Source organism: Etheostoma spectabile, unplaced genomic scaffold (assembly GCF_008692095.1).
Source record: "Etheostoma spectabile isolate EspeVRDwgs_2016 unplaced genomic scaffold, UIUC_Espe_1.0 scaffold00018854, whole genome shotgun sequence".
In the NCBI taxonomy this organism is placed as follows: domain Eukaryota; kingdom Metazoa; phylum Chordata; class Actinopteri; order Perciformes; family Percidae; genus Etheostoma; species Etheostoma spectabile.
In genome coordinates, this window is record NW_022604519.1 from 2,077 (window position 1) to 73,073 (window position 70,997).

The window sequence follows — 70,997 nt, forward strand, 5'->3', positions numbered from 1 at the left end:
CACATACATTACAAACACATTAATTGCTTTACATATGTGTAGTTTATCAAGTATACACAGAGTATACTTACCAGTGATCTTTGTTAGTTAATGTGTGATCTTAGAGTAATAGATGTTACGTAAAAAAGGGTGCTAACGCATCACGAGTTGCCGGTTTCATACATTTCTAGGCCATGACCCTATCTCTGTGATACTGGAATGATAGTGTTTGATGCAAGCTGAAGACATTGGCAATACACTCTATTATGTTATGCATCTTGTGAGTTGTCCATGTAATACAGTGTAACCATGTTGTATTCTGTCTCTGTCTCAGGCTGTCCACCACCCAGAATGTAAACAGCTCATATTGTGTTGGCTCTCCTAAGCAGTACCAGCTCGTCCAGACCAGGTATGAGCTACAATATATTGATACTATACGGATTAATTCTCTATTAAGTCCTTAAGAAGACAGAGGGTAATGCAGTGGTTCCCAAAATAAATATATTTATTTATATTGCATCATTTAAATAAATGATGCATGTTGTGCTTGTGAAAGTTTGTGAAAGGACTGCTGGTAAACGTGAGGCAGACGACGAAGCTGCACCAACACCACAACTACCAAACCAAGGCAAGAAAATATGTAGCGCTGACCACAATTTAATCTAAGGCTAGATTTGACTGCCAGTCTCCCAGTCAAATCCCATTGTGTCTCATTGACTATCCCTTCGCGGAGAGAAACAACTGATTGGTGCACACTCCTCTCTCTTTCTCTCTCTGTCTGTCGCTCCCCTTCACAGAGAAACAGCTGATCTCAATTCAAAGGGGTTTATTGGCATGGAAAACAGATGTTTACATCGCCAAGCATGTGTGAAATAAAAAGACAATGTGCATAAAAGGACTTTAGGAACAATCTACTGGCCTAAACATTGTAATCAAATATATATCAATATAAATAGTTAAGTTTAACTAATATCAACATAAAGGCCTATATTTCAAAATGTATCTACAAAAGGGGCCTGCTGAAAAAGTTTGGGAACCACTGGGCCATGGAAGAAACTAGTTAAAAACCAACAAACTCCGCCCGTTAAGCTGCAAGTGTCCTTTTCTACATGTGTTTGTGTAAATTTTGTTTTGTGTTTCAAAGCCCTGTCCCAGCCCAAGTGTGAGCTTCAAACAGCACCAGTGTTCCCAATTCAATCTAAAGCCTTTGGAAGAAGATACTATCAGTGGATACCTTTTATCCAGGTATAATATCAATCTACTAGTCTTTGTTTGTCTGGTCTGTCTGTCTGTATGTCAGGTATCACTCTTTAACATAGTCCATGGAAACCACAATGCCTTGGTGTGGCCTCTCCATACTCTTTCAGCTGTCTATACTGGCCATTAACATTCACAACACGGCAGCTGTCCTTTCTTGAATAAGTAAACTGTTGTGTGAAAGATTGAGTTTGCTCATGTACCACTTTGTTACTTGAGTTAATCCATCATACTTTTGGAAAATATGCCAGACTTTGACCAGAAAGGATAATTTCATCTCTAGTCCGGCAATAGTTAAAAGCAAAACATACGAAAACAAATAGCCTGCACTACAGAGAGACAAGAGAGAAATTTCTTATGTCACACAGATCAATGACAGACTGCATTACAACACAATGTAAAGTGGAGCAGCTCTTACTCTAAGCATAATAATGACAAAGCAGTCAACAAACAACACACGTTTCTCTTAAGGATGTAGAGGACTGATAGTTGGCACTGTTTCTTAGGGAAGTCGTTCCGACCCTGGGAGGCTCTAACAGAAAATGCAGATTGGCCAAAACTACTTTGTCTCCTCGGAATAAGACAATCTCCTCTAGTTCCACAAAGTAAAGAAACGGCAGCACATCTCCTCATCTCAAGTCCCAAGTTAAGGAAGACAAAACACTGTCGAAGTGAAGAAGGCTTTGTGCCAAAACGTGCCAGCGTTGATTTATTGACAATTAAACAAGCAAAATGATTTGAAATGAAAGGATTTTGTCCTCCTTAACTTGAGATGCTACCTTTTCTTTACTTTTTGGAACCTGCCTATTAGATTTTGGGGTTAGCACTCCACTGAGAATCTCCATTGTTGAAGCGCAAACTCCTTTTTCATCTCAGTCTCCTCTAGTGTTTGCTCTTGAAGTAGTTAAAGTTGTACTAGGCAACTGATATGACGATGAAATGATAACCACAGGTAACTAATTGAATTTTGTAGACGTCATTGCACAGAATATTATATATTCTAATGTCATTAAAGTAAACGTCTTTTTAAATATGTAATTTCCTGTGTAGCTGATTACATCAGCATCTCCAATAAGCCCTGTGACCTGCAGTGTACAACCATCAGCGGTGAGCGACAGCTGCTGGTTCCCGCCCACGATGGTACATTCTGCAGCGATGCCAAATACCATGGAGTCTGTATAGAGGGAATATGTCAGGTAACCTAGCAAGAAACAGATGGGATTTTACTTTTATGGAAGAATTACTTATGTGAATTTGATTCAGCTTTTTTTTAACATTTAGCTAATGTTTCTTTGTCTTCAGGTGAGAGAAATCCACTGCCTGGATGAGTAAATAACTTAAATAACACCCTGAGTGTTTTCAATTTAAATTTCTCTTCTCCTCCAGCCTGTAGGTTGTGATGGAGAGCTGTACAGCACTAAGACAGTAGACCGATGCGGAGTATGCGGAGGCAACGGGACATCTTGCCAGCGCATCTCTGGTTCATACAGGAAGGCACTCGCACAGTTAGGTAACACACACACAAAAACACATGTAGACAGATGTGCATACGAGTATGAATTTCATTATTCATGAGTTATGTTAGTTACCCAGTTGTTTGAATTTGTTACAATTGCACAGCAACACTACATACTGTATGCTGGATCAACATTTCTTTTCTTTTTTTAAGTTATTTTTTGGCCATTTTTAGGCCTTTATTGACAGGATAGCTGAAGAAATAAAAGGGGAGAGGGGGAATGATATGCAGCAAAGGCCGCAGGTTGCAGTCCAACATGGGCCCGCTGCGTTGAGAAGTAAACCTCTATATATGGATCAACATTTCTATACCACTCTTCAGTCAGCCATTGCCTTTTGAAGGTTTTCTGGCCTTCAGCGTCCCTTCTCATCCAAATTTTACAGTAATTAATTCTTTCAGAATGTCTTGACATAGACGCCTGGAACATAGACTAACATAGACATGGAAGTCTGTCTCTATAGAAGTCAATGGGAAAATGACCCTACTTCTAACTTGATTTATTACCTCACTTACATTTTTCTATTGAATTTATGGTCTCAATCGCTAGTTTCAAGTCTTCTTCAATACAGCAGGATGTTCATTTAGTAAATTATGGTCACATTTATTTTAAAATAGACAATAAAGCAGGGATGCTTTAGGGGCGACACACTGACCTGTCAATCATGACAAAGGCTTAGCAATGCTAAGCATTGCTAAACTGCATTTAGCAATGCTAAAAATAGACCTGATCTTGTTTTCGGGGTTGTCCGTTTTTAGTCTTAAACTTTGGGCCTCTCACTCTGTGTTGTTTGGAACATTTTGGTCACCTAAAAATGTATTGTTCAGTGTTCTGCCAAACAAGCTAGTGTTAGCTGGTAGGGCTGGGTAATATGGAGAAAATCAAATATCACAATATTTTGTACCAAATACTTTGATATTGAAGTTGCAAAGATATTGTACTGTTGACAATTACTGCTTTCCCCAAAATATTTACACAGTGAGATTTGTGATGGACAGTCATCAGTAATGTGGATATAATGATTAAATGGGTAATGGCAAATAACAGAACATGACATCACATTAATGTAATGCAGCTCGTAAAAACGAAAAAGACTTACACTTATGTCATATTACGATATTACAATATCAAAATCTAAGATGATATCTAGACACATATCACAATATCGATATAAAATTGATACATTGCCCCGACCTATTAGCTGGTAATTTAAGGGATAGTTTGCCAATTTTGTGTTCTGTTTTACGTGCAGATAAATGGCGGCAGTACTTGGAGGTTTGTGTTTACCCGTCAGTAAATCTCTACTGGATGACTCGCTTTAAAAAGGGTAGAAAATCAGCAATTTTTCCTCCTTTAACGTGTAGCTTAGCGCAGAGCCTTTGCAAGCATACACTGGTTGGCAGCGTCATCCTCCGAGCTCCACCCACTCGGCAAAAATCCTCACCTCCGGTTGCAAAAAACAAGATGGCTTTGTTTTTGTTTTCATGTAAATGCTCGCACACGTACCACACACACCACAACACACACACATACACACACACACACACAGTACACTAATGTTAGCAGTACTAACAGTAAGCTACTTAGTTAGCAAGCATTAGAGATTGCAGTTAGCTAACGTTAAACGCTAATTTACACAGCAAGGCTTTACTTTTATTTAAAAACAAAACATCGAATACAGCCCCGACAGGAAATATGGTCAATGCTTACACCTAAAGGTGCACTATGAGTTCCTGCATGGTCACTTCTGTTGATGTTCAAAACAAAACAGAGCAAGCTTGCCTTATCCCCCATGTTTCCTTAACTGTCATGACTGTCACAAACCCCCACCCCTCCCCCCACCATCTTGTCGGTGATTGGCTGGAGCGGTTTGTCGTATTGTGGTGCACAGCCTGTGCCCCTAGTGTTTGTCTCCCGAGACGGACAGTGTACACAGGAGGCAGGCAGCTCAAGGAGAGATGCTACAATTTGAGACAAAAATGAAAATCGCACTGTGCACCGTTAATACTAAACCTTGTAGTAATCTAGTAGTTTCGCTGTTAGGGTGTTTGTCCTCAAATCCGAAACTTACGCGTCTCTTTATCTGATGGGGACCCACGCCTGCAAACAGCAGTCAGGCACTGCCAAGACAGCTCTATAGAAACCTACGGTTGATGTCATGAAGACTACGTCCATGTTATATGCAGTCTATATGGCTCAACAGAAACACGCATTTGTGACATTTTGGCATGTTTTTTTTTCATGTAGTACACAATTTTTGTACACTTTTTCCTGATGATTAGTTCACACCTGACAATCGTCCTGTGTGTGAAGTAGGTGTTTTTTTTTTTGTCATCAGGCTACGTGTTCATCACCAACATCCCAGCTGGAGCTTCAGACATTCAGATCATAGAGAGACATAAGACGGAGAACATCCTGGTGAGAACCTACCACTTTTTTCAGGTCAATAAACTGGGTGTATCAAATTAATTAAAAGCAACATTTAAAGAACAAAAGTACCAATGTAACAGTTTGTACGACTTTTTTATTATTTCTACTATGATTAATGAAATACGTTAGGCTAATATGACCTGGACTTTATTTCTTGTTTGGATCTTCTTGTCTAATTCTAATAGGTCTTAATTGTTCTGTGGTTTTTTTTTGGGATCATGGTCTGATTTGAATATCACTGTCTAAGTCCCTTACCCTGATGTTTCCCTCTTATCTAGCCCTTCAGATGAAGCTGGTCATTTCTTTGTCAACGGAAACTCTGTTTGACAATCCTCAAAACTTCCATGTGGCAGGAACAGTGTTTAAATACCGACGTCCAAGCATATCTTCTCTGCTGGCTGGAGTATATTATTGCCCAGGGACCAACACTTCAAGGCCTGAATGTTATGGTAGTACACCCGCACATAACATACACACACACAAACAAAAGTATATGTGTACAATACATTTTCAGATTAATTGACAGACATCTGGTGCGTGGCTTGCTCCCAAGGTGTCCCTCACCTTCTGCTCTCTGTGTGTTGCCGTTCTCAAAATCCCTTTGCTTGGGTATCAAACTTCAAGCTAGCAAGCTGTGTTTTGACACAATTTGGATCATGCATCAAGGCAGACCTGCTTGGTTCTTTTGGGGAATGATTCTAAAGAATTACAAAGAAGAAGTTTACGGCGTCTACTATTTAACTGGGACATTTTGTGGATGAAGTACACACGGCAATACACTGGTATGAGCAAATTACTTTCAACCATGTATCTAGCTAATATAAATAAATGTGTCAACAGTTAATATCATTGGACATAATATTGTATGTGGCATTTTCTTTTGCGGCGGGCAAATGTTCAAGTTACTTCCTGAGACAATTTTGCAGGGCCACTGTTGTCTGGAGCTTAGCGCCGCCCAAGACAATTGATTTGATTTGGTTTAAAGAAATGCAAACAACCAAGACAGTGTTTCATGCCCCCAACGTTGCCTGGCATGCACTAGGATTAGGCAATGGTTAGGTTTAGGGTTAGGGATAATGTTAATGTTGGGGTTAGGTGCCTTGGAGTTGACATTGGGGCTTAAAACACCATTAATTGCTTTTCCCCCATCCCAGAATGTATCTGATGAGCAATGCAAGACCACATTTTCTATAATAAAGAATTACTTAATTCCAGTATGAGTCATTAACCTGTGATTTTCTAATTGAACATGCAGTACTACAACCTGAATGGGAAGCTCCCCCACATCACCTACGACTACACCATCCCCTGCACATCTCATGATATTACTGCGGCCGAAAGCATCACCAGAGGCCCTCCCACGCACATCTTAACCTCACCTATAACGAGGAAATGAGGATGTCAGAGGGTTTCAACTCACAACGAAGAATCACAGCAGAGGGAGGTGCAACATCTGTCCATCACTTCACCACCCAGCTGGGAGCTGGTGGCCACACGTGTCCAGCTGCAGGAAGAAGAAGAGGAGGAGAAGGAAGTAGTGGAGATCAGGACGCCCAGCCCTCCACCACCGCGGCCATGTTGGTCTACAGACCGGCTGATGTCACCAGTCACGTGTTCAGCCACAATGATGTCGAGGAGCAAGGTCTCCCAGTACCGTCTGGCTACCGTGAGTCAGAGATGGATCTGTCTATTAATAACAAAATCAATTATGACATTGTCTCTGTGACATTCAGTATATTTGATTGATATATATTTGTTTACTGAAAGGATCACCATTAGCTGGCGCCAAGGCTTCCTGGGCCCAAAACAACATTAAATCAGTCATATTCAAACGGAAAATATTAAAACATTTTATGATACCTACAAGAAAAAAACATAACACACTCTAACAAGTATAACACAAAAATATAAAGGGAAATGAACCAAAAAACAAAACAAAGTATCTAAAAAACTGATATGAAATGATAATGATATTAATGATACTGAAATTATATTACACAACATGACCATGGGTTTAGCGTTAACATCTAGCTAGCTCACAAAGACAGAGAAGGCAAACAGATATAAAAAATAAAATATAAAATCTCAGGATACAACATGTAAATGTAAAAGACCATTTTTTTTCCTTTTGTTGGCAGCAGAACCTAAGGATGGCACTGTCACTTCATGATGACTGGTTTTGAAAAATTAATTTTTGTGCATCTAATTTTACATTAATGTACTCCATAGCTGATTCCAGATTTTTTTGGATATCATTACCCATTTGAGGGTTTGATAAATGATAGGGCTGTCAATCAATTAAGCACTTCCCATTTGTAGTAGATACTGGCTGTTACATTACCAAAATCCAAATGTCAATACCCTTGTATTGGTGTTGTGGGCCTGCCTGCCTGCCTGCCTGCCTGCCTGCCTGTCTGCTGTCTGCCTGTCTGTCTGTCTGTCTGTCTGCCTGCCTGCCTGCCTGCCTGTCTGCCTGTCTGCCTGCCTGCCTGCCTGCCTGCCTCCCTGTCTGTCTGCTGTTGTTGTGGAAGTTTCTGTTCAGCGAGGGGGAATTTGTAAAGAGAAGAGACCTTGTTGAAACAAAATAAAGACAGGCTAGAGACTAGATTAAAAGTTTGGATATTCGGTGAAAGAGTTTAATTATTTTCCGAGAGAACAATCAAACAAATGACGAGAATGGCAGTTCACAATGAAACAGTACAAGTGACATTACCATTCTGGTAATACAATCAGTAATACACTTCTTTATATGCAGTGCCCCCAGAGGAAAACCAGCCCTTGTTTGGAAACCAGTTTAATCTCAAACATAACAATCAGTGGACCTCAGGCAGACAGTTGGAGCTCTTACGTATTTCTGAATCTGTCCCTCGTGTGTCCAAGTGTCTTGACCGGTCATTCTATCTTAGTTAAAAAGGACATCTTGTCTCTTGGATAGGCTCTGGTCTCGACCTGGGACCTGCTATGATAAAACACCGTTCTAGGCAACTGTTTCTGTCAGGCTCCACGTCATCTATCCTCATTGGGAAAATGCAAAGTCATAACATATCCAGTTGTCTCCTACAAAGAGATCACACTGAGGACAGATACAGGAACAAATACTCTGAGAGGCATTGAAGATATTATTATGAATAATTAATACGAAAATCATTGGTTACATGTAATTTTCCCATTACATTCCCCCCTTTTGATTACATACTAATCACAACACAATTGAAAATTACTGAAAAGACAAAAAAAATGTTTTTTTGTGATGACTTTAAACCTCTTAGTTCAAGCTACCACTACATCTTAGTCTAAAAGAAAGATGAGAAGTAAAATGGAATTTATGAATCAGGAACTACTGAAATTTGGAAGCTGAGTCTGAGTTAAAATTCGTCGTCTTTGTAGGTGGGCAGATCAAACAGACCAAGATCATCATCATTTACTTGCACTGCCTGATACTGAACCCTTTCAAAAGTAAACAAAGAAAATAATCATTCATATTAATGGATAATACAACAAATGCTTCAAAACAGAAACAGATCACAGAGATTACTGGAACCACAATATCCCCATCCAAGCCTTCCACCCCTCCCCAAATATCCAAGCGCCCCAGACACCTAAAAACATGTGAGGGACATTTTGAGCCCTAAGACTATTGGCGAGTGGTTTAGCTGATGGACGGTGTCAGTGAGGTTACCTTCAATGTCTGGGATTAATGCGCAGCATTGATCACCTAATACATGGCAGTGGCCCCCCCCTGAGCTGCTAACAGTAAATCTAGACCCATCGGTGCTAAAGTAACATGTTACGCATAGCTCACAAGGTTTTAGGAAAATCGCTGAACCCTGCAAACATGACGGCGGTCAGATTTTCCAAACTTTCATGTATCTTATCAATATCATGTGCGTTATTAACTAAACCCTACACGGAAGAATTCCCGAAACAATTTGCTACTGTAACTCATCATTTTACATTAAGCTCTTAAGTAGAGTGCAGTCAGTGCACAATAGTTAATTAGGTTTAGCACGAGTGTTTTATGGGTGAAGCCGTTTCTGTGAGTGGGGAACAATTAATCATTAATCACATTAATCATTGATCCCTACATCGTGTGTAAATTTGCTGATTGAACCCAGTCATACGTTGGAATATGAGTGCGTTGTCTTTGTCAGAAGAAAGAACTCATTTATTTTGCACAATGTTAATCATTTGAGTTGATTTTGTCATTTTTGGACTGAAAGTAATCGCATGGGTTGCAACAGAAATAGTTGATGCATTAGCTACTACCATGAAGTCTGTTGTCTTAAGGTTGTTGTTTGTTTATATTTCTCGTACCCCGGTTTCCATTACGGTCTAGAGAAAGGTGAAGAGCGCTCTACTCTTTTACCCCCTTTATTTGATGACTGAAAACTGAGTGTGCGTGTGTACCGTGCATCTGTAGTAACATTTAATGGGAGAAGAAGTGGTGTTAGAATAAATGATGTCAGTTTTCTCTATCATATCTGTCTAACAACAAAAATGCTACCCCACAGACACAGACAGGACACAGAGAACAAGAATACATTTTGAACCCCCCCATGTGAGGCGGATCCCACGTCTGTCTTTTCTTGCCCTTCCATCGTTGCAGCAAGTCTGCTGCTTCAGGGGTGTTGTGCGTGTGGGTGACTGGATAAGTGATGCAGGATCAGGCTGTCGACCCGCTGTCTTGCTTCTGGTGCCGTGGATTTCTTCTGGTGTCAGAGGTTCGTCCACTAGCACATGACACACCGTCGGAGTCAGTCTTTACCACTGCCTCATTTCTGGTTTGTTGTGTTGCAACGTTGGTGACACAGAATGCCATCTGTCAGGCCACGGATTTCCGGGCGTCTGGCGGACTGGCTTTTCCCCTGGTCCTGGAACCCTCTTGCAGTGTGGTGCGTGGATCCACGAGCCCTCTCAGCAACCTTCACTGCTGTGGGTGACCAGAAGAACCTGGAAGACCTTGCCAGCGTTTGGATTGCCAGTTTTCCCTCCTGAAGTTTCTTATGACCAAAATCTCCTGGCTTCAGCGTGTGGGAGCGGGTCCCTTCAGCTGGGTGGGGCAGGGCAGCAGAACCTGGATTTCTTATGGCAGAGAGCAGAAAGAGTTGTACACACTACCCTAACATATCATGCTCGCACAGAGCTGATGAGGGAAGGGGTGCTCTAGAAGCTTCTAACCCCCACACTGGGTGGTCTGCCAAAGAGAATTTCAAAAGGACTGAGGTTACTGCGCGTTCTTACCCTCATTCACATGTACATAGTTTTGTTCTTAAATGCCGTTATCACTTGACAACCGACTTATATAATTTAAATTATATAATTATATAATTAATAATAATTTCTGTCATTTAGAGCTTTTGCTAACACTGAAGCAGTTTGTTTTGAAGCGGGAAACACCTCCACCCATTTTGACCAACCATCATCAAACAAAACTTTTCACCTGTGACGGTGTGAGATCTACAAATTTCATCATGATTGTTCAAATGCCCCTTTACAAAATTTTCCTTTTCTGCAAATGATGTGAAGCCTTTGTGTACCATGTTGTTGTTTAACAATAATGGCACTCGCCCCTTTGACACATGGTCCCATGGGCCCATGTGTCAACTTTGCAAAATGTTGAACAAATGGTGTGGAAGGCAAGGTGTTGAATCCGGCCCCGGCCAGACATCCTCTTTAAAGGTGCACTCTGCCCTTTTCCACTGTATTCGCAGCTACTGATTCTGCAAGTGAAAGATCAGTCAGCTGCACTGTGTGTGTGCAGAGCATTTTTATTAGCCTAGCTAAGATGGAAATAAAATCACTGATCAATTGGTGATGCAAATGGGCTTATCATAAGACTTTAGGAAGTTTCGGTGTTTCCACAATGCCCCAAAATCATGTACAACTCAAAAGGCGTACCTGGAGTCTGTGTAGGTTTAAACAGAACCTACCTTCAGCCAGTTTTACATGCTTCAGTGAGAGCAATGCGTCCAGCCGCCTGCATAGAGAAGTGTTTGGGAAGAGGTTTAGCAATTAAGGTTTCTGAATCTGATACTACAGCAAACCCTACCTGTCCCTGTCCGGTGTCAGGGCAGCGTGAGGCTGACCATCCACATACAAAACCAGATCTGAGTTTGGCACCGGTGTGTCAGTCAGATCTGGCGCGGAGCACAGGTGTGTTGCAACTCAGCCAACAGTCATGCGGCTTTCCCTTTCCTGGCATAGGCATAAGAGAAGCAGGGTTAAGCACTGTAAAATGTTTAACAGTGACATTAGGCATATCAACAGAACACGTGTGTAACCATAGATAACGTGCTGCAAATAAGTGTGAAGGTCGTTGCTCCAATAGGATCAGAGAAACTACATGTGGGCACTAACAATGTTAATGAAGCAAAAATAGGCCACAGCCTGGGCCTGTCACCGTGAGGCTGTAAGAGAACAAACGTCATGCAGCCCAAATGTCCACCCACTGTCTGAGTGAATGGAAGTTTAGGGTTTGGCAAACCTAAGGTTGGAGGGCTTTGAAAAGCTTTTTTAAGACTTACAACGCCTGGTTCGCTTCGTCGTCCACGTGACGCGGTCATGTGCAGATAGATTTTTGCCATGTATTATGTCAGCTAAAGGTTAACTAACTGAGCAGAATTTGGGATTAAAACACAACAATAGGAACACATCCCTAGAAATAACATAATTAGTTTCTTTGTTTCAAGTTTTGGGAGAAAAACTATTCTCAATTCGAGATGAGGACAATGTTTTCCCTGACGCTGAAATGTCATGACCCAAAAAAAAAAAAAATGCACTTCTTTTTCACAAATTGCAGTTTGGCTAAACTAGCTCTGTGCCCTTCTGCTGCCAGGTGCACAACAGTGCAATAGTGAATAGTTGTAATCTTTCAAGGCTCTCTCTCAGTGCTTTGTTGTAGACAGTTGGGCTGTCAATAAAAATCCTTATCCTAAACGTGTGAATGTGTAGGCCTTATCATCACATAAGAGGCAACCCAGAAAGGCTGTCTTTGTTCACTGGACAACTGAAAAAAAACGTTAGACAATAAACAACAGAAAAATATTGTGCCCCCCTGGAATTCCTTGAATTTGTGTACGGTTTGCACATTGGGAGCACGTGCGTGGACCGCTGCATTACTGCTTTAAGGTCCTGAACAAAACGCCAGTCGACCGTTTTTCCTTATCACGAATTTTCTTGACAGGGAAATAGGCGTGCGAAACAGGTGAATCAGGACATGGAACAATAACTCCTGCTTTTAAAAGAGAGTTAAAACCGGCCTGATTCCATTGATTGCTTCTTGTTTCAGTGGGTACTGAGTTTTTTGGGCCTGAAGTCTGAGCGAGGAGTGATGACGACAGGCTGACAATTTTTTATGAGCCCCACGTCATACTTATGCGCTGCCCACAGGTGATTCAGCACTTGGGACAGCAGCGGAGAGATATCTGAGGGTGAAACAATCACAGAATTATTCAAAACGTGCGTGTGTGTGTTTCAGCTTCTTTCCGCTGGAACACACTGCGTGTGGCTGTCACCCGATGCGACAGGAGCTTCCGATAAGCTCCCGTGGAGGGGGAGGTGTACACATTCCCTTCCGCGGTTCCAGTAAAGTCAGTCAGTCAGCTGGTCACAGTCCCGGACAAACTGTCCCAAGTTTCTCCACTGATCTGTAGGAGATTTGGACAAAGAAATATGAGCACGTGAATGTTTAACTCTGAAAAACACTCTCTGTTTTTTCAGTCAAGTTTACAGCTACTGCACATTTGTTTTCATGCCAGTATAAGTAAGTACACTCAAGCTCATCTGCTTCTTCATTGGAAAAAAAAAATCTTCAACAAACATGTCATCTTTTCCTGATAGACAAATAAGTGCCATGTGGTTTAGTTCTGACATGAAGTCAGCAAGGTTAAATCACGTCTCTGGCCTCATGCAGCAGGCCTGCAGCATGACCCAGAGAGAGATACCACTGAAAAATCAGCTGAGATGTGTGTGTGTGAAACAATGAGTCAGGCTGGCTGTGACTTCTAATCTCACAACCCTTGAGACCTGTAGGAGTTGAGATAACTCCTCTGCCGAACATTAGATTCCCTACCTAACAAATTCACAGGACACAGGAGAGAGCAAAACCGAACATGTTGCCTTCTCTCCTGCTCCGAATCATTTAGATCCCTATGTACACACATCATGAGGTTGAAAATCTTTTGGGACAACTGCTCCACTTGCACTCTTGCACGAACAGAACAATTCCCCAGAAGCTTTTGATTCAAAAATAAAGATTTTTGAAGCACATAATTTGTTGCACCTAAAAACCCAACTACATACACTCTAAACACAAACCCAAACCACAGTCTATGCCTCTAAACCAACTCTACATCCCTTCCATGCACCCTTTAAAATTGTAGCAGCCAATTTATACCCCTCAGATAAAAAACATTACATAAGTAGGAATACCTTCTAAATGTTTTTTGTTCTAGGTGACAATATTGCGTCTAGAATTCTCCCTATCGTGTGAGGAAGAGTGTGATGTTTTGGGCTGTAGCGTGTGAAAGCATTTACTTCTTTGCAAGCAGATTAGTTAGTGTGTTTTGCATTTTTACTTCCCTTATCCGGTGCAGACTGGCTCAGACTCTCCACCACTCCCGTTCCCCTCCTCCCTTTCATCCACCCGTTGCTGGCTGTAGGTGCGGTCCCCAGCTGGGGGACCCCTCGGTTGTCGTCTCCCTTCTGTATTTCGGGAGGGGCATTGTCTGCCCAGTGACCTCTTCCTCCGCAGTTGAAACATGTGTCTCGGTCCACTGCTGGCCCTGCCCTCCACCTCGTCCTCCTTCTTTCCTCCCGCTTTGCCTTTGCTTCTGGCCTCCCCCTGTTCAGCCAACGTTGACACTGTCAAAGTTATTTTCTTCTGTTTTCTTCTTGTCAGCCTATTCAGCTGATGTAGCATTGGATGACGGTACCGATGCTGCTGTTATTGTCAGATGTAGGTGGGGGGAGGCCGTGGCTGCTGGTAGAGAGAGAGCTTGCAGCGAGGTGGGGGCTGTGTGGGATCTGGTCCGCTCCTGGTGCTTGCTTTGGGGGAGACACGGACGGTGTTTCTCCCTTCGGCCTGGGTGCTGGAGGAGGGTAGGGTGGTGGTTTGAGCAGCTGATCGCCATCTTTAAGACTCGGATAGAGGGAAAATGCATTAGTGACAGTGTTCATTTCTCCTCTCTGTGTTCAACAGCATTATCTGTTCCCTCCTTAGTTACTAGTTTTTCATCTGTTTCTTTCCCTACAAGTGGCTTCTTCCATCCACTGACTAAAACATTCTTTGTTTTTCTCTATTTGAATTAAATCCTGGTGCTTATTGTTAATGGGTGGAGGTGTTTTACCCCCTCTCAATAATTTTTCTTCTTCTTCTAAATCTTGCTTTAGCATCCTAAGCTTCCCTGTGCTCAAGAGCCATTCTCAGGGAAGCCATGCTTAGTGGTCCAATAAGCCAAACAATCTAAGGTTTGTGGACCATATCGTTTCACCATCTCATCAACCAACGGGCCTGAAGGAACGTGTGATTTGTGTGCCTTATTGCCCATGTCTAAATATGAAATGAGCAGGCTAATTGAAGTACTTCTTTTTCGTATAATCGTCACTATACGGCCCAGTTAGTCTCTCGGTAAACTTTGCGAAAAAACCTGAAAACAGCTGTAACTTAATTTAAGCTACAATGACTGTTTATCTGTGATAGATTTTAGCTCGATGAAAATCCAGATAGGCAGCTACGATGACTGTTATCTGTATGATTTCAAAATCTATCCTTCACCCCGTCCTACTCCTTGTTTGATGAGATGATGTCAATTAGTGGTTTATTCTGTTCAACAACTGGATGTTTAAACCCACGAATAAAAACCCTTTTTCTCTTGTTTTGTAAAAACCTAAAAATTTCCCAAAACAAAAGATAAAACTTTCACCAAATAATCCCAGTGAAAACCTTGGTCAGTCTTTGTCTCACACGGTGTCTCGGTATCCAATTCAAATTGTTTAAAATTGAAATTCTAACTTACCCCGCTGTTTGAAATTGCTTCCTTTTCGTTTGGATTTCAGAGTGGAATCAGCGAGCCCTCCGCGGTTCTGACCCTCTGTCTCTCAAAGATGTTTTGGCGAGGTTTAGAGGCAGGTGATCCTCAGATCCTGGATGCCTGTCATCAGGTCACCAGCGGAGTCCGATCTGATCCCTCCTTGAAATCCTGCCGACAACGCCAAGTTTGTTGTGGAAGTTTCTGTTCAGCGAGGGAGGAATTGTAAAATGAAGAAGAGACCTTGTTGAAACAAAAATAAAGACAGGCTGTAGACTGGATTAAAAGTTTGGATATTCGGTGAAAGAGTTTAATTATTTTCTCGATGAGAACAATCAAACAAATGACGAGAATGGCAGTTCACAATGAAACAGAGTAACAAGTGACACCACACATTCTGGTAAATACAATCAGTAATACACTTCTTTATATGCAGTGCCCCAGAGGAAAACCAGCCTTGTTTGGAAACCAGTTAATCTCAAACATAACAATCAGTGGACCTCAGGCAGACAGTTGGAGCTCTTACGTATTTCTGAATCTGTCCCTCGTGTGTCCAAGTGTCTTGACGGTCATTCTATCTTAGCTAAAAAAGGACATCTTGTCTCTTGGATAGGCTCTGGTCTCGACCTGGGACCTGCTATGATAAACACGTTCTAGGCAACTGTTTCTGTCAGGCTCCACGTCATATATCCTGGTGGGGGACAATGCAAAGTCATAACTATCCAGTTGTCTCCTACAAAGAGATCACACTGAGGACAGATACAGGAACCAAATACTCTGAGAGGCATTGAAGATATTATTATGAATAATTAATATGAAAATCATTGGTTAAATGTAATTTGCCATTACAAGCCTATTGGACCAAAAAAACTAAAAACCAATATGTCTGGAGCCGCAAAAAAATAAAAAGCCTTATAGAAGCCTTATATTGAAGGCAACACATGCTGTATGTGTCTATGGTAGCTATATTAGCCTAATATCAAAATGACTAAGTTAACTACAAATACATAATGAGCCTTCATGATTAAATGTTTATTTTTACTAACGCGCATCCTGCAGAGAATGACGCACCACGTGACTACTCTGTTGTGCGATGTCGCCTCCAGTTTAACTTCATTACAACATTAATGAATTATGTTTCATTCCTTTGATGAAAGTAAAGAAATGCAATAAAGAAATCAGATTTTTGATATATTTTCTATTTTGAGGATTTAAAAAAAAAAAAACAAAACGAAACGTGCATAACGTGCCCTTATCTGGGCAATAGAGTGCAATAAAACACAGCCTACATTTTTAAAAATAAAACATCAGCCTTTTGAAAAGGTAAAGTATATAAAATCAAATGAATAGAGTTCAAGTTTGACGTCTGTGCAAATGTCACAATAATATCCCTAAGTGTCATTCCAAATATATACTGACAAAAATCAGATATCACTTATAAAAACAGCTACTTTGTTACTAAAAATGTGCCTATAACTGGATTGTGTTCTTACCCGTTTAATGTGACTTCTGTTTTCGGACGTCACTGGTCAGCTTCAACATCGGCCACGTGAGATGTAACTTTAATCTTGACGCAGGACTGCAAGCTCTCATCTGTGAGGCGGGTGCGATATTTTGATTTGATGTAGTTCATGTTTGAGAATATCTGCTCGCACAGGTATGTTGATCCAAAGATGGATAATACTCCAAATGCATATGTCTTCATGTTCCTATAACTGTCAGGAAGAGCATTCCATGTGTCACAGACAAGTTTCTCGTGTGTTGGGAGGCTTTCAATTTCGCTCCATTTGTGGCTTTGGGCAAGCTGGGCTTTCTGGCGAGTGACGTCTTCAAGCTCGGCTGTCAGACATTTGAATTTGGACACCATAAATCTTTGTCGGCTATATCAGCCATTTCCATTTCAAGGTCAGCTTGATTTACTCCTGGAAATGTGCTCAACAAGGACGGGTCAATCTCCAGGGGTGTGACAGGGAAAGACAGTGTCATTTTTTCCTTTCGGAACTTGCAAAATCTGCTCCCAAATGCAGTTTGCATATCAACGATCGCATTTTGCAAATAATCACCGTTGAGTGTGTGATCGTGATGGGCTTCTTTGAATTCTCTCAGGGAGGGGAAGTGGGAGAGCGTGCCTCGTTGTACATCTCTGGCAAAGACAGTCAGCTTGCGCTCGAATGATAGAACAGCTTCCAGCATTTGAAGTGCAGTGTTTCCCGCCCCTGCAGACTTTCATTCAGCTTATTTAGGTGGCTTGTCATATCCACCATAAAGTGCAGTTTTTCGAGCCACTCGGTATCTTCAAGTTGCGGATAGTATAGGTCTTTGCTTTTCAGAAATGTTTTCACGTGCTCTAAACAAGCGACAAAGCGGCGCAAAACCTCACCCCTGGACAGCCATCGGACTTTATTGTGTAGCAGGAGATCGGAATATTCGCTGTCAACTTCATCAAGCAATGCATGGAACTGACGGTGGTTCAATGCTTTTGCAATTATCTTGTTCACCATCTCGATCACAAGGTTCATCACTGCCATACACTCCGATGGGAATGTTTGTGCACACAGTGCCTCTTGATGCAAGATGCAGTGGAATGCAAGCAGATTTCGATCCAATGCTTTCTGTAGCAAAGTCACAAACCCCCTTTTTGATCCTCTCATGCTGGGTGCCCCATCTGTAGCCACTGAAATCAGATGGTTGGTGTTTATCCTGTTGTCATTTAAACACTTCAGCACAGCCTCACATATGTCCTCCCCCGTGTTTGGCCTTTCAGTGGTATTAATTGGATCATTTCTTCTTCCATCGGAGTTCACATACCTGCATAAAAGCGCAGTCTGTTCAATATCGATCACATCACAGGACTCATCACAGGCAATTGAGTATGCTGGCGCTGAATTAATGTCCTTGATTTGCTGATCGGTGATGTTGCCTGCCATTTTAATAGCCCTTTCCTTCACTGTCTTAGCGGAGAGAGGCATGTCTTTAATTTTTTGTATTATCTCGGTTTTGTTTTTGAAGTCTGCAAATAGGTGTTCTGATATGTTGATAAATGACTCCTTCATGTAGTCACCATCTGTGAACGGTTTGCCGCGTTTATTATCTCCCGCGTTGCAACAAAACTTGCAGCAGGAGTGGAGTTTGGAGATGCAATCCACTTCTTAAATCTATTTTTGCGCTCCTCTAATTTCTCCAGAAGTAATGCAATCGCACTTTTTCTCTCACTACCAACTGGGTACTCGGCTGCAAATGTAGCATGCCTTCCTTGAAAATGTCTTTCCACATTGCTCTTTTGTTATTTGACAACTTCTCGCTACAGAGCAAACATTCAGACAATCCTTCCGCATTGGCAATGAATGCAAATGATTCGATCCAAGAAACGTTGAATCCTCTGTTCTCCTCAGTTATTCTTCTCTTTTTCCCTTTGGGATCCATGGCCCATCACACAGCCGCCGGTTTGTTTACAACAGCCACCTGCCTGGCATCCCGCCTTACTGATAGAAACGTGTGTCGCAGGCTATGACGTAAATCTTCGTTGACAGAAAAGTTGAAATTTAATATTTATTCTACACATTTTACAGCATTGAAAAACGTTAATAATGTTTGTGTCATGTTTTTTTTTCCTACAGAAACCATATTAAAACAAAAATACATTTCTCTCCCCCATCTTTTTCCATTATCCAACATTTTTGAAAAAGCTTCAGAGAGCCAATAGGCAGGCGCTAAAGAGCCGCATGCGGCTCCAGAGCCGCGGGTTGCCGACCCCCGGGTTAGGGCGTGACCTAGTAAAGCCGTGCGTAATGGCTATTAAGTCTGTGCATAAACCGTGCGCTCTCGCAGACATCCATTGTAGAGCATTGGTGCACGTATTGTTCGTAAACAGAGCAACTTTTAGCAATTTGTCTACTAGCTGGAAACATTATTACACACTTGAAAAGATGTTTGGAGGAAAAAAGTGGTTTATGGCGGAGGAGGCAGATGCTATATTGGTCAAAAGACCAAATGAAGAAATAATTTCCTCTTCTGAAAGTGAAGTTTCCGTGGACTCTGAAATGGAAAAGGATTTTCTGGATGAAAAGGACCCTGATCGTGAAGTGTAAGTTTATGCATAACGTATTGATTACTTTATCAGAAAGTATTTATTCCATACATTAACTACATTATTACATTATAATTATTTGAGTAGTTATAGTGTGAAAACTGATTTCTGTCGGAGTTTGTAAGCAAGGGGGAAGGGTGCTGTGTGTGTGCGTTTGTGTGCTTCTGTGTGCTTGTGGTCGAGCATGTACTGTAACAGTGTGGATCCTTGTGTGGACCACATTTCTGCGCTTAGTGTTGACATCTATTGTAATTAACATAAATTCACCTGGGCCTTTATAGAAGATTACACTGTTTTCTTTCTTTTAACTCCCTTTCATACAGTAGATGAGATTTGGATACTTTCTCAGACTGTGAAGGTAACCACATGGTGGAGGCCCAGCCATTGTTTTGCTGCACCATAAGCATATTAAACATAGAGTGTGTGGGGGTATAGCTCAGTGGTAGAGCATTTGACTGCAGATCAAGAGGTCCCCAGTTCAAATCTGGGTGCCCCTTGCAAGGATGTGTGTAGGTGATCATCTTTATGATAGTACTAGGTGATAAAGGAAAAAAGCTTGCATGTAACTAATGTTGCTTCTTTCCAGAAGCCCTTGTGCTTTCTCCACTCTCAGATTTACTTGGATTGTGGATGCAGCTGCTGCTGTGGTTCTGCTGGACGCCCTGCACTACTACTATTATTAGTAATAGTTCTATTACCTTTACTGCTGCCATAATTACCACCAGTCCTCTTTTCATTCCATTTTCTCTCTCTCTCTCTCTCTCTCTCTCTCTACTAAGTAACATTTTCAAAAGGTAGTGGTGGGATTTGAACCCACACCTCCAGAGAGACTGGAGCCTAAATCCAGCACCTTAGACCACTCAGCCACACTACCTGCGCACACCATCACACCAAATCGTGACACACACACGGACCGTAACTAATAATATGATTGTTAATGTCTTTGGAAACAAACTTTTGCAAGGAAAAAGTCCATACTTGATTGAAAAAGGCCAGTACTTAATGTCTCCACCTGCTGAAGAGTAAACTTAACAGCATCTCAAATTTACTTCATCCATAAAAATAGAAACTGTGCTCATACCTGGCGTAACACCCATAAACACTGGAGCATAATACAATAAATATACTACACTACAGTACAAGTACATAAATACAGTAAAATAGAAAGTGTAAAACATGTACATTTAAAGTGCTTGTTGTGCTGACTGAAAATTGAATTATCACTGAATAAAAGAAGAAACCTGGGTAAAACTTGTAATGGTAATGTTGTATATGGCTTCAAAACCTGTAAATGCAACTGCTGTGGCTGGAACTCAAACCTGGGATAAATGCTTGCACTGCTACTATCATAGACGAAAAGAAACTCACCAGTTGTCTTTCTGCTGGACAATACAATGCTCACTGCAAATCTCTGAAATAACCATAGACCCACAATTTCCATTCACATGCTTGTGCTATTGTTCAACCACCTGTCACTGTATTTTCAGCATAAGTTGTGGATTTTTTGTCTTTAAAGCAGCTGCCTCGTGTGAGGGTTGAACTCACGACCTTCAGATTATGAGACTGACGCGCTGCCTACTGCGCCAACGAGGCTATGAAAGCAGTTGCAATGGACCGGAAAATTTCAGAAATACTAACAATTTGGTCTTTAATCTCAATAAAAACAATGTTTCTGGAAACCTATGTACTCACACAAAGGCTAAGACTGACCCTAGATGCTTTGTCATGACCCCATGAAAAGACCAGGACAAAAGACCGTGTGCAAAGGTTGAAGGAAATGCGATTATATGACTACAACAAAAGAAATGATAATTCAATGATGGTGGTAGTCAGTTTAGTCAGAGGTGAATGTGTATGCATGGATGAGTGTGAGGTATGGTGTCAGTGATTTATGCTGGACAGTGTAAAACTAACAAAGATGAGCGGGAGAGGTGCTGGACTGAGAGACCTCTAGGGCAATCACAGATGCACAACCAATAATAAAACACTACTGAGTCAATGCGTTCAGAAAATGAAGAAAATTGTTCAGAAAGCTTAATGAAGCTTCATTTGACCATATCTATTAACTACCTGAAAGAAATGAAGTCTCTGGAAATATTATGACCTAAGCAATTAGACAAAATAGTGCAACGTAATTTTGAACCGCTCCTAGAAAGAAACCATAGGTAGCCATTGAATTCAAAACTTCTGAAGTTATTGTTGATCTCAGAAACAATGATCACATATATAAAAACAATGTATGTGGAGACCTATGTACTCACACAAAGGCTAAGATCAACCCTAGATGCTTTGTCATGACCCAGAACATATTTGTCCACTTTCTCATCTTCTTTTCTCACCAATCAAACTCAAAGCTCCCTTCCATTTTTTGCCAATCCTGAGAGACTTCATATCCATTTCTTGTCAATCAAAAAGGCGCCTCCTCTTGGCAACGCCCATCTCCATTTCCTACCAATCCAAACGCATTTTCTGCTTAAGAGAGACTTTGCATTTATAATTTGGAACTAACGAAGGCAAGGAGGTCTTCTCTGATATTATCTCTGGAAACAATAATAATTCATGTGCTTTGTTTGCTACTGTCGATAGGTTAACAAACCCTCCAGTACCAGTAGCATCTGAACTGTTATCTACCAAGGCCTGCAATGACTTTTCCTCCTTCTTCATAGACAAAATCCAGAAGATTAGACTAACAGTCAGTGCCTCCATATCCAGTACAGGATATGTGTTGTCACAGTGTTCAAGCTAAACTAGTTCCAATATGAAAGAATTTCATACGATCAACCAGAAAAACCTGTGAAGCATGCACGCTACCACTGAGCTACATCCCCTAAAGATTGTCAGATCCAGGGGGGCCCCGTGTTATCACATTCACATTCACAGAATGAGAAACAACAAAAAAATAGGTGTGGGAGACAGAGTTAAGCCCTGACAGAATAGAGAACTACAGACAAACCATGTGAAATAGTGCCAAGTGTGACCAGAAGAACTGGAAAAAAACTAGAACTATAAAGTACAAACCTTTTTTAAGAAATCTTCATTGTGCTCACAAGGGCCCTTATTTATGAAATGTGCATACGACCTAAAACAGGCCTAGGACGGGGGTACGCCGATTCCTACGCAGAGTACGGCATTTATCAATTTGAACGTGAGCGTGGGCTGCGAAAAAAATCTCACGTCTGGTCCCACCTTCATGATCCGTCTCTCTGCCTGCATATTTGAGTGGGATGCAGGGGACCTCTCTCTGTTACGAGCAACTAGGAGGGGCAAACGGAAGGGACCTCATGGTGGTGCCACTGCTGGACCAGGTGCGCATGGAGCACATCAAGAAGGGCACTATCAAGAAGGGGGGTGTTGTCCTGACCAAGTATGGCTGTGCCAGAGGGTCCACGTCTCTGGAATTCTTTCATTGCTACCTGACCAGGTTCATTCTGTCTAAGTAGTATGTGTTTCATGATTGTACTTTTGTTTTTGAATGGTAAATGAACAACTGTGCTGGAATTTGTAATCAAAAACATGACCTTTCCCATTTTGACAAACTGTTTTGATCACTTGAGGTATTTCAATGGTCTTTGGTCTTGGACAGTTACCTTGCAATCTAAAACTGTATATCCTATTGTCTCTGGAACAATAGTTGGCAGTTGGAGGATTAATGGCTCTTTACAGTGAATATGAAAAAAAAGATGTTCATAAATTCAGCCCAGGTAAATGCTCAGCCCATATTCACACGGACCTAAACCCACTCACTTAATGCTGGTTACAATATTCTAATAATCATCAATGACAGAGAAAAATGACAAAGAGTGACAACATTGACAAATATACCGTTAGTTACGGTCCCTGTGTGTCTCACGATGTGGAGAGCTGATGCTTGCAGATAGTGTGGTCGAGTGGTCTAAGGCGCTGGATTTAGGCTCCAGTCTCTTGGAGGCGTGGGTTCAAATCCCACCACTGCTATTTGCTGATGTTACATAGGTGGAGGACAAACCATATGTTGACTTGAATTTGTATCAGTTACATAATACTCTTATGACATAGCTTGGTGAAGTGACTAAAGTCATTAGTGGCAACGTATCAGACTCCTTGCTGAATCTGTTGTTTTTATCTTTACTGGCAATTCCCTGTTTTTAAATGAACACCCAATCTTAAGTGTTCAATGTGAAATACTCATTCATCAACAAAATTGTCGGTAACTATGACAGGACGCATACGCTACCAATACCATCCAAAGACTGAGACTGCAGGTATATGTTATATGCCCGTATATGTTTAACGTGTTCATATGTTCTGTTAATTTTCACAATGTTTAAAATCTTCAGTTGACCTAGTCATTCTCCATTTCCCCACAGTAATCCCTCAGCTTTCTTGTGCGCACATTTTAACATCTAAAACTACGGTGCCATTCCTCGCCTAAAACAATCTGAGTCATTCCAGTAAGTGAAAAGGAAACTCACATCTACAAAGATGTCATCTAATAGATGTGACTCCCTGATGGTCTAGTGGCTAGGATTCGGCGCTCTCACCGCCGCGGCCCGGGTTCAATTCCCGGTCAGGGAATGGTCAGGACTTGACAGATACAGGTGTAACATTTGAAAGAGAAACTTTTTGGTTAACTTAGATATGTCAAATTCTTCCTCATTAGTTTAACGCTAGAACCCCAACACTTTTAAAGAGTATCATTTGCTTTAAATCAGACCCCCGACAACTGATGTATCCTTTTGTCGTCTTTGATGGGTCATAAATACTTCATCTGCAATTATATCATAATTCATCTAACAATTATTTTCCTTTTTCAAACAGTAACTAAACCCCTGACCAACATTTTTTGCCTGATAACCAATGTATATGAGTGTCAAGTAAAGTTATTGTTGGATTCAGGTCCAAATGTTGACATTTTAGTGCAATGCAAAGGTGCATAACAGATTGCTTTCTACTTACCTGGAGCGATGCAGAGCAGGGGGGCAACTAGTCAAGGAACAGCAAGAGACTTGGTATTTAAGACTATAAACTGACTACGTGACAGATGTGTAATCTGTCATCTCCTGCCTTCTGAAGCTCTAGCCAGGCGCCATTCCTCTTCACCATCTACACCACAGACTTCAACTACCACACAGAGTCCTGCCATCTTCAGAAGTTTTCTGATGACTCTGCTGTGGTTGGATGTATCAGCGAGGGGGACGAGGCTGAGTACAGAGCTGTGGTGGGGGACTTTGTCACATGGAGTGAGCAGAACCATCTACAGCTCAACGTGACAAAGACCAAGGAGCTGGTGGTGGATCTAAGGAGAGCCAAGGCAGCAGTGAGCCCTGTTTCCATCCATGGAGTCAGTGTTGACATTGTGGAGGACTACAAATACCTGGGAGTGCACTTAGACAATAAACTGGACTGGGCCGAGAACACTCAAGCCCTCAACAGGAAGGGCCAAAGCCGTCTCTACTTTCTGAGGAGGCGGAGGTACTTCAACATCTGCAGGACAATGCTGAGGATGTTTTATGAGTCTGTGGTGGCCAGTGCTATCCTCTTTGCTGTTGCATGCTGGGACAGCAGGCTGAGGGTAGCGGATGCCAACAGACTCAACAAACTGATCCGCAAGGCCAGTGACGTCGTGGGGGTGGATCTGGACTCTCTGTTGGTGGTGTCAGAGAGGAGGACGCTGTCCAAACTACATGCCATCTTGGACAATGTCTCGCACCCACTCCATGGCTTGCTGATAAATCACAGGAGCACTTTCAGTGATAGACTCATTCTCCCAAAATGCACCACAGAGCGCCACAGGAAGTCATTCCTGCCTGTGGCCATCAAACTTTATAACTCCTCGCTCTAAGTGTCTGACACACAGACACTTAGAGAGGTTGAAACTGGACAATATTATCTGTTTTGTGCAATAACACTGGCTTGTAATATGTGCAATACTCAACTGCTACTATTATTGTTATTATTATTATTATTATTATTATTATTATTATTATTATTATTACTTTTCACCATTGCAACACCTTAATTATGTTAATTATGTAAATACTGTATCATAATATTCCTTTAACTATGTAAATATCCACACTGCTTGTATTTCTTTATTTCTTTATTTATATTTCTACTATTTGTGCAACTGTAACACAAAGTTTCCCTTCGGGGATCAATAAAGTATTTCTGATTATAATCAGTGAGAGAAAGGTTGAACATTAACACTCTTCATCACAGGCAGACGTGATGAACCCATGAAGATGGTTGACAGAGACGTAGTATTCATCCTCAGCCCTTTAAGAAAGAGACGTAGTATTCATCCTCAGCCCTTTAAGACAGAGACGTAGTATTCATCCTCAGCCCTTTAAGACAGAGACGTAGTATTCATCCTCAGCCCTTTAAGACAGAGACGTAGTATTCATCCTCAGCCCTTTAAGACAGAGACGTAGTATTCATCCTCAGCCCTTTAAGACAGAGACGTAGTATTCATCCTCAGCCCTTTAAGACAGAGACGTAGTATTCATCCTCAGCCCTTTAAGACAGAGACGTAGTATTCATCCTCAGCCCTTTAAGACAGAGATGTAGTATTCATCCTCAGCCCTTTAAGACGGAGACGTAGTATTCATCCTCAGCCCTTTAAAGCTTCAGTAGGTAACTTTTTTTAAAATGTATTTTTTACATATTTGTTAAAACTGCCACTATGTCCTGACAGTAGAACATGAGACAGATAATCAGTGAAAAAATCAAGCTCCTGTGGCTCCTCCCTGTGCTCCTGCTGCCACTTGCAGAAAAAACACCGTTCCCGGTCAGAAACAGCCAATCAGAGCCAGGAGGACTGTCTTAGCAGTGTCAATAGGCTCGTTCGAGATGAACTGCGCCTCCCCTGTAAAGTGGACGAGAGCAGGCGGCAGCAGCGGGGGGCGGTGACAGAAAGCTGCGGTAAAGTCGGACAGTTTCCAGCCGAGTCCAGCTCCTTCAGGCTGGACAGGAAGTGATGACAACACTGTGGTGCGATTCTGATTTAATAAAATATAATCAGACCCACATACCAGCTGGTACACAGTCTCCAGTTGTTTTAGTTATGACAGAGTAGCTGTTAAAGTGCTCTACATGCGATATGTTGCTGATTTTAATTAACAACACACTGTAGATGATCCGTGATCTGATCAGATCTAGTCTCTCTGACTATAAACGTCTCTATCAGCCTCACAACATGTGTTCTGGACAGAATAAGTCTTCAAATCAGACAAATAGCAATTAAAATCCCTCCGATTCAAAAACAATAAAAAGTTTATATAAAACGTCATCATGTTGTAAACCAATCAGGTGTTAAATCAGCTGAGAAGCCGGCGTTTCCCAGCATGCTCTGGGTCCGCCTGGCTCTTGCAGTCGGTGAAAAGCAACTGCGCCGCCTGCGTCTCAGAACTGCGTCCGCCTTGCTCTCGTGAGATTTCCGTTGCCCACGTGTGCATGACGTCAGAGCAAGTCGGGATCAAGTCGGACACAAATCTAACCGGCATGCATCGGGCGCCGATGGCCGGTGATCGATTCTGCGCAGACCTGGCTCATCTCGAACGAGCCTAATCACTCTCGTGTACGCGCTGCTCATACCCCTCCCCCGCACAGCGCGTACCACCTTCAAGCTCACGATTACTAGTGCACTGCAGCTGTGCTAATCGCGGAGAAACAACTTTTCAGGAAAACTGCCAATTTCTCGAGTGACACCTGCTCAGAAAACAAAGACGGGCTAACAGAAGAAGACCAATGACGAAAAGCGAAATAAAAAGAAAGAATTAAACCGAGCCCGAAATAAAACGAGGGTCAACATCAAAGCGGCTTTTCAGAGGTGGAGGGAGCTACGCCTCCTGGAAGGATTCAACACGGATTCAGAGCTAGCGTTAGCCACATTTCTGCTTGACATGTAAGTATCCCTGCTTGATTTGTTTCATTTTTTAAGAACTACACAACTAAGATATCGATGGTTACAGTACACTTTCAGTACACTGGTGATAGCGCAAATCTCAGTTTACTCTGTAGCTTGTTGCTAAGTCTAACAGCAGAGGTGGGTAGTAACGAGTTACATTTACTCCGTTACATTTACTTGAGTAAGTTTTAGAAAAAATTGTACTTCTAGGAGTAGTTTTAAATCACTATACTTTTACTTTTACTTGAGTAGATTAGTGAAGAAGAAACTGTACTCTTACTCCGCTACATTAGGCTACAATGAGCTCGTTACTCGTTACTACGCGTCATTGTTTTTACCCCCGCGTACGTCTCATTTTGATGTTTTTTGACAGAGAGAGAGAGAGAGAGTCTTCCGCTGAACGTGACTGTGCTTAACCAATCACACGTCATTGTGCAGTCACGTGACCGTACTCGTTTCAGCAGCGGGACAGGTTAGCTTTACACTCGTAGCAAAGCAAAGAAACAGCAGCTACGTTAGGCGGTGTGTTCAGGGTCTACCAAAACAAACGGACATGTCAGCGTTCAACAACTCAACATCTAACCTGAGGAAACGTAGCGGTGGTTGTAGTTTCTGCTGTGGAGAGGTGGATGTTTGTCTTTTAGGTTACATAAAGTATGTTTTACACATGCAGTATCCATCCTCATTTGATGTGACAAGTCTCTCAAGTAAGCTATTTTGTAATTAATAAATTAATTTAAATTTATTTTATTGATTGGATGAACTATAATTTGCCTAAAGATAATTATTTTGTATCTTTGTCTGTCTGATTGATGCTTGTGTTAAGAAATAAATCAGACGTTACTCAACAGTTACTCACTACTCGAGTAGTTTTTCATCAAGCACTTTTTTACTTTTACTCAAGTAATTATATGGATGACTACTTTTACTTTTACTTGAGTACAATTTTTGGCTACTCTACCCACCTCTGTCTAACAGTTAGCTTGTTAGCTTGTGGCACGGCAGGAATGTTGTAGCAGGTGAAGATTAACTTTACCTGCTAACTCCTTCACCCTCAGTATAAGCAATATTGTTTCGATACCTACATTTAGTAAGCCAAAATGTTTTTTTGTCGATCACAATAAATGTAGCTATGGTGAAACTACTTTAATTGTGGGCTGTCCCCATCAACGTTTGGCAAGGCAGACTTCTATTTTTGATTATTTTTAAACACGTTTTCTTCCCCCTCAGGATGTAATTTGTAAATCAAATGTCTGACACACATTCTTTGTGCTCCTTCAACAGGTCAGACATGGCCCAGACACAGAGGCACGTGAAGGAATCGCCTGTCAGTCCAAATCAAAATGTTCAGTATTTCCTTGTGCAGGAGTACTTTACAAAAAAAGCTGATTTATTTTACCCATGTGCAAAATAAAACCTAAGACATATTTCTAAGATGTTGTTATTCCTTGGCTTAGTGAGCTTCCTCACTGATTCATCATTCCTACTGTAGGTTTAGTGTTTTAAATTGATCCAAAAGGTAATTCAGGGATGTATTGTGTAAAGTGCTGCTTTTGTTGTACAATTTTAAAACCTTTTATTGAAAAATATTTACAAAACTTTTAATACAAATATTTCAAATAAGCAATTTTTTTACATAAAGTATTCAAAGTTTTAAAAGCACAGCACACAACAGCTATATCCTCCTCAGAATAAATCCCCTGTATTGTCCATGAGGATGTGGAAAGCATCGGGGGCCCTGCTTACTAGCCTGCGCGTTCACGGCAGGCTCCGCTGTGGGGGTGGAGCTGTGGAGGGGGGGCTGTAGCGCAGCAGAGAGCAAGGGGGAGGGACCTGTAAGGTGTGCTTGTTCAAATTTTTAAGCTTAGTCCACGTTTTCTCAGAACTCCCTACTGCAGCTTTAATAACCATGAACACAATGAGATTGCCTTTTAATACTTTTCTCTTTCAGAATAAGAGCTTCTGTTGCTCTTTTATAGACTGGACAATAAATCTTTTTGGAGATGCCGGGGATTGAACCCGGGGCCTCATACATGCGAAGCATGCGCTCTACCACTGAGCTACATCCCCTGAACATTTTCAGATTTATTTTATTTTTTGTGAGATCATTGAATAAGAGAAGAAACCTGGGTGAAACATGCAATATTTATGTTGTATATGGTTTCAAAACATGGCGGTGGCTGGAAATTGAACCTTGGCAAAATGCTTGCACAGCTATGGTACAAATCTAGTCAACAAGTAACACATCTGTTGCCTTTCTGCAGGACAATACAACATTCACTGCAAATCTTGTAACACATCTGGGCATTGAGAAATGCCTTGGTGGAGACGGGTGGCTTCCAGTACCTTCCAGTATGAGATAATACAATATTGTTCATAAAGCCACAAACTATGTAAGGTGTTGTTTTATTGCACTGGATCCCTAACAGGGAGTATACCTCCTTTAATGCTTTTTTGGTCTCTTTTTTTGTCTCTTGTTAAGTCTCAGCTCCAGCTGCTCCTAGAAATATTATGCTTTTGGGTCGTCCGTCCATTACAACATACGTACGTAACTCCCATTCTTGTGAATGTGATAACACAGGACCCCCGGGAGGGACTTTCTTTAAATTTGGCCAATAAATGTACATGAACTCGCAGATCAATTGATGAGATTTTGGAGGTTTAAATGTTCAATGTTAAATTTGGCATGCATAACCACTTGGAGTCGTGGATGGTCCGTGTACATTTTAATCGTTTTTTTTTTTGTTTGAACCACAAAAAGAAATAACGAGAAAACCACCGTTTTTCGTTTGGGAGTAACGGCTTAGCTCGCCTAGGCTTGGCGGATCAATCCTATCCAGTCAGTCTGCAGAAGAGGTAGAAGTACCTGGCAGGTCTCTCCCTTCAGCAGTTTGAGAACGCCAGCCCACTCCTTCCCTTTGGTGCTGATCATCCACATCTAACCCCCATAGAGCCAGTGAAGCTCGGTCTACCAGATGGACCAGTCACCATTCGAACCAGACTTGGGGGGGAAGTTTCAGAGCCCAGCACGGATTGTAGAGCAACAGCTACGGCCGCAACAGTACCTTCTGACGTCCACTGTTCCTTCCAACATGGAGCTCTTCCAGATTGTTGAGAATCTCTTGCAGCTGGATGTGCTGCCACACAAAAATGAGAAAGTGGTAACCAGGTCAACCCAAAGATCCGGAGGCAGTAAGTCTGCTTGAAGAGAAGACTACGCGTATGGAGGTGGACAGAATACTCCGCTATGCTGTAACAGTTTCCATAACTCACCTGGCAAGGGAAAAGTACAACGCATATAAATTAAGGTAATGGGTGGATCTCTGATATCTATCGGCTATAATTTAAACATATAAGTTCAGATTTTTTTGTTCTGCAAGCTCTCACCTTTTGCCTCTATATTTCCCTTCATATGAGTCCGAGCCAGCAGCACTAAGGAAGAGCAGCCTCTCCTACGGCGAGTGGTGGCGACCCACGGGGAAACTTTGGTTTCCCAGTCAGTTCCAGTAGTACAGGTGAGAAAGTGGTGGATAAAACGAGGACTGTGGGTCGGCGTTGTTGGTACGTGAGTGGAAATACATCCAACATGCTAACGCATATCCAACGCAATCACCCAGACATGTCAATCACAGGAACGAGACAAAAAAAGCTGTCCAACGTCTCCTCCCTTCAGTGCTTATCCAGCCTTTAGATCCAAATACAAATAGGGCCAAAAAATCACTGAATCAATCAGGATTTCCACGTCACCTTCCATGCCCCGTTTCCACTCGTAGAGTAACCCGGCTTCAAGTATTTGCTGTATGTACTCAAACCTCGTTACAACATGCCATCCCGTCCACCGGGACTTCAGTGTACCGTTCCACCCCTTTAATACATGTCAATCAAGCTGAGCCTGTAAAGGCCACACAGTCTGATTAGTCAAGTGGAAACACCTGTGGGAGTGGAACATGGATGTGTAGAGATGGGCTTTCAAACAATACACCTTTTTGACAAGTGTAAGTAGGAAAAGCAAAGGTAGAAATAACAACAAATTATGGCTTAACTCAGTTTACATGTTTACACTGGACATAAGGTATTACAAAGTAAAGAAAGTAGGTGTTAACCCTTTCAAGTAATTTTGTCCACCATGGACTAAACATACTTCAAGACTGACTATAACTTCGTTTATGTTTTATTACCATCACTCGTGTCAGTTTTCCACACAACTACTAATACCACTCTGATCATATTCCCTTCTTCAATACTCCATAAAGAAGTAAAGAACAATCATCAATGACAGAGAGCATATGAAGTGAATCATTACTCTCTGTCAGCTTCACGCTCAGAAAGGAACATCACGACTCATCATCGTGGTCAGCGAGACCAAACACTTTAGAAACACATTCCTCAAGTCGGAAACTCTAGAAATGATCCCTGAAAGTATAGTCTTGGTTAGACTGAGGGGGAAACTGCATCTCATTCACTGCAGAGTGATTGTCACTCAGGGTTCAGAGGGACAGAAGCTAATGGTTACGTGCTCCAGATGACTCTGAGGTGAGAAAATCTATTTAGATCTTTAAGAAGACCCATATGTAGTTTGAATTAGATTTTCAGTCACTGTTGTCTCAATACTTCAGTCTCAGCCTACTTATTCTCTACAATAAATGCTCCAGTCCATTCTTTGCATCAAACACCAGCCAATCACAAGTCTTACATGTGAATAATCAATGTGTGAGTAATCAGGAAGCTCACATAAAAGATAGTAGAAAGGTCTACCAAATGTTTAACTTTCCAACCCATAGGCTGTTGGAGCCTTGGTTGCCACAGGATCCCAAACCTCGCCTCAAAAATGTCAATTACAGATTTTCCAGCCCTTCATCATAAACACCAGAGCAGAGTGGCGCAGCGGAAGCGTGCTGGGCCCATAACCCAGAGGCCGGTGGATCAAAACCATCCTCTGCTATTTCCTGCGCTTTGTATCAGAACTAAGTGTATTTCTTGTTTATTGGTGTTTAACAAAGCATTAATTTCTGTAATGCTAAGTCTCCACCCGCTGAAGAGCAAACTTAATGGCATGACAAGTTTCATCTATAAAAATGGAAGCTACGCTGCTCATTCCCGCAATGACACCCATAAAAACTAGAGTCTAATACAATAAATATATTACAGTACAAGTACATAAATACAGTAAAATAGAGACTGTAAAACATGTACATTCAAAGTGCTTGTGCTGTCTGATAGTCTGAGGTATAAAAGAGAGAGCATACCGCTTAGTTTGTATCACAGGAGGTCTTAGTCTACCACTATGTTCTATAACCCTACTAGTCAGATTACCACAGGAGGTAATATCTTTTGCAATAAGAGCTTCTGCAGCTCTTTTACAGACTGTTGTAACAGAACACTTGTTGGAGATGCTGGGGATTGAACCCAGGTCCTCATACATGCAAAGCATGCACTCTACCACTGAGCTACATCCCCTGAATGTTTCCAAAGTTCTTTGACTTTTTCTAAGATCATTGAATAAGAGAAGAACGCTATCGGAAAACTGACTCGGTCAGTGGAGCCATGAAAAGACCCCATGACAATCTACCTGACCATAGTCTTTCAAGTCAGTGACAAATCTAAGCTGCATTTCCTTTTTACCAAAATTCAATTTCCAATTTTGGTAAAATGTTTTGCGTCAAAAGTAGTCTGTTGTTCAATATAATCAGAAAGCTCAATCTGGCAGTGTTGCCATAAAAACACTACATGCCAAACAAACGTCTCGGGTTACGTATGTAACCCTTGTTCCCCGAGATAGGGGAACGAGACACTGCGTCGGTTACGACACTATGGGAACGCCTTTAGGCATGACAGGGCTGAATGCAAATGAAAACTACTCCAATCCTATTGGTCCTAGTGAGAACGGTAGCATGTGACGGCATAACCTTTAGGGGCATATAAGCACACCGGCACATAGCTCATTAGCTCTTACTATGAAGCAAGGCACTCCAGGCGGGGCGAGGGGCGGCGAACCGACGCAGTGTCTCGTTCCCCTATCTCGGGGAACAAGGGTTACATACGTAACCCGAGACGTTCCCCTTCGAGGGGAACTCGAACTGCGTCGGTTACGACACTATGGGAACGAGATACCCACTAACCCGCGCCGAACCCCGCCTGCCCAGCGTGCAAGCAACCCTCGGGCACGACTAGGAGGAGAGCACCCGGGTGCCAGGAGCGGAGGGAAGGTCCAGACTATAAAACCTGAAGAAGGTGTGAGGAGTGGCCCAGCCAGCTGCATCACAAACCCCCTGAAGAGACGCCCCAGAGAGGAGAGCCGTAGAGGCCGCCATGCCCCTCGTGGAGTGAGCCCGTACAGCCATAGGTGAAGGCAAACCGCGCACCTGATAGGCCAAGGAGATAGTCTGAACAATCCAGTTGCTGATAGTATGTTTGGAAGCGGGGAACCCAGCCTTGGGGGACCCGAAACACACCAGCAACTGGTCCGTCTTCCTCCACCGGGAGGACCTCAGAGCGAAGACGCTCAGCGCTCTGACAGGGCAGAGCAAATGGAGCCTCCCGTCCTCCGCCGTCACATGAGGTGGAGGATGAAACGCCTGCAGTACAATGGGCCCTGCAACAGAGGACTGCACCTTGGGAACGTAGCCCGGAATGGGGTGCAGGATGGCCCTCACATTACCCGGGGCAAACTCCAGGCACCGGGGAGCAACCGAAAGAGCCCGGAGGTCCCCCACCCTCCTCAGAGAAGTGATAGCAAGGAGGAAGGCCATCTTCAGGGTCAGGTACTTGGCCTCAGCCGACTCCACGGGCTCGAAGGGGGCCTCAGCCAAAGCTTCGAGAACCACCGCCAGATCCCAGGTGGGAATCCTAGGGCGAGTCGCAGGTCTCATCCTCCGGGTCCCACGGAGAAACCGCACGACCAAGGGAAGTCTCCCCAGAGACCCATCCCCCGAAGGGGCGTGGAAAGCCGAAATGGCTGCCACGTAAACCTTGAGGGTGGATGGGGAAAGGCCCGCAGAGAAGCGGTCCTGCAGAAACTCCAGCACCTGAACCACCGGGCAGGTAACTGGGTCCAGCATGCGTCCACTGCACCAGGCAGAGAAGACGTTCCACTTCAGGCCATACATCCTCCGTGTAGACGGGGCCCTGGAGCTGAGGAGAGTCTCGACCGCTCCTTCCGTCAGGCACTGGGCCCCCTCAAGGGCCAGACCCACAGCCGCCACAGGGCGGGGCAAGGGTGAAGAACCCGGCCCCCGTCCTGGGATAGCAGGTCCCTCCTCAGAGGGACGCGCCACGGCAGACCGTCCAGGAGCGCCATCAGGTCCGAGAACCACACCCGGGTCGGCCAGAATGGAGCTACCAGAAGCAGGCAGATGCCCTCCCGACGGACCCTCTCCAGGATCCCCGGGAGCAGGGCGACTGGGGGAAAAGCGTACAGACGCAGCCTCGGCCACTCCCGCACCATGGCGTCCAGCCCTAGCGGGGCCGGCGGCGTCAGGGAGAACCACAGAGGACAGTGCGTAGACTCCTGAGACGCAAACAAGTCCACGTCCATAGGTCCGAACCTTGCGCACAAGGACTCCACCACCTCGGGGTGGAGCCGCCATTCCCCGGGCCTCAGCCCCTGTCTCGACAGCAGGTCCGCACCCTGATTCTGAAGCCCAGGGATAAACATCGCCCTGAGAGAGAGCAGTCTCCGCTGGGACCACAGGAGGATCTGATGCGCCAGTCTGCAGAGAGGGCGCGAGCGCAGACCCCCCTGGTGATTCAGATAGGCCACCACAGCTGTATTGTCGGACCAGACCAGCACGTGATGACCCAGGAGTGCAGGCAGGAAGCCCCGCAGAGCTCGGAACACGGCCAGCATCTCGAGGCAATTGATGTGCCATGACGAGTGACGCTCCTGCCAAACACCCTTCGCCGAGCGGTCGTCCATGACCGCGCCCCACCCGGTGAGGGAAGCGTCTGTCGAAACGATTACACGGCGACAGGGAGCCCCCAGCGCGGGTCCTTGGGACAGGAACCAAGGCTTCTTCCACACCGACAGGGCACGAAGACATTTGTGCGCAACCCGTAACAGGCGGAATGGGTTCCCCCTCGGGGAGAACCCCTTGGACTTCAGCCAGTCGTCGATGTAATTGAGGACCCGGATGCCCCGGAGCCGCAGAGGGGCCAGCGCCGCATCCATACACTTGGTGAAAGTGCGAGGGGAGAGTGCCAGGCCGAAGGGAAGAACCCGATACTGGTACGCCACGCCCCCGAAGGCGAACCTCAGGAACTTCCCGTGGGAAGGACGAATGGAGATGTGGAAGTAAGCGTCCCTCAGATCCACGGTGACAAACCAGTCCTCGGACCGGATGTGACACACGATGGCGGGGATGGTGAGCATCTTGAACCTGTATCTCCTCAGAGACCGGTTTAGAACCCGCAGATCCAGAATAGGGCGCAGACCCCCGTCCTTCTTGGGAACCAGGAAATACCGGCTGTAGAAACCGGACCCGCTGTCCTGCGGGGGAACGAGCTCCACGGCCCCCTTCTCCAGCAGCGAGCGCACTTCCAGTCCCAGCACCAGGCCCTGGTCCGGGCGCACCACAGTCCGGACCACCCCAGAGAAGCCGGGGGGGCGGACCCGGAACTGCAGCCTGTACCCTTCGACGACGGTGCGCAGAACCCATGGGGACATGTTCACCAAACCGCGCCAAGCGTCTGCAAAATCCGCCAGCGGAACCAACCCCTCGGGGCTGGTGGCCAGTGCGACGTGCCGATCGCGGAAGAGCCCCTGAAGCGGGCTGCCAGGAAGAACCCGCCGACGACCTGTAGTCCAGGAGCCGAACCTCCGGCCCACTGCCACCCCTCGGGGAAGGCAGAGCGGAGAAGGCCCGGCGGCGGCTAGTGCGTCCCGAGCGCCACGGCTGCGGGACAACAACGCAAGCGGCCGCCCTGGAGGGGACCTCAGTCGGCCTCCGGGGGCCAACACACAGTCAGGACCGCCTCGCCTTCCCCCTCCGAGACCGGATGACGGCCCTCAGGTCCGACCCGCCGGGGGGGGGTGCGCGGGAGCGTTGCCCAGCGTCCCAAGCCACTCGAGGGGGACCGCGAGAAGCCACACTCTGTCTCTGGCGCCGGCGGTGGGAGCTGGTAGAGGGCTGAGAAGGGCCAGCCGACCCAGCAGAGCGGGATCCAGTCCGGCGAGGGAAAAACTGCTGGAATGCCTCCCCCTGGGACCTCACATGGCGAAACCTGTCGACGACAGAGTTCACCGCCTCCCCAAACAGGCCCGTAGTAGAAACCGGCGCATCCAGAAGGAATTCTCTGTCCTTCTGCCTGATGTCCGAAAGGTTCAGCCAAAGGTGTCTCTCCGTGGCCACCAACGCAGACATGGAGCGACCCACAGCCCGGGCCGTAGCCATGGTGGCACGAAGCGAAAGATCCGTGGCCCGGCGTAGCTCCGCCAACTCCTCCTCAGAGGGGCCTCCTCTCTCGTCCATCTCCAGCAGCAGGTCCGCCTGGTAGGCCTGCAAAACCGCCATGGTGTGCAAGCACGCACCAGCCTGGCCCGCCGCCATATACGCCTTCCCCACCAGCGAGGAAGTCACCCGACACGGACCCGTCGGCAGCGCCGGCTTGCCAAAAGACGACGTCAGCTGGGGAGAGAGGTAACTAGCAAGAGAGTCTTCAACCCGCGGCATCGTCCCGTAGCCGCAGTCCTTAATACCCGCCACATTGCCAAACTCCAGCAGATGGGGAGTAGAAAGCCGGGCAGAATAAGGTTTATCCCATGATCTACACAATTCACTGTGTAAATCCGGAAAAAACGGCATGGATCGGCGCGGGGGCACGGAGTGGCTCCGCAGGAAGCGATCATCCAGCCTGCCACCAGCGTTAAGCTCCCTCACAGCCTGTGGCTAATCCAGTCTGAGTTTTGCCACGGCCCGAGTCACCACATCCAACAGCTCATCATAGTCCGACGCGGCGCTCTTCTGATGACGTCGGTCCGACACCCGGAAGTCCTCAACCTCTTCCATGGCGCCAAGCACAGCCGGCTCCTCAGAGCCAGAGCGTGACCGCCTCTCCAGCCTGCGTCCCCGAACAGAAGAAGCCGAGTAACGACCAGGGGAGCCGGAATCGGCAGACGAAGGACGAGAAAGGGCCTCAGCCGTCTCGGAACCCTCCAACAGATCCTGCTGCGAACCCCATGACCGGACCCGACGTGCCGCCTCAGCGAGCGCGGGGCCCGAGCCACGGGGAGAGCGTATCTGTCCGTCACTGGAAAAGAGGGCCACGCGGGACCTCAGTACCCGCATGGGCAGGGCCTCGCAATGGTCACAAACAGCCCCCTCAAGAGCTGCCGTGGCGTGCGACAGGCCCAAACAAGCAACACACAGTTCGTGAGAATCGCCTACCGTGATTAAACGCGGGCAGGGAGACACACATCTCCGGAACCGGTACAAGCGCTCGGACATTATTCCAGGTGAGTAGGATACAGGAGCTCATTCAAAACCAACATCAACCAACGTGCCTGCTGAATAGAAAAAAGCTAATGAGCTATGTGCCGGTGTGCTTATATGCCCCTAAAGGTTATGCCGTCACATGCTACCGTTCTCACTAGGACCAATAGGATTGGAGTAGTTTTCATTTGCATTCAGCCCTGTCATGCCTAAAGGCGTTCCCATAGTGTCGTAACCGACGCAGTTCGAGTTCCCCTCGAAGGGGAACTACTTGAACATTGCCCTTCTAGTCACTGACTAATCACATTTCCTTGATGCAAGATTGCTAATGCATTTTGTTTGTTTGTTTTATTTGATCCCCATTAGGACAATGCACTGTTCACTGCAAATCTTGCAACACATCTGGTCATTGAGACTGATTTTTGCATTATTATTAATGCAAAAATCAGTGTTCCTGGTAATCCAGGAACACAAGGATATTGCCTTTTAATACTTTTGTCTTTCAGAATAAGAAGTTTGCAGCTCTTTTACAGACTGTTGTAACAGAACACTTGTTGGAGATGCCAGGGATTGAACCCAGGACCTCATACATGCAAAGCATGCACTCTACCATTGAGCTACATCCCCTGAATGTTTCTACAGAAACCCCTACCCGGGAAAAATGTTGAAGTAAACTTGTTTGTTTGTTTTATTTGGATCCCCATTAGCTTCAGCATGAACTAAAAGCTTTTCTTCCTGGGGTCCTACAATCCTTTCTTTGACAATACTCTTTATGACATTTCATTACACACACTCAGACATAAATTAGAAAACACTAACCATAATTAAATCTTAAAGTTAACGCAATTTATACAAGAAACAAAATAAAAGACACTACTCCGAATAGAGAAATCAATTTAAGAAATAAGATAACAAAATCCCTATAACAAACTAATTTTAAATTACATATTTAATTCCTTTGAAATAAATATGTCTTAAGTGATTTTTTAAACCATACTGAGAGTTGTGTTTGATAGTCGTTGGGAGAGAGTTCCATTCACACATCGCTCTGTAACCGACAGAACGCTAAATTGATTTAGTTTTCACTTTAGGTAAAATAAAACTCCCTCCTACTGCACGCCTCGTTGGATAATGATGTATAGCAGTACTAAAGGATAGTTTTCTGTTTGAAATAAAAGGTGTTTTGTTTGTTATAACGTTATGTAAAAAAAAACATTAACAAATACACAAGTCTATTTTTAACTTTAAACCATGAGAGTTGTTCATGCATGTTATCAACATTTGATCTAAACCCACACGAGAGAGCCACACGTGCAGCTTTAGTCTGAATCACTTGTAATTTTTTCATATTAATTGCTGAAGTGTTGGACCACACCACTGAGCAGTAATCCAAAAAAAACAAAACCTGAAGGACTTTTTTACGTATCTGTGGTGTGAAGATGTTTGCACACCTTTTAATAACTGACAAGGTGTTGCCCAATTTAGTTACAAGCTTCTGAACGTGTTTGTCCCAACACAATCTCTTGTCAATAATCACACCCAAAAGTTTAGCCTCTTCTCTTTGCTCTACAGAAGTTTGCTCTATACTGAGTTCAAGTTTCGGTTTGGAACATTAAAAAAATGAGTTCCAAGCACTAAAATGGTAGTTTTAGATCCATTGAGATCAGTTTGTTACTTCTGATCCAGTCCACCACTGTAACTCTCTCTGTAGTTTAGTAAACAGATGGTAAATCGTTAGTAAAGATTGTGTAGAAGAGTGGCCCAAGACAACTTTCTTGAGGAACTCCATGTTCCACAAGCCTGAAAAACTTCCATTAAAGTAAACTAATTGTCTCCTATCAGTCCAATAACTTTCCATCCATAATAATGCGGTTTGTGAAAAACCATAATATTCCAGTTTTTTTAACAGTAAGTTGTGGTCAATCATATCAAATGCTGCAGTAAAATCAAGCACCACAACACCTATTATTCTTCTCTCGTCCATATCCTTAAACCAGTCATCAACCATCTGAGTCAGGGCAGTGGCTGTTGAGTGTTTTCCTTTGTATGTATGCAAGCTGAAAAACTGTAATTTAATTATTATTTAAAAAATAAAACTGAATCTGTTCATAAACAATTCTTTCCATTATTTTACAGAGAATTGGTAATAACCTTATTGGTCTACTGTTTGATCCAGAGAAAGGCATTTTCTTATTCTTTGGTATTGGCATAACTTTACATAACTTCCATGCTTGCAGACATATATTTATATGAGTAATAGTAGGAAAAATGATTGAAACTATTGGCTTAATCCACTTATATTCAAGATAGTCCCCACCAGGTGGTTTGTTTTACAATTCATCAGAAGTAATTTTACTTTCAAAACACTGACACTCTTAAATTTAAGGCTAAATGTTTTACTTTCCATGATCTTATTTATCAATGTTTTTGACAAATCTGTGGTGTGTAGCTGTGTAGTATTTTTAAGATTTATTTTATTTATGAAGTAATCATTGACACAATTTGCTATATCACTTGGTTTAGTAAGAAAATCACCTTCATTTTTCTATCTAAAAGGTCTATCTCTGTAGGGATCCATCCCATAATGGTGTAACACACTTAGAATAATAATCTGAGTCTTTCAACACTTTTAGTGGATGGAAACGTTCTCTTGTCAAGGAGTTTAAACACAGAAACGGCAGGAAGGATAAATCCACCAAATCAAGTCACAAATAATCAGCATGAGGCCTCGTTTAATTTATTTTATTTTAACTACAAAACAATAACTTGAGAGCGTACAATTTATTTAGGCCAATTAATGTTTCTAGAGATGAGAAGAAAGTTTTAACAAAATCAAAAAGTTTCAAACACGTCTACGTTTTCCAACCAAAACATCTTTAAACGTCTTAATGTTTCTCCTTTGGGCCTTCTTCTTCAAGCAATTTACTGGAGAAATATTTTTAAAAAATTACATTTAATTTGGACCATATAGAAATAAACAAGCTGTTCTTAAATGTTGCTGGCTGTCTTTTTGTGCTCCTTTTTTAATTTTTTTTTAAAGATATATACATTTGAAAAATAGAGTTTTAAAAGGATGGGTTCAGGCACTGATAATGGTGCCTAAATGGTAAAGAGATCTGAGGAAAGGCAGAAAACAGTCCAGCTGATCCACAATAACATACATGCTGCTCAGAAGATAAAGTTACTGCTGGTTAGCCTTCAATGTGGAGAGAAGATCAGAATATAACAACACAGCTATCAGGGCATGAGGAGGAGGAAACAGCTTGGCTCTGAAACATGTTTACAACGAGGCAGTGTGAATGCGCTGGTGAGATTTAAGGTTACTACTCTGAGAAAACGTTTCCCCACATTGTTCACACCAGTACGGCTTCTCTCCAGTGTGAATGCGCTGGTGAGTTTTAAGGTTACTACTCTGAGAAAATGTTTCCCCACATTGTTCACAGCTGTACGGCTTCTCTCCAGTGTGAATACGCTGGTGTCTTTTAAGGGTACTACTCTGAGAAAAGGTTTCCCCACATTGTTCACACCAGTACGGCTTCTCTCCAGTGTGAATGCGCCGGTGAGTATCAAGGCTACCACTATGAGAAAAGGTTTCCCCACATTGTTCACAGCTGTACGGCTTCTCTCCAGTGTGAATGCGCTGGTGAGTTTTAAGGTGTCCCCTCTGAGAAAAGGTTTCCCCACATTGTTCACAGCTGTACGGCTTCTCTCCAGTGTGAATGCGCTGGTGAGTTTTAAGGCTACCACTACGAGAAAATGTTTCCCCACATTGTTCACAGCTGTACGGCTTCTCTCCAGTGTGAATACGCTGGTGTCTTTTAAGGGTACTACTCTGAGAAAAGGTTTCCCCACATTGATCACAGCTGTACGGCTTCTCTCCAGTGTGAACTCTCTGATGAATCTTTAAATATCCTGATGTTGTGAAGGATTTGTCACAGTGCTGACAGCGGTGACGTTTGACTCCTCTTCCTCTCCGTTTCTATCAACAGAGAAAAACCAAGAGAGTGAGTTAGTGAGGTGCCATGCTGTAGAGCTCTATCTTAAACTAGAAACAACATTTAGAGCATGTCTATGGAACATTGTTTGACTGACGCAATACTTTTCTTAACCCTTGTGTTGTCTTCCCGTTAAAATTGAAAATTAACACTTTTGTTGAGGCTTTGTATGAATGTTTTAAATTTTTCTTCAGTTTTTGTCACTTTTTTGACATTTAACAATACATTACACCAACTTATTAACTTTTACTTTTTTACAGTTATTTTTGGAATTTATGGTCAATAAACCTCATGTATAGGAAATTATACCTAATGTTTGAGTGAGAAAAGCATAAATTAGGAATTATTTAGAATAAACTTAAAGGAATGGATGTTGATGATAATCACAGACTGGAATATTTCAACTTTTACTCAATACTATTTAAAAAACACTTCAACGTTTTCTACAAATGCTATATAATTGAATAATACACCCCAAAATTAATGAAAGTAGAGATTTGTACTTGGCAAAGAGCGTTGTGTGGAATCAATCATGTTATTTTGGGTAATTAAAAAGAACATTGATGTAGGACAATGGGTCATTTTGACCCGAGGACGACATGAGGGCTAATTATCTGCCAACATCACTATTATGGAGTTGCATTATGGGAATCCATGCATCCATTGTTGGTTAGTTTGTGATAAATAAACTACTTTTGATCAATTTATGTGTGGCCTCCATTTTGTTGCCAGCCTTTAGCCAGCCGGTAACAAATTGGGGATCATCTGGGAGTTTTTGTGCTGGGAGAGTTGTAAATATAACATATTCCCACAGATTTTTAACTCTCACTGGTATCTGTAGGGGTTACCGTGTTGTCTTCATGTTGCTGGAACAGCTCTACTCCAGTAAAGTAAATTGGAACCATTGTCCCTGATAGGCATTAGCAATGAGGTCCACCAGTTGACCTTTGACCTTTTGTTTTAGGTTGTTTTTGCTAAATCAAACTTGTATAGCCAGCAGTATTGTGTAAGTAAGTAATATGGTAGTGTAATGTGGTATTGTCCACACAAGCTACATTTCCTCAAGCATTTCTGCTCTGGAATAAAACTGCTGAGCATCACTGACGCCTCAACAAACTGACAAACCCAGGCGCATATGTCGTGGTCATGGATGTTTAAAAAATAGCTTTGATGTACAGTACATTTTGTACACACACTGAAAATACTCAGCAAAATGGCTCGTTCCAGACATTGCTCTGAGGAACAGAGGACTTTGATTAAAAAGTTGATATGAGAGGGGAAAACATATAAAGAAGTGCAGAAGATTATAAGCTGCTCTGCCAAAATCATTTCAAATGTACTCCGACCCCCCCAGCACTGAAATCAAGCCCCAGTCCACTGTGAAGACAGTAAAGCATGCTGGTTATGGGATGTTTCTCATACTGTGGTGTTGGGCCTGTTTATCACATACCAGGGATCATGGATCAGTTCCAATACATCAGAATACTTGAAGAGGTCACGTTGCCTTATGCTGAAGAGGAGATGCCTTTGAAACGGGTCTTTACACAAGACAAGGACCCAAACACACCAGGAAGGACCAAAGTCTTGGTTCCAGATGAACCAGATTGATGTTATGGAGCGGCCAGCCCGATCCCCAGACCTCAATCCCAGAGAACAATTGTAGGGTTACATCATAAATGTTGTTTCTGAGGCAAAACCCAGTAATGCAGAGGAATTATGGGATGTAGTTTAATGGTCCTGGGCTGGAATACCTGATCACAGGTGACTCCATGCAACACAGATTTGAAGCAGTTCTCAGAAATAATGGTTATGCAACTAAATATCAGTGCAGGGATTCAAACCCTGACACATTTTTCAGTTTATACAGTAAACATTTGAGTTTGTAAAGAAAAATGCAAATACTGCTAATATTCCCTTTTCTTCATTTCCTGTAAAGGTGGAACACAGAGTTGATCCATGTTGGTCATGTTCTGATTTGGAAATGAATGGGCAGTGTTCCCAATGCATTGGTATTATGGAATTAAAAGCTATTCTAAGGATTTGGAGCATTATTCACTTCTTAAAAAACTGTGATTATTCAGAACACAACTGTATGTAAAGGTTTTGCATACAAAGATGTAATGATTGGTGGAAATGGGGGTGGCCTAATACAACCCTCCCCCCCCCCAACAATACATGCATGTCCATTGATCCGCGTTTGTGTATCAACAGACAGAGTGAGTGAGTTAGTAAGGGGCCATGGTGGAGCAAACTAAGTAAAACCAGAAGCATTGTTCACAGCATGTCTGTGTCCAAGTTCCACAGCTGCATTACCATGGTTACGCTGTATGTGTGTGTGTGTGTGCGTTTAAAAAAAGTTTGGATTGATATATCTGCGTGGCCTTTTTGTTGGCGGCCTTGAGCCAGGCGGTAACAACCGGGGGACGGTCTGGGATTGGTAGTGCTGGAAACTTTTCTTTATGGGAGTGTTTGATTCCCAGTTGAACTTGATCTAGTATCTGTAGGGGTCATCAGCCTCTCAGACTCAGGGGATTGGTTGGCACTCTTTGTTTCTTAATTAGATCAAAAATAAAAATGTGATAAAAAAAATGTGTTTCATGAGAACCATAATCCAGAAAAACAAAGTGTGAATATTTTGTTGAATCTGTTAAGTTAAATTGGTAGAAATGTACATTACGATAAACGTGACTCCACATTATATGAAAGGCACCGAGAAGATTATTCACACTGATTTTCCCGCCCTTTATTTATCCGTGTTGCCCCCCCGGCCATTATCAGAGGGCCGCAGTTTAATTGACTACCGGTTTGTCTTTGGAAAGACATTTGTGAAACCCTCTGTGTGCTGTGATGGGAAAATTACATGGACAATGATTCTCCACGTAGGCAAAGACTGCTTATCTGGATGTTTATTCACTTCCTACGCATTCGTAAAAGTCATCTGTGTTTTAGGTTAAATCACCACAATGTCTCCTTCATGTGTCTCCCTAGTTCACCCTTTGCCTCATAAAGATGTTTACTGCTCCCTACGACACCTCCTGTTTTAGGGCCCTCAGTCCCCAGGGACAGCAACTGGTGTGGCGCTGTTTATCGCCAGGATAAACAAAAGGCGAAAAGGATGCAGGCGGCCAGGAGATAGACAAATGTCACGCTGCCCAAAGTTTAGGTCAGGAAACGGAACTAATCTATAGAAAAGATAAATCTCTTCACTTCTAAGGTAGAAACGACAGCGACAGCCATCTGCTGACGTAATAATCATTAGGACAGAGACAGCAGCTGGCTCCGTCAAGTCTGAGAAATAAGATGAAGTGTTTTGTTTAGAATCAAAGGGTTTTTTCCTCTATAGGTGATAAAACTTTACTGTTGGGGCAGAAGAGGATAAAAGGGTTGGTCTAAGGATACGCGGGCACCAGAATTGTGGTGTCACTCTGTTACTCTGTTTCATTGTGAACTGCCATTCTCGTCATTTTTTGTTTGATTGTTCTCTCGAGAAAATAATTAAACTCTTTCACCGAATATCCAAACTTTTAATCCAGTCTCTAGCCTGTCTTTATTTTTGTTTCAACAAGGTCTCTTCTTCAAAACAAATTCCTCCCTCGCTGAACAGAAACTTCCATAACAGTGCATTCATTAATATTGAGATTAGATTTCTGGGACTGTTCAGTCTGGAGTACCCTCTTTCCTTCACTCACCTCCTTCTCCCTGACACCTTTCCTCTTGCCCTCCTTCTTCTTCTTCTTCTTCTTCTTCTCCTCCTCCGTCTCCTTGTGTTTCTGGCTGTACTCGGTGATAAGGTCCAGGTCCAGGTTCTCTTGTGGCTCCCATGTGTTATCCTCACTGGAAAGGTGAGTGCAGACAGAAGAACATCTCCTCACACTTTGTTTTTAGACAATCCATTCTCACGCTAATTATCATTCCTATTATTCCTTTTTTCTATTGCCATCTTAGGTTATTTAAGGTTATTTGTGGGTCTGCACTTTAGTGTCAAAATACCAAACCTTCAACTTTTTTGCAATACGTAAATATATTATATATCTCAGGACCAAGAACACCAAGCATTAATATAATAGACTCATACTTACTCTGAGAACCCCTTCCATTTCAGCAGAAACTCTACTCTTCCCTTCACCACTCTGCGGTCCAAAACCTTCTCCACCACATACTCCTCTTCTTCCTCTTCCACCTCCTCCTCCTTCTTGCCCTTCTTTCCTGCTCTGGTCGCCAGCTTGCCATCTGCTGAAGGTGCCTTTAGTAGAAGGAGGGGGGGGGGGGGACATGCAGAGATAATGACACAAGGGTTAGAAGAACTAATGGGAGGTGTGAGTGAATTCTAGTTGACCATGTTTTACTAGATTGAAATCTTCTGTTTGAATGGAGAACATGAAAGGGCTGATGAGGGACCAATCCATAGGACTCCAGAGTGTCAAGTATCTCTTGCATTCAAACTGAAAGAACTACTCAAATGTAAGCCCCAAAAGTCATTAACTGGAGCTACAAGCTACATGCACAGTAGCCTGGACCAACCACACTTCATTTAGCAGAACATCTCCAGATGTTCCTGTGTGAAAATGGAAAGTTCAGAAAGACGTTTTGATGGTGCAACAAGGCAGGCCTGGTCGCTTCTTTAAGGGAATCACTGTAAAGATTCACAAAGAATATGTTTACCATTAGCGAGGGCTGTGCGATCACAAATATAGTATAATTGAGAAAAAAAGGTTCTGTATTGAAGGACACTCTTATTTTGTCTTGTGTTCTGAATGACACACGCATGTGCACATCTGCCCTTCCCGAAGCCATAAAACCTCTCAGCAGTCAGGGGGGCATCCAGTGGAATTTAAAAACTCAGCACAAGTAAAGATGGCAGAAGGAGGGCAGCCACAGCAAAATTGGTCTGCAAAAAAGGCAAATCCAACTACGTTGTCTGGGAAAAGTTAACGTTAGCTAACTCTGCGGTCCCTCTGCCTGAGCTGCACAACGTGTTGTAGAGACCAGGAGCCCTGGCTCTTATCTAACATGTGCCTGTGTAACAAGGTGCTGTAGAGCGCAGGAGCCCTGGCTCTTATCTAACATGTGCCTGTGTAAATAATATTTAAAAAAAGACAAAAATGATTTGACTAAAACTTGGCCATGATACCCGAGTTCTCTTTGGACTAAATCGATAAATGGACTGTCTTATAGAACTTTTCTAGTGTCAACAAATACTCAAAGTTCTTCTACATAATACAGGAACCATTTACACACATAAGTACACTGTGGCCGACGCTGCTGTACAAGTACACCCCGTACTCAGGGTTCAGTGTTTTCAACTTTGACATAGGACTGCAGGGATTGAACCACCAACCTTCCAATTGGCAGGCGACCACTCTACCACTGAGCCAAAGCCGCCGTCTTTAGTGGTGATATGTTGATGGCAGCCCGCCACGGTATAGGGCAGACGCACAACAGGGTTTCTGCTATGTACACCGCCGCTCCTTCAGCTGTTCATGAAAAGTCATGAAGTCGTTATTACGCGACTCTGCAGAGCCGTCTGCTCTACTGGACTCAAGCCAACTGTCATCCACTCTCTTTCGCGCCAAAGCAATTGGAATTGCCTAGTCTTACTATTTTGCATGTATGTATGTATGTATGTATGTATGTATGTATGTATGTATGTAATATGCACATGCATATTGTAATGACGAGAGTCATTTATATATAAATCCTAAAAGACATTTGTGAAACCCTCTGTGGGGATTCATTAATATTGAGATTAGATTTCTGGGACTCTTCAGTCTGGAGTACCCTCTTTCCTTAACTGACCTCCTCCTTCCCAACACCTTTCCTCTTGCCCTCCTTCTTCTTCTCCTCCATCTCCTTGTCTTTCTGTATGTACTCTGTGATAAGGTCCAGGTCCAGGTTGTCTTGTGGCTCCCATGTGTTATCCTCACTGGAAAGGTGAGTGAAGACAGAAGAACATCTCCTCACACTTTGTTTTTAGACAATCCATTGATCCTTTGAGGGCATGATACAATGCTGCAATCTATGCTGTAGATTATTATTATTATTATTAAAAGTTTGAACACACCTCATTCAATGCGTTTCCTTTATTTTCATGACTATTTACATTGTAGATTATCACTGAAGGCCTCACAACTATGAATGAACACATGTGGCATTATGTACTTAACAAAAAACTGTGAAATAACTGAAAACATGTCTTTTATTCTAGTTCTTCAAAGTAGCCCCCCTTTGCTTTTTTGATAGTGCTGCAAACCCTTGGTGTTCTCTCAATGAGATTCATGAGGTAGTCACCTGAAATGGTTTCCACTTCACAGGTGGGCATTTTCAGAGTTAATTAGTGGACTTTCTTGCCTTATTAATGGAGTTGGGACCATCAGTTGTGTTGTGCAGAAGTCAGGTTGATACACAGCCGACAGCCCTATTGGACAACTGTTACAATTCATATTATGGCATGAACCAATCAGCTAAGTGAAGAGAAACGCGGGGCCATCACTGCTTTAAGAAATGAAGGTCAGTCGATCCGGAAAATTTGAATGTGTCCCCAAGTGCAGCCGCTAAAACCATCAAGCGCTACAACGAAACTGGCACACATGAGGACCGCCCCAGGAAAGGAAGACCAAGAGTCACCTCTGCTGCTGAGGATAAGTTCATCTGAGTCACCAGCCTCAGAAATCACAAGTTAACAGCAGCTCAGATTAGAGACCAGATGAATAGCACACAGAGTTCTAGCAGCAGGCATATCTCTAGAACAACTGTTAAGAGGAGACTGAATCAGGCCTTCATGGTCAAATAGTAGCTAGGAAACCACTGCTAAGGAGACGCAACAAGCAGAATAGATTTGTTTGGGCCAAGTAACACAAGGAATGGACATTAGACCAGTGGAAATCTGTGCTTTGGTCTGATGAGTCCAAGTTTGAGTTCTTTGGTTCCAACCGCTGTGTTTATGTGCGACGGAGAAAAGGTGACCGGATGGGTTCTACTTGCCTGGTTCCCACCGTGAAGCATGGAGGAGGAGGTGTGATGGTGTGGGGGTGCTTTGCTGGTGACACTGTTGGGGATTTATTCAAAATTGAAGGCATACTGAACCAGCATGGCTACCACAGCATCCTGCAGCGACATGCCATCCCATCCGGTTTGCGTTTAGTTGGACCATCATTTATTTTTCAACAGGACAATGACTCCAAACACACCTCCAGGCTGTGTAGGGGCTATTTGACCAAGAAGGAGAGTGATGGAGTGCTGCACCTCCATAGTCACCGGACCTGAACCCAATCCAGATTGTTTGGGGAGAGCTGGAGTGAAGGCAAAAGGGCCAACAAGTGCTGAGCATTCTGGGAACTCCTTCAAGACTGTTGGGAAACCATTTCAGGTGAATACCATTCAAGAGAATGCAAAGAGTGTGCAAAGCAGTAATCAGAGTAAAGGGGGGGGGGGTACTTTGAAGAAACTAGAATATAAGACATGTTTTTAGTTATTTCACACTTTTCATAATTCCACATGTGTTCATTCATAGTTTTGATGCCTTCAGTGATAATCTACAATGTAAATAGTCATGAAAATAAAGGAAATGCACTGAGTTATATGATAATGATATATATACACACAGTGTATCAGGACCAAGAACACCAAGTATTAATATTATAGACTCATACTTACTCCGAGAAGCCCTTCCATTTCAGCAGAAACTCCACTCTTCCCTTCACCACTCTGCGGTCCAAAACCTTCTCCACCTCATACTCCTCTTCCTCCTCCTTCTTGCATTCCTTTCCTGCTTTGGTCGCCATCTTGCCGTCTTCTGAAAGTGCTTCTAGTAGACCCAAGGAGGGGGGGGACATGCAGAGATAATATTACAAGGGTAAGAAGAACTAATGGGAGGTGTGAGTGAATTCTAGTGTTTTACTATATTAAAATCTTCTGTTTGAATGGAGAAAATGCAAGGGCTGATGAGGGGACCAATCCATAGGACTCCAGAGGTTCAAGTATCTCCTGCATTCAAACTGGAAAAACTACTAAAATGTAAGGCCCAAAAGTCATTAACTGGAGCTACAAGCTACATGCACAGTAGCCTGGACCAACCACACTTCATTTAGCAGAACATCTCCAGATGTTCCTGTGTGAAATGGAAAGTTCAGAAAGACGTTTTGATGGTGCAACAAGGCAGACCTGGTCACTTCTTTAAGGGAATACAGTGGGGTGCACATGTGTTTCTTCTATCAGGGTTAACAGTTCCTTCCTGAGACTATGTAGCAGAGCCAAAGTCGTTGCATCCAGAGCTTAGCCCCGCCCACAACTATTCTGATTGGTTTAAAGAAAACAAACAAGCCAGAGCGTTTCTTCTACAGTAAAAGAACAAAGCAAAAAATCCCAGTTAAAGCTGTTTTTTACTTTAATAAATGAAAACAGACAACGAGGAATCCTGTTAAATAATCCTGATTTCAATAGAAACCAAAGTAATTGGGATTCATATCTATTTCCCTAACGTACAACACGGAAAAGCTTCAAATGATCACATTTCAAAAAACATAAAAAATCAGCAATTGTTTGTTGGTTTGAAGATATATTTCAGGCAACGCATTAAAGCTTGGTCTATTTGCTGGATTGTTCCAAGGTAACTGTCGGTAGCTAACATTAGCAGATAAGCCCGTTGACAGTGTTGAGTTATGAAAAGTTAAAAACAATGTTTTTATGCTAAAGTAGGCTGCAGTTGGGTTGAGAAGATTTGATTTAATTCAGTGGTGAATGCTCCATATCAAGCTGTTTAATTATCATCTGTTGTCTCAGTGAAGAGTAGATCAGGACGGCCCTATTGTCCCCCCCCCCTCTAAAGAAATGATTAGGTCAAGTCTGGCATCTCACATATAGAATGAAACCTTTTGCTTCACACCCGGAAGTAACCTTCTGCCCCCCCCGCTGTCTTAGACTATAAGACGATACAATGTTGATTAACTGTATTTTTGTGTCTCTTTTATGTCGTGTTAACTAGCATGTTAGTTAGCAGTAATTAGCCTGTGCCTATGTTAATGTTAACTATAATGTTAGTTAGCAGTAATTAGCCTGTGCCTATGTTAATTTTAACTAGCATGTTAGTTAGCAGTAATTAGCCTGTGCCTATGTTAACTAACGTGTTAGTTAGCAGTAATTAGCCTGTGTCTGTTAATGTTAACTAGCATGTTAGTTTGCAGTAATTAGCCTGTGCCTATGTTAATGTTAACTAGCATGTTAGTTAGCAGTAATTAGCCTGTGTCTGTTCATTTTAACTAACATGTTAGTTAGCAGTAATTAGCCTGTGCCTATGTTAATGTTAACTAGCATGTTAGTTAGCAGTAATTAGCCTGTGCCTATGTTAATGTTAACTAGCATGTTAGTTAGCAGTAATTACGTACGTACCGTTACAACTTTCAGACAGGTTGCTCACGTCACATCTACGTCTTCAGGCTCAGTTGGAGACTGCGCAGTAACGCTCAGCATCACCAGAAAAGAGCTTCTAATAGACTTCACTGGTCTCCGTCCAGAGCAACGGGACCTGTTGGTCCACTTCTTTAACTGTCTATGGTTTCACTCACTCACTTAAAACAACTACTAACTGGCTCTATTAGCCTACAAGCTAGTGCTAGCTTGTAGGCTAATAGAGCCAGTTAGGTCAGTCGGGTCAGTGTTTTCTTTCTTTCATTCCTATTTCAGGTCTGTCAGTCACATTGAACACCGGGGACATTTCCGGGGACAGGTCACCGAAACCGGGGACTGTTTCCGGAAACCGGGGACGTCTGGTCACCCTCCACAAGGACTTTAGCTTGTGCTACACTAACTGCTAACGATGCTAACGATGCTAGCGGGCTAACGTTGCTAACAGCCGTTGGTATCATAACTTTTACAAACTGTATGGATGTAAAACGATATTAACACACACACATATGTATGTTTTCCATATGTTAACATATGGAAATGGATGAATGAATGAATGTTTACCTTCTGTCCGGTTCAGTGAGTCAGCGTTATAAAGATAACTGATTCTCTTCATCACGGATAACGGTCGTTCTCCGCGTCACCGCCGAAGGCCCGCCCCTCTGCCCTCACATCAACAGCTCATTGGACGAGAAGTTAACAGCAACCAATAGAATTAAAGTAGGTCAACAGATTTAAAAAAACTGTATTTTTACTGTAACACTGAACACATTCAAAATAAATTATTTAACGGTTACAAAAAACAACAACGGAAAAACTACAAAATAATATGTAATACAGAGTATACATAATTAAACCCAACCTGACATGTGTGTAGTAATAACAATAACTGAACTTTTCTTTCATAAACATTATTTTAATATTTAAAATCCTGAAAATGTAGAAAGTAAGTGTGTGTGTGTGTGTGTGTGTGTGTGTATATGTGTTAATATCGTGAGTACATTTCTTGAGTTATGATTTTATCAAATTATGGTTTAAGTTATGATAAATGTATATATTAACTCAATCTTCACATCACTCCAGTTCGGAGGTCTTTACACTGTTTTCCTGCACCTCAAAGAATGTATTTCAAAATGCTACTGCATTCACAGAACCACGGGGGGATGGAGTCCAGGTTGAAATATACACAAGTTATACTTTAAATATCAACATATTATTAACATTTAAAATGGGCGTGTACAGGGAGGGATAAGAGGCTGATTCACATATGCACACTTGTAGGTAATATGTGATTTATAAACAGAATATTACGTACAGATGTGAATGCTCACGGTTTTATAAATCTGATATATTTTTGGCTTTTGGGTAAGGTGACCGGATTTCTCAGACAAAATCCGGGGACATTTTCAGCTCAGAAGCGTATATACTTCCAAAACATGTCATGTTTTTAATTTTGTATAATATAAACGGGGACACTAGACCTAGAGCTGTTCTAATTTGGGGCAGAGGAGGTCAACCTTTTCTGTTAAAGATCAAGATCCTTTGTTAAAACATAAAAGTGCGTTCGCTGAACCCACCAGACTCCATGTAAATAATCATTATTTTTAGCATCGTAAAATACGGCTTTCTGAAACATCTCTGAGCTCTGAACAGTGCTGGCTTTAAGCTGTCTTGAGCGACTATCGGCTACGTTTGGTCAATGTTTTCTTTCTTTCGTTTCAATTTCGGGTCTGTCAGTCACAGTCTAAACCGGGGACATTTCTGGGGACAGATCCAGCCGGGGACTGGTCCCCAAAACCGGGGACTGTCCCCGGAAACCGGGGACGTCTGGTCACCCTACTTTTGGGTGTATGTACACTTTCAGCAAGGATCCTAACTGCAGTTTTATAAATGAGACCCCAGATTATTTACATGGATTATGGTGGAGATATGCTGCTCTATACACGTTAAAAGTGGTGATTATTTACATGGAGTCTGGTGGAGATATGCTGCTCTATACACGCTAAAAGTAGTGATTATTTACATGGAGTCTGGTGAAGATATGCTGCTCTATACACGCTAAAAGTAGTGATTATTTACATGGAGTCTGGTGGAGATATGCTGCTCTATACACTAAAAGTAGTGATTATTTACATGGAGTCTGGTGGAGAAATGCTGCTCTATACACGCTAAAAGTAGTGATTATTTACATGGAGTCTGGTGGAGATATGCTGCTCTATACACGCTAAAAGTAGTGATTATTTACATGGAGTCTGGTGGAGAAATGCTGCTCTATACACGCTAAAAGTAGTGATTATTTACATGGAGTCTGGTGGAGAAATGCTGCTCCACACACGCTAAAAGTAGTGATTATTAACATGACCTGCAGACGGCGGCCTTCTGTCTTTTAGACTTTTAATCTGAAAAGCCCCGACTTAAAGAAAACCGGAAGTGTGGGGCTTGCGGCGGGATAGCTGTGTGTTTTGTTTGCTGCTGCGCTTCTAGGTGAGTTTTTTTGGAGACAGAGCTCCAGGTGAACCCGCTTGTGTTCAGGTAACTGCTCTGTTATACGGCAGCCAGAGTGCGTGCGAACAATAAGCGAATAAAAGCCCGAGCGGCGCATGCGTTAACACGCCGGGCTAGCTCCGTTGTTAGCTCCGCAATTAGTTTCGTGGCTACCTTCTAGCTCCGCTGTTAGCCACGAAGCTAACGTCTAGCTCAGCTGTTAGCTTCGTGGCTAACTACTAACTCCGCTATTAGCTTCATGACTAACTGCTAGCTCCTCCGCTAGCTCCTCCGCTAGCTCCGCAGTTACCTTCGTTGCTACCTTCTAGCTCCGCTGGTAGCCATAAAGCTAACGTCTAGCTTCGCTGTTAGCTTTGTGGCTAACTACACGCTCCGCCGTTAGCTTTGTGGCTAACTACTAGCTCTGCTATTAGCTTCGTGGATAACTGCTAGTGTTAAAATCTCAGCTCTCTTCTAATGTGTGTTGTGTGGTCTGATTTAATGTAATTTTTCTGGGTTTTTAGTCAGTTTGAGAGGAGTTATATATGCTGGCAGCCTTGGACAGAAGCTAACTGGCTAATTAGCAGTCGATGGTGCTTGTTTTTTAAAGCATTAATTCTTTTACTGCGAAATTCACTTCACTTACATTTTTCAAGAAAGAAAATCCTGAAATTGTCCAAATTTTACAAGAAAATGGAAAAAAAATCTGTAATAAAGTACATTAACCTAAAAAGGTCTAAGGAAGTTGTAATATTTCAAGAGAGTCCACTGTGTGTATATGTGTTTGTTATGTTGTCTTGCCACAAAATTTTCCTTCGGGATGAATAAAGTATATATCTATAGTATCTACACCTATCTATAGTATATATCCATCTATAGTATATATCTAAATCATGAGAAGCATATCAAAGTTCTGGCGTGGCCTAGCCAGTCTCCAGACCTAAACCCAATAGAGAATCATTGGAGGGAGCTCAAACTCTGTGTTTCTCAGCGACAGCCCAGAAACCTGACTGATCTAGAGAAGATCTGTGTGGAGGAGTGGGCCAAAATCCCTTCTGCAGTGTGTGCAAACCTGGTGAAAAACTACAGGAAATGTTTGACCTCTGGAATCGCAAACAAAGTGTTACGGGACAGAAAGGCGGACTCAAAAGCACAGCTCACACAGAACACGTTTATTGCGGAACCGGGGGGGGGGGGGGGAGAGAGAGAGAGAGAGAGAGAGAGAGAGAGAGAGAGAGAGAGAGAGAGAGAGAGAGAGAGAGAGAGAGAGAGAGAGAGAGAGAGAGAGAGAGAGAGAGAGAGAGAGAGAGAGAGTGGGAGAGGGCTGGAGAGGTAACCGGGACCGAGGAGCCAAGGCTGGAGAGGCGAGGGAAAATGCAGACACGAGGAGACACGGATGAGAGGAGTGAAGGCTGGCGGAGATGCTGGTACAAAAGCCGGGATGAAGAGGGGGCGCCGAGGGAGAGGGTCCGGGGTCCGAAGCCAGCTGACCGGAGGGAAGGATGACTGAAAGACAAGCACAGGAGAGGTGAGCACATAGAACTAGCACAAAGAAAAGCACTGGGAAAACTCAGGAGGTTTAAGCAACATAGTATCACCACTGTAGCTGAAGCAACGATCAGGTGAAGAGTGCGAGCAGGGCCGGGGTTGAAATACTGTGGCTAATGAAGATGGCAGGCAGGTGTGCTTGGCGGGAGCAGGTGATGACAGGCAGGTGTGGAGGAGATGATTGCTGCTGGCAGACTGACGGCAGGTGTTGGTAATCAGCTGGCTTCGGACAGGCGAGGGGGAGGAAGAGGGAGAAACAAAACAAAACAAGACAGAAGAAAAATGCAGGGAAAGGAAGAAAAACAATACTCACGGCCAGCTGGACCCCAACCATGACACAAAGGCTACTGCACTAAATATTAACATTGATTTTCTCAGGTGTTCAAATACTTATTTGCAGCTGTATCATACAAATAAATAGTTAAAAAATCATACATTGTGATTTCTGGATCTTTTTTTTTTAGATGATGTCTCTCACAGTGGACATGCACCTACGATGACAATTTCAGACCCCTTTATGATTTCTAAGTGGGAGAACTTACAAAATAGCAGGGTGTTCAAATACTTATTTTCCTCACTGCAAGAAACTGTAGAGAACTAGTGACATGTCCCTCGTCTGCAGATATTCCTCGCTAAGTTGGAAGTGTGTCTTCGTTTAGAAGAAGTCTCCCGGATAATTCTGCCTTTTACCGCCCGAAGTTAGAGAAACAGTTGATGTGGTATTAGCTAAAGTGGTTCACACACACCAAATGTTTGGGCCGAGTAGACGGCCCTGCCGATTCTGAACAGCTCACCCGGAGACTGAAGGCAGAGTACATGGATAGGTTTTTTTCCGAGTCTGCATGCGTGTGGAAGCACCAGAGTCACAAAATAACACCCCAAATCCCAGAAATTGTATTTGATTGTTTTTATAATATGGGCACTTTAAGACTCTCAGCTCTACAAAACTCTCTCTATTTCTCAGCATGGTGTCAACCGGCGACATTTATGTGCTGAATTGTTGTCATTACTTAGAATTCCTCATGGGGACGGTGGAAACTACGGACTATAGCTCTGTCTCATTTGGTAAATTATGACACTTTTAATGCTAAGTTAACATTGTTGGACATGTTTTTTTTACATCTTGTCATTAGTGTACCCTGTAATAAATATTGGATATTTTTTTCTTTTTATTCCCACTGTGTGTAGATGTGGCTGCTGCAAATTATCTGTAGTCTGAAGATCAGTTTCTGTGCTCCATCTGTCTGGATGTGTTCACGGATCCTGTCCCCACACCATGTGGTCACAACTTCTGCAAGAACTGCATTATTGAACACTGTAATACTAAAGACCAGTACCTGTGTCCCCTGTGTAAGGATCGTTTTTACCACCAGATCTGATTTGAGGGTCAACACTTTGTTCTCTGAGATGGTCGCTCAGTTCAGACAATCAGCTCAACAGAAAACCAGCAGCAGCAGCTCAGAGCAACAAGTGTCCAAACCAGGAGAAGTCCCCAATTACGTCTGCACTGGAACCAAACTGAAGGCCCTGAAGTCCTGCCTGGTGTGTCTGGTCTCCTACTGTGAGACTCACATGGAGCCTCATTGGACCACGTCAGGTCTGAAAAGACATCAGCTGGTCGAACCTGTGGAGAACCTGGAAGGCAGGATGTGTACGGAGCACGATAAACCTCTAGAGCTGTTCTGTAAGAGCGACCAGACATGTGTCTGCATGCTCTGCACTGTTTTAGACCACAAGACACATGATGTTGTTCCTCTTACAGAAGAATGGGAAGGAAAGAAGGTAGATCTGGGGAAGACAGAGGCTGAAATTCAGCAGATGATCCAGAAGAGACGACTGAAGATTCAGGAGCTCAAACACTCAGTGGACCTCAGTGAGGAAGATGCAGACAGAGAGATAGCAGAAGGTGTTCAGGTCTTCACTTCTCTGAAGGAGTCTGTTGAGAGAGGCCTGAATGAGCTCATCAACACCATCAAAGAGAAGCAGAAAACAACAGATAAACAGGCCGAAGCTTTCATCAAAGATCTGGAACAAGAAATCTCTGAGCTGATGAAGAGAAGCACTGAGGTGGAGCAGCTTTCACGCTCTGAAGACCACCTCCATCTTCTCCAGGGGGTCCAGTCCTTTAACATCCAACAACCTCCACCCACCGAGGATTGGACAGAGGTCAGCGTCTGTCCATCATCATATGAGGGGACTGTGGTGAAAGCTGTGGTTCACCTGAAGGAGACACTCAGTACAGAGATGAAGAAGCTGCTTGAAGCCGAGCTGAAGAGGGTCCAGCGGTATGCAGTGGATGTGACTCTTGATCCTGATACAGCACATCCTGAACTCATCCTGTCTGATGATGGGAAACAAGTGAATCATAGTGATGTGAGGAAGAATCTCCCAGACAACCCAGAGAGATTTTCTGATTGTGGTTGTGTTTTAGGAAAACAGAGTTTCTCTTCAGGCAGATTTTACTTTGAGGTTCAAGTTAAAGGAAAGACTAAATGGACTTTAGGAGTGGTCAGAGAGTCGATCGACAGGAAGGGAACCATCACACTGAGTCCTCAGACTGGTTACTGGATGATATGGTTGAGAAATGAAAATGAGTACAAAGCTCTTGCTGGCCCTCCAGTCCGTCTCTCTCTGAATTCTCCTCCTCAGAAGGTGGGGGTGTTTGTGGATTATGACGAGGGTCTGGTCTCCTTTTATGACGTAGATGCTGCAGCTCTTATCTACTCCTTTCCTGGCTGCTCCTTCACTGAGAAGCTCTTCCCATTCTTCAGTCCCTGTAATAATGCTGGTGGTAAAAACTCTGCCCCTCTGATCATCTCTCCTGTCAGAGTAAACTAATCACTGATCTCATTTCAGGTATTGATTCATTTTCAATTAAGGGAACAAATGTACATATTCATATATTTTACATCTTATTTTCTACAGAATCTGTTTCCTGTGGTGACTGATTTACACTTTATTGATTGACTGATCAGTAATTATTTGCAAATTGAATCAAACATTATCTTGACATATTTGGTGTCTTTAGAAACTGATTTCTTCTGGAAGTTATAATAAATGTCTGTGGGTTTAACAGAGGTTTAAATAGATATCGTCTACATAACGTGTGTCATGATGCATCAAATTAATGTGTTGATTATGTCATCAGATACACATTTCTTAGTATTTGATGTGCAGCCACAAAAAACATATTGCTGAATATTTCATTGTGTCATGAAGCTTCATTTAAGAGTGAGGCCTATTCCATCCCATAATGTCTCCAGAACACAGTGTGTGTCCTTGTTATACCGCGTATAAAAAGTTAATGGATGTTTCTATCTTGTGTGAAAAGTCTTTTGGATAATTACTGGTCACTTTGGCCATTTTCTATTTGTTTCATGAATTCTGTAAGATGGTTTATGAGTCAAAGAAATGTGTAAATATGTGATTGTAGAATAAAAACTGTAAAATAAAGCAGGTGTTGAACACAAGGCCTGAGTAAGCAGTGAGAACCTGTTTACACACAAGTTGGATTTCAGTCGAGGATGATCTTTATTATTGAGAATAAAGTTGAACTTTCAGTATTAGTGCCAGACATTAAAAGAATAAATCAGAGATAGAAGTTGTTTTTTGCGTTTTGAGAATAAAGTCAAAAGAAGTGAAAGAATAAATCCAATTTTGAGCGTATTCTAAAGTGACTGGAGGACATGTTTAGTAAGCAGAGCTTTGTCAGCACTGCTGTTCTTTAATAAAAACTGGTCTACACAACAGGATGGGGACATATTCTAATAAAATCTAATTCAGATATCTAGAAAGTGCTTTCTCACTAGGAAAAATTAAATACAGATATCTGCAATAAATATCCAGTCTAGCTACTAAATATTAAAACAGCCACTTGTACTATTTAAGGATTTAAATGTAGTTTTGACTGATTAAAGTTGTAGATATCTTGAAAAACAATTTCTACAAGTAAGAATGTTATTGTGCATATCTTTAATTACCATTTTGACTAGTTAGAATATCACTTTGACCAGGAGAAATGCTATTATTAATATCTAAAATGTAATTACAGATAGGAGTGTGGTTTGATTTAATGTTAAAACGGCCTGCTGTAGCACCTGAGACATTCTTCATGTTTTCATCTCTAGTTGTTCTGCAGAGCTTCTTCTAGCTGGTGACGTCTGACAATAACAATAACTTTAGTTTTCTGTGTTGGAAGTTGACATTATTGTTTAAAGCCACATTTAAATGTTGTATAATCTCTCTGAAAGAGTCCAACAATAATTGATTAGTGCAAGGTACTTTCAGCCTGTATAGAGCAGCATATCTCCACCAGACTCCATGTAAATAATCACTACTTTTAGCGTGTATAGAGCAGCATATCTCCACCAGACTCCATGTAAATAATCACTACTTTTAGCGTGTATAGAGCAGCATATCTCCACCAGACTCCATGTAAGTAATCACTACTTTGTACTACTTTCGCACTCCCCCCCCCCCCCACAACAACATCCTGACAAGATCAACTAACTCATTATATACATATATATATATATATATATATATATATATATATATATATATATATATATACATATATAATATAATATATATAATACATTATAAGTACATATAATATCATCTACATATACACACCACATACTAATGTCAGGATCAAAGGTTACCTTCTACCATTCAACTTATTATATATTATTATAATTCTATAATCATATTATTATAGGACTTTAATATAATTATATGATTATATTACTATTATCATATTATTTTTATTATTATATTGATATTATTGTATTAAAATAATATGTTATTGTATTTATATTACTATAATATTGTAATAATATTCATAGAGTACTTTTTGTCTTATTTCCCATCATTTCTGTTCATGTCTGTAATCTCTCTCTCTCCCTCTGTGTGTGTCTGTGTGTGTGTGTGTGTGTGTGTGTGTGTGTGTGTGTGTGTGTGTGTGTCTGTGTGTGTGTGTATCTGTGTGTGTGTGTGTATGTGTGCATCTGTGTGAGTGTGTGTGTGTGTGTGTGTGTTTGCGTGTATGTCTGTGTGTGTGTATCTGTGTGAGTGTGTGTGTGTGTGTGTGTGTGTGTGCGTGTTGTTTATAAAAATGAATCAAAAACTCACATTCATTTTTAATAATGTTTATTATTCAGACGATAGATTATAGATACAGACCAAGATATAATAACACGTTTGAACACAAACAACACTGCAACATACAGCTATTATAAATGCATTAAAGACAAATCATATTCCTTCATAGATAATACACAACATCCCATAATATACACACACACACACACACACACACATTAATATAAAAACAATCAGTAATAATCTCTAAGGTGACAGTAACGTTGAAAAGTGAATTCCCAACATGTTAAAATATTAAACCAATATATATTTACACATTCCCCCAACAACAACCTCCTGACAAGATCAACTAACTATATAATACATTATACATATATATCCCCCCGCACCACCCCCCCACAACATCATCCTGACAAGACAACTAACTCAATATATACATATATATATATATATATATATATATATATATATATATATATATATACATAATATAATACATTATAAGTACATATAATAACATCTACATATACACACCACATACTAATGTCAGGATCAAAGGTTACCTTCTACCTTTCACATCTTATTATAATATTATTATATTATTATAACAGTATTCAATGATATTATCATTATTATCATATTATTTCATTTTCACAATATTATCATTTTATTAAAATAATATATGATTGTATTTATATTAGTATTATATTATTATTAATATTATTCTTATATAATATTCATTGAGCATTTATGTCTTGTTTCCCATCATTTCTGTTCATCTCTCCCTCTGTGTGTGTGTGTGTGTGTATGTGTGTGTGTGTGTGTGTGTGTGTGTGTGTATCTCCTCACAGCGACTACAGCAGCCCAGAGCATCAGCAGCAGGACGCTGAGCACTGAGCATCTCACTTTGAAGAAGGTGGAGTAGACCCCAAAGGGCTCCACGTAGACCACCACCATCCTCTCTGTGGACATGCACTGGAAATCATCAATAACTACACACCAGTACCCCCCCGCGTCCCCCACTGAGACATTAGAGACAACCAGGGTCCTGTTACGATAGTCCCAGCTCACTCTGCTCATGCTCTGACCAAACCCTACATTAAAGACTCTTCCCTCTGTTCGGTCTGACTTGATGAACCAATCATGCCACCTACCCCCCCCCCCTACCTGTGCACCTGAGAGTGACATCATCTCCCTCTGAGAAGAGCTCTACAGCGGGGGGGCCAAATGGGGGACACACCAACAGATGATACACTTGCTCTCTCATAGAGACTTTACAGTAGTACAGACCTGAGTGATTTAACATCAGAGACGAAAACACCAGCGAGTAGTTCTGGTCTACTGAAGGATCAGTTTGGTTCAGGAGTCCTAGGTCAGAGGAGATCCTGTTAGACCAGCGGGGGGGCTGTTCATCAGTGGAGTCAGCGACGGTGCACGGCAACACGGCGGTCTGTCCCTCTGAGCCGTAGATCATCTCAGACGATGGTCTCAACTTTACAGTCCGACTGCTGACACACCGCTGCTGGTCCATCACCAGACATCTGAACCGTCTGAAGTCTGTTACCGTGACGTTGGAAACACGAAGATCTGATGAGTTTGTTACCACTTGGTATCTTCCTCTAACATCGTCCACCACTTGGTATCTTCCTCTAACATCGTCCATCTCTGATGTCGTCTTGTCACCAAAAACTCTGCTCCATGTCTTCTGTTCATATCCAGAGTCCTGTTTGATCCACAGGACGTCGTGATTACCAGCTGCTCCCTCACATGGCAGGTCCACTGTTTCTCCAGGTCTCGCTCTGATCTCTCTCGGTGACCGTGAATCTACTGAAGTACAAACCATGATAGTGATGTTGTTGCCATGGGTTACGGTGCCCTCGGTCCAGCACTCCTCTCGGTACGGGCCGGAGTCGGACTGGGTCAGGTTGAGGATCCTGTAAGAAGAAGTCTCCACATCGCTGACCAGTCGTTGTTTCAGGGGTCCAGGTACTGAGGACTGGTTGGACCAGAGGTCAGAGGTGTTCCACAGGACCAGGTTCTCCCCACCAACAGACCTGGAGATCAGGCAGGAGGTGGTGGTCTTGGGGGGGGTGAAGGTGTAGTCGTCTCCTTCCTCTCTGATGAAGATGTGTTCTCCTGCGTGGATGCTGCTGATGAGAGAGACCAGCAGGAAGGAGAGCTCTGGGACTGCAGCTATTCTGCTCCGAGGTCCAGGACCACTGACACCGCTGTCAGTCACGTAGCTCAGATACACTCTACACCCCCCCCCCCCCCCCCCCACTGACACCTCTCAGATCAGATACACTCCCCCCCCCCCCCCCCCCCCCCAATGACACCGCTGTCACTTTTTCCGACTTCTTTATCTCATCATCGGAGAAACTTTGCAGCATCAGCTCTCTGTCTGTGTGTGTGTGTGTGTGTGTGTGTGTGTGTCTGTGTGTGTGTGTGTGTGTGTGCGCGGCTAGCGTTAGCTCGACAGCAGGCATTGGTTGCATGCGTAGATTGCGATAGATTGAGTTCCAGTGAAATGTTATCAGTCCGGTCACCATGGCAACCGTCATCATGTCTTTTCCTGTTTTTACCAACCATGACGTCTTTATCTCCTCATCTCCAGCATCAGCTCTCTACTGTTGTGGAAGTTTCTGTTCAGCGAGGGAGGAATTTTTGAATGAAGAAGAGACCTTGTTGAAACAAAAATAAAGACAGGCTGTAGACTGGATTAAAAGTTTGGATATTCGGTGAAAGAGTTTAATTATTTTCTCGAGAGAACAATCAAACAAAATGACGAGAATGGCAGTTCACAATGCAACAGAGTAACAAGGTGACACCACACATTCTGGTAAATACAATCAGTAATACACTTCTTTATATGCAGTGCCCCCAGAGGAAAACCAACCCTTGTTTGGAAACCAGTTTAATCTCAAACATAACAATCAGTGGACCTCAGGCAGACAGTTGGAGCTCTTACGTATTTCTGAATCTGTCCCTCGTGTGTCCAAGTGTCTTGACCGGTCATTCTATCTTAGCTAAAAAAGGACATCTTGTCTCTTGGATAGGCTCTGGTCTCGACCTGGGACCTGCTATGATAAACACCGTTCTAGGCAACTGTTTCTGTCAGGCTCCACGTCATCTATCCTTGGTGGGAAAATGCAAAGTCCTAATATATCCAGTTGTCTCCTACAAAGAGATCACACTGAGGACAGATACAGGAACCAAATACTCTGAGAGGCATTGAAGATATTATTATGAATAATTAATATGAAAATCATTGGTTACATGTAATTTTCCCATTACATTCCCCCCTTTTGATTACATACTAATCACAACACAATTGAAAATTACTGAAAAGACAAAAAAAATGTTTTTGTGATGAACCTCTTAGTTTAAGCTACCACTACATCTTAGTCTAAAAGAAAGATGAGAAGTAAAATGGAATTTATGAATCAGGAACTACTGAAATTTGGAAGCTGAGTCCGAGCTGTAACCGTCCTCATGGTAAGAGGGCAAATGGAACAATTCAGGACCATCATCTTTGAGTTGTAAGGCTTGATACTGAACTTTCTCAAGAGAAAACAAAGGAAATAATCATTCATATTAATGGGATAATACAACAAATACTTCAAAAACAGAAACAGATCACAGAGATTACTGGAATCACAATATTCCCCATCCAAGCCTTCCACCCCTCCCCAAATATCCAAGCGCCCCAATCGCCCCCTGAATAAGTGTGAGGGACATCTTGAGCCCTAAGACTAGTGGCGAGTGGTTTAGCTGATGGACGGTGTCAGTGAGGTTACCTGCAATGTCTGGGATTAATGTGCAGCATTGATCACCTAATACATGACAGAGCCTCCCCCTGAGCTGCTAACAGTAAATCTAGACCCATCTGGTTCTGAAGTAACATGTTACGCATAGCCCACAAGGCTTTAGGAAAATCGCTGACCCCCGCAAACATGACGGCGGTCAGATTTTCCAAACTTTCATGTATCTTATCAATATCATGTGCGTTATTAACTAAACCCTACCATGGAAGAATTCCTGAAACAAATTTGCTACTGTAACTCATCATTTTACATTAAGCTCTTAAAGTAAAATGCAGTCAATGCACAAATAGTTAATTAGGTTTAGCACGAGTGGTTTTATGGGTGAAGCCCGTTTCTGTGAGTGGGGAAACAATTAATCATTAATCAACATTAATCATTGATCCCTACATCGCGTGTAAATTTGCTGATTGAGCCTAGTCATACGTTGGAATATGAATGCATTGTCTTTGTCAGAAGAAAGAACTCATTTATTTTACACAATGTTAATCATTTGAGTTGATTTTGTCATTTTCGGACTGAAAGTGATCGCATGGTTACAACAGAAAGGTAGTTGATGCATCAGCTACTACCATGAAGTCTGTTGTCTTAAGGTTATTGCTTTGTTTATATTTATATATAATATTTAATATAAACATATATATATATTTGTTTATATAAGTTTACCCCTGTTTTCCAATACTATTTAGAGAAAGGTGGAGAGTGCTCTGCTCATTTTAACCCTTTGATGACTGAAAACTGAGTGTGCGTGTGTATTGTGCATCAATACGTCTGTAGTAACATTAATGGGAGAAGAAGTGGTGTTAGAATAAATTATGTCAGATTTATCTCTATCATATCTGTCTAACAACAAAAATGCTACCCCCCCCCCCCCCCCCCCAAACACAGACAGAAAACAGAGAACAAGAATACATTTGTGTCATACACCATGTTTTCCTCTTCCTGTGTTCTTCCATTGTCACAGCGAGTGCTGCGCCCTTCAGGGTGTGCTGTGTGTGTGTGGGTGGCTGGGCGATGCAGTACCGGGCTGTAGATCAGGCGGTCTTGCTTCTGGTGCCATGGATTTCTTCTGGTGTCAGAGGTTCGTCCACCAGCACGTGACACACCGTCGGAGTCAGTCTTTACCACTGCCTCGTTTCTGGTGAGTTGTGTTGCAGCGTTGGTGGCACAGAACTTAGTCTGTCAGGCCACGGACTTCCGGGCGTCTGGCGGGACTGGCTTGTCCTCTGGTCCTGGAACCCTCCTGCAGTGTGATGCGTGGATCCACGTTGCCCTCTCAGCAACCTTCACTGCTGTGGGTGACCAGAAGAACCTGGAAGGGACCTTGCCAGCGTTTGGATTGCCAGTTTTCCCTCCTGAAGTTTCTTATGACCACAAAATCTCCTGGCTTCAGCGTGTGGAGCGGTCCTCCAGCTGGGTGGGGCAGGGCAGCAGACACCTGAATTCTTATGGCAGAGAGAGCAGAAGACAGTTGTACACACTACTCTAACATATCATGCTCGCACAGAGCTGATGAGGGAAGGGGTGCTCTAGAAGCTTCTAACCCCCACACTGGGTGGTCTGCCAAAGAGAATTTCAAAAGGACTGAGGTTACTGCGCGTTCTTACCTTCATTCACATGTACATAGTTTTGTTCTTAACGTGCCGTTATCACTTGACAACCGACTTATATATAATTTAAATTATATAATTATATAATTAATAATAATTTCTGTCATTTAGAGCTTTTGCTAACACTGAAGCAGTTTGTTTTGAAGCGGGAAACACCTCCACCCATTTTGATCAACCATCACCAAACAAAACTTTTTTTTTTTTTTTTTCTGTGATGGTGTGAAATCAACAAATTCCATCATGATATGTTCAAATGCCCGCTTTACAAAATTTTCCTTTTCTGCAAATGATGTGAAGCCCTTTGTGTACCATGTTTTCTTTAACAATAATAGCACTCGCTCCTTTGACACATGGTCCCATGGGCCCATGTGTCAACTTTGCAAAACGTGTGAACAAATGGTGTGGAAGGCAAGGTGTTGGATCCGGCCCCGGCCAGACATCCTCTTTAAAGGTGCACTCTGCCCTTTTCCACTGTATTCTGCAGCTACTGATTCTGTAAGTAGAAAATCAGTAAGCTGCACTGTGTGTGTGCAGAACATTTGTATTAGCCTAGCTAACATGGAAATAAGATCACTGATCAATTGGTGATGCAAAATGGGCTTACCATAAGACTTTAGGAAGTTTCGGTGTTTCCACAATGCCCCAAAATCATGTACAACCCCAAAAGGCGTACCTGGAGTCTGTGCAGGTCGTCACAGACAAACCTTCAGCCAGTTTACATGCTTCAGTGAGAGCAATGAGTCCAGCAGCCTGCATAGAGAAGTGTTTGGGAAGAGATTTAGCGATTAAGGTCTCTGAATCTGATACTACAGCAAACCCTACCTGTCCCTGTCCGGTGTCAGGGCAGCGTGAGGCTGACCCATCCACATACAAAACCAGATCTGAGTTTGGCACCGGTGTGTTGCAACTCAGCCAAACAGTCATGTGGCTTTCCCTTTCCTGGCATAGGCATAAGGGAAGCAGGGTTAAGCACTGTAAAATGTTTAACAGTGACATTAGATATATCAAGCAGACATGTGTGATACCATAGATAACGTGCTGCAGATAAGTGTGAAGGTCGTTGCTCCAATAGGATCAGAGAAACTACATGTGGCACTAACAATGTTAATGAAGCAAAAATAGGCCACAGGCCTGAGCCTGTCACCGTGAGGCTGCAAGAGAACAAACGTCATGCAGCCCAAATGTTCACCCACTGTCTGAATGAATGGAAGTTTAGGGTTTGGCAAACCTAAGGTTGGAGGGTTTTGGAAAGTTTTTTTAAGATTTACAAACGCCTGGTTCGCTTCGATCGTCCACGTGACATGGTCATCTGAAGACAAGTTGTTACCATGTATTATGTCAGCTGAAGGTTTAACTAACCGAGCAGAATTTGGGATTAAAACACAACAATAGGAACACATCCCTAGAAATAACATAATTAGTTTCTTTGTTTCAAGTTTTGGGAGAAAAACTATTTCTCAATTCGAGATGAGGACAATGTTTTCCCTGACGCTGAAATGTCATGACCCAAAAAAAAAAAAAAACTTCTTTTTTCACAAATTGCAGTTTGGCTAAACTAGCTCTGTGCCCTTCTGCTGCCAGGTGGCACAACAGTGCAATAGTGAAATAGTTAATCTTTCAAGGCTCTCTCTCAGTGCTTTGTTGTAGACAGTTGGGCTGTCAATAAAAAATCCTTATCCTAAACGTGTGAATGTGTAGGCCTTACCATCACATAAGAAGGCAACCCAGAAAGGCTGTCTTTGTTCACTGGACAACTGAAAAAAAACGTTAGACAAATAAACAACAGAAAAATATTGTGCCCCCCTGGAATTCCTTGAATTTAGTGTACGGTTTGGCACATTGGGAGCACGTGCGTGGACTGCTGCATTTACTGCTTTGAGGTCCTGAACAAAACGCCAGTCATACCGGTTTTCCCTTATCACGAATTTTCTTGCCAGGGAAATAGGCGTGCGAACAGGTGAATCAGGACATGGAAAAAATAACTCCTGCTTTCAAAAGAGAGTTAAAGACCGGCCTGATTCCATTAATCACTTCTTGTTTCAGTGGGTACTGAGGTTTTTTGGGCCTGAAGTCTGAGCGCGGTGTGATGACATCAGGCTGACAATTTTTTATGAGACCCACGTCATATTTATGCGCTGCCCACAGGTGATTCGGCACTTGGGACAGCAACGGAGAGATATCTGAGGGTGAAACAATCACAGAATTATTCAAAAACGTGTGTGTGTGTGTGTGTTTCAGCTTCTTTCTGCTGGAACACACTGCGTGTAGCTGTCACTTGTTTGTGATAGGAGTTTGGATAAACTCCCGTGGAGGGGGAGGTGTACACGTTCCCTTCCACGGTTTCAGTCCGTTCAGTCAGCTGGTCACAGTCTAGGACACATTGTCCCAAGTTTCTCCACTGATCTGTGTGAGATTTGGACAAAGAGAGATATGAGCTTATGAGTGCTGGATTCTGAAAACATTCTCTTCTTATCAAGGTTACTTCTACTGCACATCTATATTCATGCCAGTATATGTAAGCACACTCAAGCTCATCTGTATCTTCTTTGAAAAAAAAAAAAAAAAATCTTCAACAAACATGTCATCTTTTCCTGATAAGACAAAATAAGTGCAATGTAGGTTTAGTTCTGACATGAAGTCAGCAAGGGGTTAAATCACATCTCTGGCCTCATGCAGCAGGCTTGCAGCCTGACCCAGAGAGATTCACCACTGAAAAAATCAGCTGAGATGTGTGTGTGTGAAAACAATGAGTCAGGCTGGCTGTGACTTCTAATCTCACAACCTTGAGACCTGTAGGAGTTTGAGAAAACTCCTATGCCAAACATTAGATCTCTACCTAACAAATTCACAGGACACAGGAGAGAGCAAAACCAAACATGTTGCCCTTCTCTCCTGCTCCAAATCATTTAGATTCCTATGTACACACATCATGAGGTTGAAAATCTTTCTGGGACAACTGCACAGAACAATTCCACCAGAAAGCTTTTGATTCAAAAATAAAGATTTTTGAAGCACATAATTTGTTGCACCTAAAAAACCCAACTACATGCACTCTAAACACAAACCCAAACCACAGATTATGCCTCTAGACCAACTCTACATCCCTTCCCTGCACCTTTTAAAATTGTAGCAGCCAATTTATACCCCTCAGATAAAAACATTACATAAGTAGGAATACCTTCTAAATGTTTTTTGTTCTAGGTGACAATATTGCGTCTAGAATTCTCCCTATCGTGCGTGGAAGAGTGTGATGTTTATGGGCTGTAGCGTGTGAAAGCTTTTACTTCTTTGCAAGCAGGTTAGTTAGTGTGTGTTTTGCATTTTTACTTCCCTTATCCGGTGCAGACTGGCTCAGACTCTCCACCACTCCCGTTCCCCTCCTCCCTTTCATCCACCCGTTGCTGGCTGTAGGTGCGGTCCCCAGCTGGGGGACCCCTCGGTTGTCGTCTCCCTTCTGTATTTCGGGATGGACACTTGTCTACCCAGTGACCTCTTCCTCCGCAGTTGAAACATGTGTCTCGGTCCACTGCTGGCCCCTTCCCTCCACCTCGTCCTCTGCTTCTGGCCTCCCCCTGTTCAGCCAACGTGGACACTGTCAAAGTTATTTTCCTTCTGTTTCTCTTCTTGTCAGCTTGTTCAGCTGACTTTGTAGCATTGGATGACGGTACCCGATGCTGCTGTTATTGTCAGATGTAGGTGGGGGAGAGGCCGTGGCTGCTTGTAGAGAGAGAGCGTGCAGCGAGGTGGGGGCTGTGTGGGATCTGGTCCGCTCCTGGTGCTTGCTTCTGGGGGAGACACAGACGGTGTTTCTCCCTTCGGCCTGGGTGCTGGAGGAGGGTAGGGTGGTGGTTTGAGCAGCTGATCGCCATCTTTAAGACTCGGATAGAGGGAAAATGCATTAGTGACAGTGTTCATTTCTCCTCTCTGTGTTTCAACAGCATTATCTGTTCCCTCCTTAGTTACTAGTTTTTTCATCTGTTTTCTTTCCCTACAAGTGGCTTCTTCCATCCACTGACTAAAACATTCTTTGTTTTTCTCTATTTGAATTAAATCCTGGGTGCTAATTGTTTTACCCCCTCTCAATAATTTTTCTTCTTCTTCTAAATCTTGTTTTAGCGTTCTAAGTTTCCCTGTACTCAAAGAGCCATTTTCAGGGAAGCCATGCTTAGTGGTCCAATAAACCAAACAATCTAAAGTTTGCGGACCATATTTTTTCACCATCTCATGAACCACCGGGCCTGAAGGAACGTGTGACTTTGTGCCCTTATTGCCCATTTCTAAAAGTGAAATGAACAAGTAATTGAAGTACTTCTTTTTCGTATAATCGTCACTATACGGCCCAGTTTAGTCTCTCGGTAAACTTTGCGAAAAAACCTGAAAACAGCTGTAACTTAATTTAAGCTACAATGACTGTTTATCTGTGATAGATTTTGCTCGATGAAAATCCAGATAGGCAGCTACGATGACTGTTTATCCGTATGATTTTAAAATCTATCCGTCACCCTGTCCTACTCCCGTGTTTGATGAGATGTCAAATTTGTGGTTTTTATTTTCGTCAACAACCTGGATGTTAAACAACAACAACAAAAAAAAACCTTTTTCTCCTGTTTTGTACAACCCAAAGTTTCCCAAAACAAAAGATAAAACTTTCACCAAATAACCCCAGTGAAAACCTCGGTCAGTATCTGTCTCACACCGTGTCTCAATATCCAATTCAAATTGTTTATAATTGAAATTCTAACTTACCCCCGCTGTTTGAAATTGCTTCCTTTTCGTTTGGATTTCAGAGTGGAATCAGCGAGCCCTCCGCAGTTTCTGACCCTCTGTCTCTCAAAGATGTTTTGGCGAGGTTTAGAGGCAGGTGATCGTCAGATCCCTGGATGCATGCCCTCATCAGTCACCAGCGGAGTCACGTTCTGATCCCTCCTTGAAATCCTGCCGACAACGCCAAGTTTGTTGTGGAAGTTTCTGTTCAGCGAGGGAGGAATTTGTTGTGAAGAAGAGACCTTGTTGAAACAAAATAAAGACAGGCTAGAGACTGGATTAAAAGTTTGGATATTCGGTGAAAGAGTTTAATTATTTTCTCGAGAGAACAATCAAACAAAATGACGAGAATGGCAGTTCACAATGAAACAGAGTAACAAGTGACACCACACATTCTGGTGAATACAATCAGTAATACACTTCTTTATATGCAGTGCCCCCAGAGGAAAACCAACCCTTGTTTGGAAACCAGTTTAATCTCAAACATAACAATCAGTGGACCTCAGGCAGACAGTTGGAGCTCTTACGTATTTCTGAATCTGTCCCTCGTGTGTCCAAGTGTCTTGACCGGTCATTCTATCTTAGCTAAAAAAGGACATCTTGTCTCTTGGATAGGCTCTGGTCTCGACCTGGGACCTGCTATGATAAACACCGTTCTAGGCAACT

At 42.8% G+C, this 70,997-nt stretch overlaps 3 protein-coding genes, 9 non-coding genes and 1 pseudogene across 13 annotated transcripts; 5 read left to right on the top strand and 8 right to left on the bottom strand.

Annotated features, from left to right (window-relative positions):
• Positions 1-313: 313 nt before the first annotated feature.
• LOC116682768 (ADAMTS-like protein 2) lies at positions 314-7,350 on the top strand (annotated as a pseudogene).
• Positions 7,351-19,720: 12,370 nt separating this feature from the next.
• On the top strand, positions 19,721-19,792 carry trnac-gca (transfer RNA cysteine (anticodon GCA)). Its single transcript has one exon. It is a non-coding gene; the product is annotated as a tRNA-Cys (tRNA).
• A 295-nt stretch (positions 19,793-20,087) lies between these two features.
• trnal-uag (transfer RNA leucine (anticodon UAG)) lies at positions 20,088-20,169 on the bottom strand. The gene has a single exon. It is a non-coding gene; the product is annotated as a tRNA-Leu (tRNA).
• Positions 20,170-20,815: 646 nt separating this feature from the next.
• Positions 20,816-20,888, bottom strand: trnam-cau (transfer RNA methionine (anticodon CAU)). The gene has a single exon. It is a non-coding gene; the product is annotated as a tRNA-Met (tRNA).
• Positions 20,889-23,168: 2,280 nt separating this feature from the next.
• Positions 23,169-23,249, top strand: trnal-uag (transfer RNA leucine (anticodon UAG)). Its single transcript has one exon. It is a non-coding gene; the product is annotated as a tRNA-Leu (tRNA).
• A 528-nt stretch (positions 23,250-23,777) lies between these two features.
• Positions 23,778-23,849, top strand: trnae-cuc (transfer RNA glutamic acid (anticodon CUC)). Its single transcript has one exon. It is a non-coding gene; the product is annotated as a tRNA-Glu (tRNA).
• Positions 23,850-29,178: 5,329 nt separating this feature from the next.
• Positions 29,179-29,250, bottom strand: trnaa-cgc (transfer RNA alanine (anticodon CGC)). Its single transcript has one exon. It is a non-coding gene; the product is annotated as a tRNA-Ala (tRNA).
• Positions 29,251-31,393: 2,143 nt separating this feature from the next.
• LOC116682772 (small nucleolar RNA U3) lies at positions 31,394-31,609 on the bottom strand. The gene has a single exon (XR_004330480.1). It is a non-coding gene; the product is annotated as a small nucleolar RNA U3 (small nucleolar RNA).
• A 956-nt stretch (positions 31,610-32,565) lies between these two features.
• On the bottom strand, positions 32,566-32,637 carry trnaa-ugc (transfer RNA alanine (anticodon UGC)). Its single transcript has one exon. It is a non-coding gene; the product is annotated as a tRNA-Ala (tRNA).
• Positions 32,638-34,339: 1,702 nt separating this feature from the next.
• Positions 34,340-36,980, bottom strand: LOC116682766 (uncharacterized). The gene is made up of 2 exons (XM_032509779.1): positions 36,172-36,980; positions 34,340-36,071 (listed from the first exon to the last, which is right to left on the bottom strand). The coding sequence occupies exons 1-2, from the start codon at positions 36,978-36,980 to the stop codon at positions 34,340-34,342; spliced, it is 2,541 nt and encodes an 846-aa protein (XP_032365670.1).
• A 1,182-nt stretch (positions 36,981-38,162) lies between these two features.
• On the bottom strand, positions 38,163-38,234 carry trnaa-ugc (transfer RNA alanine (anticodon UGC)). The gene has a single exon. It is a non-coding gene; the product is annotated as a tRNA-Ala (tRNA).
• An 8,984-nt stretch (positions 38,235-47,218) lies between these two features.
• Positions 47,219-51,679, bottom strand: LOC116682770 (chromobox protein homolog 1). 2 transcript variants are annotated; one of them, XM_032509782.1, is made up of 3 exons: positions 51,566-51,679; positions 49,256-49,406; positions 47,219-47,525 (listed from the first exon to the last, which is right to left on the bottom strand). In XM_032509782.1, exons 1-3 carry the CDS (start codon positions 51,615-51,617, stop codon positions 47,390-47,392), a joined length of 339 nt encoding a protein of 112 aa, XP_032365673.1. In that variant the 5' UTR covers positions 51,618-51,679; the 3' UTR covers positions 47,219-47,389. The 2 variants fall into 2 exon arrangements, with proteins under 2 accessions (XP_032365673.1, XP_032365674.1); XM_032509783.1 differs by having other exon boundaries at positions 49,256-49,403; positions 51,566-51,608.
• A 4,746-nt stretch (positions 51,680-56,425) lies between these two features.
• On the top strand, positions 56,426-58,343 carry LOC116682769 (zinc finger protein RFP-like). Its single transcript, XM_032509781.1, has 2 exons — positions 56,426-57,973; positions 58,112-58,343. Exon 1 carries the CDS (start codon positions 56,441-56,443, stop codon positions 57,869-57,871), a length of 1,431 nt encoding a protein of 476 aa, XP_032365672.1. The 5' UTR covers positions 56,426-56,440; the 3' UTR covers positions 57,872-57,973; positions 58,112-58,343.
• The last annotated feature ends 12,654 nt before the right edge of the window (positions 58,344-70,997 follow it).

Bases quoted from the DNA above. Each gene is read 5' to 3' on its own strand.
- LOC116682766 (XM_032509779.1), bottom strand. From the start codon at position 36,980: ATGCCGTTTTTTCCGGATTTACACAGTGAATTGTGTAGATCATGGGAT. The intron at 36,072-36,171 runs GTCTCGGAGGGG...GTTGTCCCGCAG, and splicing joins GACCTGAGGGCCGTCATCCG to CCGTGGCGCTCGGGACGCAC.
- LOC116682770 (XM_032509782.1), bottom strand. From the start codon at position 51,617: ATGAAGAGAATCAGTTATCTTTATAACGCTGACTCACTGAACCGGACA. The intron at 49,407-51,565 runs GTAAACATTCAT...TGGGTCTACTAG, and splicing joins CTCACTGAACCGGACAGAAG to AAGCACTTTCAGAAGACGGC. The intron at 47,526-49,255 runs GTAAGTATGAGT...TCACCTTTCCAG, and splicing joins AAATGGAAGGGCTTCTCGGA to TGAGGATAACACATGGGAGC.
- LOC116682769 (XM_032509781.1), top strand. From the start codon at position 56,441: ATGGTCGCTCAGTTCAGACAATCAGCTCAACAGAAAACCAGCAGCAGC.